This window comes from Dunckerocampus dactyliophorus, chromosome 15 (genome assembly GCF_027744805.1).
Source record: "Dunckerocampus dactyliophorus isolate RoL2022-P2 chromosome 15, RoL_Ddac_1.1, whole genome shotgun sequence".
NCBI lineage: Eukaryota > Metazoa > Chordata > Actinopteri > Syngnathiformes > Syngnathidae > Dunckerocampus > Dunckerocampus dactyliophorus.
In genome coordinates, this window is record NC_072833.1 from 12921490 (window position 1) to 12992099 (window position 70610).

At 44.6% G+C, this 70610-nt stretch overlaps 5 protein-coding genes and 1 pseudogene across 10 annotated transcripts in view; 3 read left to right on the forward strand and 3 right to left on the reverse strand.

Annotated features, from left to right (window-relative positions):
• The window catches only part of LOC129194864 (FHF complex subunit HOOK interacting protein 1A-like), an 11894-nt gene extending 7168 nt beyond the window's left edge, over positions 1 to 4726 (forward strand). For 2 of the 5 annotated variants that reach the window (XR_008573819.1, XR_008573820.1), the window contains exons 14-19: positions 1 to 242; positions 319 to 497; positions 996 to 1116; positions 1180 to 2379; positions 4416 to 4481; positions 4564 to 4725. The exon at positions 1 to 242 is cut by the window's left edge and continues 894 nt beyond it. Coding sequence is in view for 2 of the 5 variants with exons in the window: in XM_054800354.1 (XP_054656329.1) it covers positions 1 to 242; positions 319 to 497; positions 996 to 1116; positions 1180 to 1409 (772 nt within the window). In the remaining 3 variants the exon portion in view is untranslated. Of the gene's footprint in view, positions 243 to 318; positions 498 to 995; positions 1117 to 1179; positions 4387 to 4415; positions 4482 to 4563 lie in introns of those variants that run through there. The other 3 variants (XR_008573821.1, XM_054800354.1, XM_054800355.1) reach the window with 3 other exon arrangements.
• Positions 4727 to 8372: 3646 nt separating this feature from the next.
• LOC129194987 (coronin-2A-like) lies at positions 8373 to 13423 on the forward strand (annotated as a pseudogene).
• An 82-nt stretch (positions 13424 to 13505) lies between these two features.
• LOC129194866 (acidic leucine-rich nuclear phosphoprotein 32 family member B-like) lies at positions 13506 to 18602 on the reverse strand. The gene is made up of 7 exons (XM_054800358.1): positions 18438 to 18602; positions 15070 to 15219; positions 14856 to 14978; positions 14550 to 14733; positions 14384 to 14493; positions 14232 to 14307; positions 13506 to 14163 (listed from the first exon to the last, which is right to left on the reverse strand). The coding sequence occupies exons 1-7, from the start codon at positions 18489 to 18491 to the stop codon at positions 14090 to 14092; spliced, it is 771 nt and encodes a 256-aa protein (XP_054656333.1). The 5' UTR covers positions 18492 to 18602; the 3' UTR covers positions 13506 to 14089.
• A 3340-nt stretch (positions 18603 to 21942) lies between these two features.
• Positions 21943 to 36960, reverse strand: LOC129168295 (endophilin-A1-like). The gene is made up of 8 exons (XM_054753392.1): positions 36765 to 36960; positions 26739 to 26807; positions 26454 to 26670; positions 26232 to 26365; positions 25995 to 26153; positions 25823 to 25926; positions 25625 to 25755; positions 21943 to 25545 (listed from the first exon to the last, which is right to left on the reverse strand). The coding sequence occupies exons 1-8, from the start codon at positions 36807 to 36809 to the stop codon at positions 25349 to 25351; spliced, it is 1056 nt and encodes a 351-aa protein (XP_054609367.1). The 5' UTR covers positions 36810 to 36960; the 3' UTR covers positions 21943 to 25348.
• Positions 36961 to 37394: 434 nt separating this feature from the next.
• Positions 37395 to 46063, reverse strand: LOC129168498 (GRB2-associated-binding protein 1-like). 2 transcript variants are annotated; one of them, XM_054753847.1, is made up of 12 exons: positions 45666 to 46063; positions 44400 to 44528; positions 44166 to 44331; positions 43925 to 44090; positions 43230 to 43810; positions 41290 to 41372; positions 40919 to 41028; positions 40588 to 40835; positions 40379 to 40475; positions 39913 to 40042; positions 39696 to 39830; positions 37395 to 39558 (listed from the first exon to the last, which is right to left on the reverse strand). In XM_054753847.1, the coding sequence occupies exons 1-12, from the start codon at positions 45738 to 45740 to the stop codon at positions 39484 to 39486; spliced, it is 1995 nt and encodes a 664-aa protein (XP_054609822.1). In that variant the 5' UTR covers positions 45741 to 46063; the 3' UTR covers positions 37395 to 39483. The 2 variants fall into 2 exon arrangements, with proteins under 2 accessions (XP_054609822.1, XP_054609821.1); XM_054753846.1 differs by having other exon boundaries at positions 37400 to 39571; positions 45666 to 46055.
• Positions 46064 to 61064: 15001 nt separating this feature from the next.
• The window catches only part of trpc5a (transient receptor potential cation channel, subfamily C, member 5a), a 61276-nt gene continuing 51730 nt past the window's right edge, over positions 61065 to 70610 (forward strand). The window contains exon 1 of the mRNA XM_054800745.1: positions 61065 to 61467. The gene's annotated coding sequence lies outside the window, so the exon portion shown is untranslated. The remainder of the gene's footprint in view (positions 61468 to 70610) is intronic.

Below are 70610 nucleotides of genomic sequence, written 5' to 3' on the forward strand. Positions count from 1 at the left end.
CCAGTACCAGGAGCTAATGCGCTCTTTAGAGGTGGAGCCAGAGTGTGTAAACAACCTGGACGACATAACTGCCTTCAGGAGGCGTGTCCACGAATTGAGGCAAAGACTGGAAGAGGAGGAAGAGGACCTGAGTCAGGACTTTGGTGTGAGGTGCCAAGAGGAAAGAGAGGAGACGGCGATGGAGGACGACGACGACGAGGAGTGGGGGAGAGACAGTGGGAAGCATGATGTTCCATTTACAGGTGAGTAAAAGTACTTACAAAACATACAATCAAAAAACATACTCTGCTAACCTTTGAGAGAATCATTATGGTTCAGGTCCCTTCATCAGTGTCTTGCTGTCCCGCTTGGAGAACCTCCTGGAGAACTCCATCGCGGTTAACTTGCTGGTGACGGGCATCCTGGCTCAACTGGCGTCGTACCCACAGCCACTGCTGAGAACTTTTCTGCTTGCCACACAAGCACACCAGCAGGCCGGTGTGCGCACACTGCACCAGGTAACACACACACACACACACACACACACACAAACTTACCAATGATTGTGCAGTGAAACCTGCATAAGCCGGTCCTGCTTAGGTCGAAACCCATCTATGCTGACCAACTGATCAAGTCCAGGCCCGTGTTCTGCTGACTAAAAAGTGTCTGCCTAAGTCGCCATCGACATACATGGTTGACTGCTTTTGTCAACATAAAATTTGAGACCCAAAAGGCTCATTTCTAAAACTTATCAGTCTGATTATGTCGACGTGATGTAGTATTGTCAACTTCATCATAAAAGGTAACTATTGTCCAGTTACACAACACTTGAAACGTGCACACAGCGACTTCCTCTTCAGTGCAAAGTAAGCTTCAAAATAGAAGTATTAACCTCACAGCAACTAACATCCGGCCAAAGTCACAAGTAACTGTGCAAGCCATGCCTTGTTTAGGCTTTGATTTTGGTTATGGTGACAACGGCATCTGCATAAACGTGTTCCACTGTACGAGTGTAGGTGCTGGTGTCGCTTCAAGGACAAATCGAGCGCTACATCCAAGGGCGACCAGAGTACCCAGCTTTGGTGACACAGGCATGGAGGTTCTTATTGGCTAAAGACCAAGACAGCAAGATCCGAGGTGAGCGTTTTTCAGCCTGCACTTCCTCCTGTGCCCACAAAATGACATGTTCGTGTGTTCCAGACAGCCTCCAGGTTGAGGGAGACCATATTCTGGAGCGCCCTCTTCCCAACGGCTCCGTGAGAACCTCTCTTGCAGTGCCCCCCCTTGCCGTCCTGCCACCCTGTCCCACCATCCCGCCTCAAGACAAGAGCCGAGTGTTTGCCATTGTCCTGTATGCAGAATTTCTCAAGGAGTTGGCCGCCATCGCCCTGGAGCACAGCATTGCACCCGACTGGACTGACGAGGAATAGGCAGGCTTCATCTGAAAAGACAAAATCATTCATTTGACCTTTATTTATTTAAACATCCTGAAGCACTTGAATTGCTTTATGCCCAATTCTTAAGGAAGTACATTTTTCATTTTTTCTACTGTAGTAGAATGCTAAAACTTCTTCCTGAAACTTATGTAATTCGGGGCACGCACACACACTTCACATGTCCATCTATGTTCTACTTCGACGGGATGTTGCGTTGCCATGGTGACAAGACTGACTGGCCAACTGAGTGCTGCCACCTGCTGGTGACACTCTTTATGGATAAAATGATTGCAAAGATAATATTTAAATTATTAGACACAACAATACAATTTGTGTGTGTGTGTTTTTTTTTTTTTTTAGTCTGATGATTACAGTTCCTGTTAGTTGTGTTGCTTAATCCACCAACACACTAAGAATTGTGTGCTTCCAATTTAGTGGGAACACTTTAGGGAAGGCCTTTTTCTGCTCCTTATACACAAAGTAACGTCCATACAGGCACGCTTTGAATTTGGTGAGGAAGAACTAGAATGGTGAGCAACATCAAAGAGAGCGACTGCCGACCTCACAAACGCGCCTAAATATTGCCGAAAATTGTCTCAGAAGAGTTGAGGCTGCAAACAACGTCCTGTGCCGGTGTTTTTAGGTGAGCTGAGATGTACAGTAAATCTTAAATTAGACTAAGTGAAGTGTGCTTCTAAGCGATGACATCCTGTGTGGTGTGGTGTTGGCTCCGTGGTCGCTGACTCACTTCCTGAGTACATACAGAGACAAAGTTTTCATGCTTGCGACTGACTGAGGGGTGAGGCCAGCAAGGACAAAGAGTGCTAGCTAGCAGCAGGTGGACAGCCTGACAGAGGAAGACATACTGTAAGGGGTGGGAAGCAGCAGATGAGGACCACTTCAGGGACATCTTTGATCAACTTGTTGCAGTCACAAAAGATGAACCGTCAACTCTTCTTGCTGCGTGAGTTCAGTCGCAATGCTTACATTTTGTAACATGGCCTCCACTCAGCATGCGCTTTGGTGTTCATCCTGCGTGTGGGGGCCATCACATCATTGCCCAGGGTGTACCTTATGTCTGGACACACAGGCAAAAATGCAGCATTTATACAATTATACAAAAATATGTACAGGCGCATTTCAAAATATCTGAATATCTTGGTACAGTATATGATAAAGTTTAAGTCAAGAACATTACATTTTATATTCTATTTTATTTTAGGTAAAATGGGAAAATGCATATTCATTGGCATGAGCACATGCAAGTTCAACATGTAAATATGCCAGAAAGGCTCGTTGTCGTCTTTCAAAAGTTAATTTCAGTAGTGCAATTCAAAAAGTGAAACTCTTATTTTCTAAACTACTGGTTCATGCTCTAATCATAATGAACTGCAAAAACTTCCTGAGCCTTTAATCGGTCTCTTGGTCTGAAGTGAACTCCTGAAATGAAAGATTTTTTTTAACTATTATAAAAATTGTACTATTATACAGTTGTGTGAAAACTGATTTATTTTTTTGCATGTTTTTGCGTGTTTGCCACACTTAAATGTTTGAGATCGTCAAACTTTAAAAATGTAAATATTAGTCAATGACAACACAACTGAACACAAAATGCAGTTTTTAAATGAAACTTTTTATTATTAAGGGAGACAAAAATCCAAACCTACATGGCCCTGTGTGAAAAAATGATTGCTCCCTAAACCTAATAACTGGTTGGGCCACCCTTAGCAGCAAAAACTGCAATCAAGCGTTTGAGATAACCTGCAATGAGTCTCTTACAGGGCTGTAGAGGAATTTGGCCCACTCATCTTTGCAGAATTGTTGTAATTCAGCCACATTGGAGGGTTTTCAAACATGAACCGCATTTTTAATGTCATGCCACATCAGCTCAATAGAAGTCAGGTCAGGACTTTGACTAGGCCACTCCAAAGTCTTCATTTTGTTTTTCTTCAGCCATTCAGAGGTGGACTTGCTGGTGTGTTTTGGATCATTGTTCTGCTGCGGAACCCAAGTTGGTTTCAGTTTGAGGTCACTAACAGATGGCCAGACATTCTCCTTCAGGATTTTTTGGTAGAAAGCAGAATTCATGGTTCCATTGATCACAGCAAGTCTTCCGGGTCCTGGAGCAGCAAAACGGCCCCAGACCATCACACGACCACCACCATATTTTACTGTTGGTAGGATGTTCTTTTTCTGAAATGCGGCCTTACCAGATGTAACGGGACACACACTTTCCAAAAAGTTAAACTTTTGTCTCGTCAGACCACAGAGTATTTTCCCAAAGGTCTTGGGGATCATCAAGATGTTTTCTGGAAAAATTGAGACAAGCCTTAATTTTTTTTTTTTGGCAGTGGTTTTCGCCTTGGAACTCTGCCATGCAGGCCGTTTTTGCCCAGTGTCTTTTTTATGGTGGAGTCATGAACACTGACCTTAACTGAGGCAAGTGAGGCCTGCAGTTCTTTGGATGTTGTTGTGGGGTCTTTTGTGACCTCTTGGATGGGTCGTCGCTGTGCTCTTGGGGTAATTTTGTTTGGCTGGCCTATCCTGGCAAGGTTCCCCACTTTTCCATGTTTTCGCCATTTGTGGATAATGGCTCTCACTGTGGTTCACTGTCGTCCCAAAGCTTTAGAAATGGCTTTATAACCTTTTCCAGACTGATAGATCTCAATTAATCTCAGTTATGTTTTAACGGGGGGCGATCACTTTTTCACCCAGTGCCATGGAGGTTTGGATATTTTTCTCCTGTGATAATAATAAAGTTTCATTTAAAAACTGCATTTTGTGTTCGGTTGTGTTGTCATTGACTAATATTTAAATTTGTTTGATGATCTGAAACATTTACGTTTGACAAACCTGAGGTAGAAAAATAAATAAATAAATGAGAAAGGGGGCAAAAACTTTTTCACACCACTGCATGTCCAGACTTTTAGGGACACTCTGTAGCTGTGAGAAAGTAATATCACTTCACATGGACGCGACGGACTTATTTCTGTCTTTCAGCTCTAGTGGTGGTGTGTGGTTGCCAAGCACTGAACATAACAGACGTACAGAACAACATGACCTCAGGTACCGTACAGTCTAAAGTGACTTCGGAGAAACGTTAGCCTTCCTGGTTGTCCACATATCTCCTCTATGTTTGCTGCATAAGCTTCCACCACATTGGTGCCTACCGTCACGAACACGTCAACACTGCTGACGCCGTCCCCTCAGAACAACACATCAAACCAAACTGTGACGGTACCTTCTTTTCAGTATCTCACCACATTATTCACTCAAATGTAAAAATAGTTCAAAAAAAGAAAAAAGAAAAGAGCAAACACATGTTTAAACCACATGTAACAGGCCCAAATGCTGACATCTGCGACCTGGGGAGGAAACGTAACGACGAGCAGTTCTAATGACGACAATGACCAGAAGACCACAACACATGCGGAGGACATTCCAAAGGTTTCTGCGATGGCGCCAAGTGGCTCAACAGAGGCAGGTAAAGGCACGGTGGCGTTCACCAGCAGAAAAATACTTTAAACATTTTAAAGCCGCCAGGCCCCAACACAGGGGGCAGCTGGGTTGCGTCTGTGTTTCTATGTTAATTGCTACACGAAGCTTGTATGAGTATACACAGGGGCGCTGTTTGCCATCAGGCAAAGTAGGCAACTGCTGTCCCAGCCCAGTTGAGGGCTATGCAAAGGGGCCCCTTTGAATTTTTGCCTAGGGCCCCAACAAACTCTAGAATCGCCTCAGAATATACTAATGCGACATACATCTATGTACCAGGAGAACATCTGTTTGTGTGGCCACCATGCTAACCACTAGTCCACCGTGTGGCCCTTCAAGTATTGAATTAGTAATGGAATTACACCTTCAACAATGGAATTAGTTGCCTGGGAAAATATTTATTTTACGTTTTTGAAAACTCTTCAAAAATGTCAAGGGTTTGACATTTGGGTTAACCTCGTGACTTGCAATTCTATACCAAACGATAGGGGGCAGTGTTCTCCCGAGTGTAAAAAAAACAAAAACAAGACGGTACTCTAAGTGACAAACTTAACGCGTTTGATACTAGAAATAAATAAGGCTGTCAACTCGGCATCCACTTCCGTAGTAAGCCCTGCGCGGGTTTGGCAGCTATGATGCTGAGCAGAATACAGGAAACATTGCATTGTAAAAGTGTCCTCCGCACGCTGCTCAGCCATTAATTGTCTAATTGACCATCCAAAAGTCCAGATTTGTCATTTTTCAAGACAAATGACAGGTATGTGTCGTAAAAATGTTGTATTATAACACTGGTTGTTGTAAATAAACAGGACAGTGGACAAGACTCAAAGTGTAGGCTATATTGTGTGGGACTCCCCAATAAATGTTGCATTGTGTAAATACTTCCGGTTAATTGTCCATATGATATAAGTATTAATTTGTGTGTTTATTGTTATGCGTTGGTAACACTGTAAAAAAGGAAAAAAAGTCAAATGAAGAAAAAACTTTTTCATGCTGCTGCTGCTCAGGTTTTTTTACATCTACATGTAGGTCATATTTCTACAGTATAATGGATTTTTACACATTTATATGAATATAGACAAACATATTCATTCTGTTTAGTAAATAACATTCATTTCAAAGTGTACGTACAGCGCATAACTTTATTTTACACTCAGCTCAGTTAGTGAATACGATTGTACACGTGCGCCTAGCCCCGCCTACCTCTCGCTTACTATCATGGCGGACTTTCTGTTCCATGGCGTACTACACTCATTTCCATTAGTTTGCAGTTAATCGACAGTCATTCATTTTGCGTACCTGCTTAGCACCATTTCAAAGTTAACACTTAGCCTCCCCAAAGGGTACAAGTATCATTCGTCTACCATTAAAACTCACTGAACAATCAGCATATTTTCACATCTAAAGTAACCATTAAAGGCTCCCCTTTACTTTGATACCAAGATCATCCATATTGATCTTGTTGATGCACACACACACAAAAAAAATGTGGATGTCTTTTTTTCCAGCAAAATGGCCCAGTGTTTAGCAGATGCAGTGGAACCTGCTTAAATCGGTCCCCTTTGTCGACAAAATTTTAGACTTTTGTTATTATTTCTTGATTATTGATTTTCTCTTCCAGCATCAGATGAGGGCTCGCACACTTCGTGGGGTAAGAATGTAGTGAAGTTGAACATGTTATGTTTGGCCCATGGACGAAATATCCTCCTGGCTCTTTAGGTTACGTCCTGCTGGTGCTGCTCGTACTGGTCATCCTTACCCTGCTGGTCATCCTCTACCTGCTGAGGAGAGCGTCCCGGGTAAGAGCCAGCCACACCTGGAAGGCCGGCCGGCCGTCTCCCCGCTTGTCTAACTGAAGCTTCTTGCAGACGTACTCGTTTGACCTTCATCGTGCGGCTCCTGTCAATCACGCAGATGCGCCCTCCGGCACCTTTGAGGTCGTCTTCCTGGACAAGCAAGGTTTGCTTGTTGAGTGTGCAGACACACGAGTAAACGCATGCGCACGCAATGACACGTTCTCATTCTAGACCAACTGACCCCAAAAGACAGAGAGACCGCCACTGACATTTCCGTGTCTCCGGCAGCCAATGGCTCGGTGCCACAGGCACAAGAGAAAGGTACCATCTTTTCTTTTGGTGTGTGACTCACTTCTGATGTGCTGATGGCCTGACCGTACCTCGTCTTTGTAGCTCCAGAGCCCAACGAAAACGACTTCAAGGCTTTGGACATCAGAGACTCAAATTTGATGATCCCTGATGATCCGCTTGAGATGACAGCGAGCTATGGGCTGCTGCTGGACACCTCTGAAAAAAACATGAATCCATGTGAGGACACGCAATACTTGAGTCGTCCATGTGCTAGTTACATCTTATAGCTGTGCTATGCTCGCTGTCTTCTAGTTGCTTCCACTGACTCGTTAGCTGGAATGGAACTAACAGAGTAATTGCCGATCAAGCAGATCATCACTCCTCCAGGATCTTCTTCCTCCTCCTGCTGACAAGAGTGACATGCAGGCTTTCATGTCCTGTTTTTACGCACAAGAACAATAATTGTTTACTGAAATGTTTACTTAAAAGTAGTGGTGTAACAACGGTACATGTATTCTTAATCAAATTTTTCAGTACTCTATAGAAGCGTACAAATTTCCCCCCACGATACACATTGAGGGGCAGGAACTGTGCTTGGCATTAGCCGTCTTACTCAGTAAACAAATACAGTGCAGTCCAGCCTTTGGCGCGCGATAGTGCCTTGAAAACATTATCCTGCTTTGTCTTTCCCAGTGAAGTAAGTAAACAGACAAAGACAAGTAAATAAGACAAGAGCAGCGTGCCAGTATTCTTCAGTAGAAATGGGGAACGGGGCTACAAGCTGGAACTATTAATGCTGCATGTCAATAACAATGAACTGAACAGTCACCTTGAAATATACACACAAAACAGTGACTATGCCGTACTGTTACACCCTTACTTGACAGTATTCTTACTAATTCATGTCCAAAATTTGTATTTCCTCTTTTTCCAACACTGACATTTGTTTGGTTACCAGCTAACATTCAAACAAAGATTTGAAAGCATACTTTTTGGTATTACAACTGAATGTTGTGTAATTAAAAGGTGTTTTCATGTAATAATTTGAGTCCTTTGATTCAGTTCAATACAAAATCTTTCCACCAAAACCAAAATGTGCAAGGACATCCTTGAAGAATTAGTCACCTTCTGGCAATGATGGACTTTAATGCATTCGTCTCAGCTGGTCGGCGTGTCTGGAGTCGGTGTCAGATGTAGCAGCGTGTTTGTGTGTGGGCAGCCGTGCATAAACACCTCAGCTAATGTGGACAAAAAGCAGGACGTCACAGACCAGGAGGAAACACTCTACAGGGACGAGGAGGTAACCCTTCTTGTTGAGGTTTGGTGTGCTTGCAGAGAAGTCCAGGCATCACCCATCTATTTGTGACATTCCTACATGACCGTGTCAGAGGTAAGAAAGACCACAACTGCTTTAGTTCCTCCCCCCCCCTTTTTTTGCCTGCCCTGTTCAGGTTTAGTCATGCAGTATAGGTGGACAGTGTGTTCATTTTATCAGAACAGATGTGACCTTCAACAGGTGAGTCTGGTCTACAGTACTACTCTTGTTCAAGTTGCATTGCAGTTTTATTTTGAAAGCCACTAAACAGTACACGGCTTAAAAATGGGACCGACAAAGAAGATAGAGAAAACAGTCACTGGGATTGGGTCTACATGGGGGAATCAGGGATGGGTATGGAGAGAGAGAGAGAAGGGAGCAAAATGCAGTAAGAGATGGTGAGAACGTCCACTTCATCACCTGTTTGTGTGCTGGAAGATAACCATCGGATACAGAAATAGCAGGGATCTAGTTGTGGAACCTGACTTGGATAAAATGGAGATGAACAGGGATAGAAAGATCGAGATGCAGCAACAAGCAGTGCTGGGTTCGCCTTCGTCGCTGTGTGTTGACATCAAGTGCAGCAATAGCTGGTATCTGGTTGTAGAACCTCGTTAAAGAACATGGGGATGGTCCAGGAGAGGGCAAAACATACAGACAGACATAGCAACAACTATAGCAATAGCATCGTCACCTACTAACGCTCAGAAACAAGCAACTACAACAGTAATAAGAATAATAAGTATTAAGGTAAAGCTGCAGAAGGAATGAAGATGCAGAAAACAGGGTATGCATTCTAGTGTTTGTGTTAGATTGTGGTAGTTTCAGTTGTTTTTTCACTAACCCTGAGGGTGCAACATCGACCCCCACGGCCCAGAGGGCAATGAAGGCCCAGCCTGGATATCCTAGGCACAAGAGCGCAGGGGACTCGGGGGACACCAGGAAAGGCAGCCCTGAAGAAAAGGGGGAGCGAGGGTGGAGGATGTGATTCCTCAGAAGCAATGGGAAGCAAAGTCTTGAGGAAAAGTGATCTTTCCAAAGGTTCAGGAGCAATTTGTAGTAGGAAGTTAGAATGACAATTCATGAATATTTCATCAGACAAGCTAGCTGTCTCACATGATCAGTTTGTCACTTTGCGTATGATTTATTATTGATAAGAACATTAAAAGACAACTGGAGGAGGCAATTTTTGTGGGAAGTGTGTGAATGGTGAAGATGAACTTAAATGAACGGAAAATATTGAATTACTGGAGAAGTCAGAATTTTTGGAATGTGGCATTGTTAACCTGAATGTTTTGATGGGGGGGATGGTTAAAAATAGTTTGAGAAATGTCACGAGAATTGTCAAATTGAAAAGGGAAATTCCCTGTGTTGGGTTGAAACGTGTGGAAAATGCCATTCGTTTCAAGAAGAACTTTTGGCCCGAGTGTGTGGAATTTCAAGAAAAACAGGAATTTTCCCCCATGTCGAAATCAAGATAGCCTAAATCAGGGGTCACCAACGTGGTGCCCGCGGGCACCAGGTAGCCCCCACGACCACATGAGGTGCCCGCAAGCCTGCTTTTCATTCAGGTTTTCAGTTAATAATGAAAGAACAGTAGAAAGAAATGCATTCTGAAATACAAAATGTGAGTTGTGGACACCAGCATTTTGTTAATGTTCTGGTAAAACAAGCATATTTGGTTTGTTTGGGTTTAAAATAAGTTCTGAAAATAAATGTTACAAAAATGAGTAGCTCTTGGCCATTTTCATTTTGTAAAAGTAGCTCTCATGAGGAAAAACATTGGTGACCCCTGGCCTAAATGTTTTTGATGTCAGAATGGTTTTACAAATGTGGAAGTAGTAACGATTGTCAAATTTAAAGAGAATTTGTAGTTTGAAAAATGTGGAATTTCGGGAAGAGTGGGAATTTTTCACGTGGAAACTTGTCATTCTAAAAAGTCCTGAATGAGCTGAATGTTTTGGTGTTGGAATTGTCTCAATCGGTTGGGAAATGTGGAAGTATTCAAGCATCAAAAAATGGTGCTGAATAACGACATTGGATTGCGTTATTGATAAGACGTTATCAAGCAGCGCACACACACACACATCTGCCTTCTTGTTTTCCAGATGTCATGGCGCTCGTCCTTCCATTACTCCAAGTTCCGTCACGTCTTTGGTAAGGCGTCCAGCAGAGAGCGTGGCTACGACGGCGTTCCCATCACACGCAGCGTTCATGACAACCACTACTGTTCAGTCAACCCGTGCTTCATCGCCATGGTGACAGAGTGCGCCGGGGGCGGGTCATTCCTGGTGCTGCCCATCCAACACGTAGGCTCATCTTCGTTATCAGGAGCCAGTTGGGTGAAAGATCATTATTCCTTCTCCCTTCCAGACAGGCAGAGTGGACCCTCAGCACCCAAGGGTGTGCGGTCACAGGGCCCGGGTTCTGGACGTCAAGTGGAACCCATTCGACGACCGCTGCATTGCATCATGTTCCGAGGACTGCACAGTTCGTAATGACCAATTCCTGGTTTCCTCTGTGGTGCCGAGTGTGCTCATGGCTGAATGTTTGATTGCACAGGTGAAGATCTGGGAGATTCCACCCTGCGGCATCCAACGGAATCTTACCCAGGCTAAGAAGACACTGATTGGTCACTCCAGGAGGGTAGGGCTTATCGAATGGCATCCGACCGCTGAGAACCTTCTGCTTAGCTCTTCCTACGACTTCAAGGTCAGGCGGCGGCCTACACAATTATTTAACCTTTGTATTATTTTATTTGTCAGGGGATCTTCTGTCTCGGCAGGTCCTCCTGTGGGACGTGTCCCAGGACGGGGCAATGCTCAGGCTCCCGCTGCGCGTGGTCTTGGCGCCAGTCCACACAACATCATCACATCTCCCCTCAGAAATGTTGCTGCTGTCCGCCAGCTTCAACCAGGATGGAAACCGGCTGGCAGTGGCGTCCAAAGACAGACGCGTGCGAGTGCTGGACCCTCGGACAGGACGGGTTCTCCAGGTGTGTGTTCTTCAGGGAGGAAGCCTCGTAAAAGACGACAATGTGTTTTTGTGCACTGGCGCTGCAGGTGTCCTGCAACAAGTCTCACAGGGCCAACAAGGTCATCTACATGGCAGGCCTGAATATGCTGCTGAGCACCGGCTGCTCACCCTGGAACCATAGACAGATAATACTGTGGGACCCGGTAAGGGCGTCTGCAGAACTTACTGTAAAAGGAAGACCAAGATGTGAGGATGAGACCTATCACAAGCAGGAAGAATGTAGCAACATGTTTTGTTCACAGGATGACCTGTCTGAGCCTTTGTATGAAGAAGATCTGGATGGCTCTGCAGGAGTTCTCTTCCCGTTCTTTGATCCTGACACCAACATGCTCTACCTGGCTGGGAAGGTCAGTCAAAACCACACCAAGTGATGTAAGCACACGTCTTACAAAGCTGCCAACTCAGTGTTATGGCACATGAAAACAGGCTAAAGGGCAGCTAAAGCGTGTGTCGCAGGGTGATGGGAACATCAGGTACTACGAGCTGAGTTCTGAGAAACCTTACATCAACTTCTTGACAGAGTTTAGGTCGCCGCTGCCCCACAAAGGACTTGGTGAGACAACACTAAAAACACACCTTCACATCTTAGCATGCTCGACAACATACTAGACAGACAGGAAATACTACTTAAAATACCAAACTTTAGAAACATGTTAATATAGTAACTGGAAAAAGGCCAAAAGGAACTTACACAAGAACCTTAGCTGTAGCTGCCAGGAGACAAAAACAAAAGGTAGTTGTAACATAATGAGCAGTGAAAAAAGCCATTCATTTGTGCTACATGCTACACTAACATGTAAAACACCTAATCTTGGATACATGCAAAAATAGACTGAAAAGGACAAAAAGAATTTCTATCAAAAACTTCAGCTAGTTAGAGCTGCCGAGTGACACAAAGTCAGTAACATAACGAGCAGTGAAAACCCAGTCAAGAGCCTGTTGTGCTACATGCTACGCTAACATGTGACCTCCATTGTACTTCAGCAGTGATGCCAAAGCGCGGCCTCAACGTGAACATTTGCGAGATTTTTAGGTTCTATCGTCTGATTGCCATCAAAGACCTGGTGGAGCCACTGTCCATGATCGTACCTCGCAAAAAGGTGAGTTCCTCTTCTGGACATCTGGCAAAAGTAGTCCCAAAATTAACTCTTTGTCCATCCTGTCAGTCAGGAACCTTTCATGAGGACCTGTACCCCATGACAGCAGGAAACCGGGCCGCCATGACGGCTCAGGAGTGGCTGGCTGGTTTCAACAGAAGTCAGTCAGCCACTTGAACCAAGATTGCCGACATTGGTCTTCTGCACAATGACTCAGCAGAAATTCTTCCTCTGGCTCCAGCAGGCCCGGTTCTGATGTGTTTACGTCCTGGCGCTCCAGTGGTCAACCCTTACCCAGAAAACCTTGCTACCAAAAGATGGTACCAGCAGGGGCCAGAGGTAAAACTAGTACCAGTATAAGTCAGCTCCATCAAACAACACAACCAAGTTTAGACATTTGTTGATGGGTTCTCTATAGAACTTTCTGGAGGAACAGCTGGCCTACCAGGACGCTAAATACTGCAGAGATGTCAACGAGCTTTCAGGGTGGCAGCCGGACGAGACCCAGGCACCACTTTGGACATACGACATTACGCCGCACTGCTGCGAGCCTGCAGAGAGGCCGCCGCCCCCCACTGAGGATGAGGTGAACAAAGCTGCCCTCAAGTGGCCGTCGACAGTTTATCCCCTAAACTAAACTTGGGGGGTGATATCAGTGTAATCTGACTGGATGTTAGTGATGTCACCATGTAGTTATATGCAGAAAGTGTGTTTGTGCTACTTTCCAGCTCCTAGAGGCGTTCTACAAACAACAAGAGGAGATCCGAGGTCTGCGGGAAGAACTGGACCAAAAAGATGTCAGTATGTGCGCGTGGCCTTTTTAGGACATCGTAACCACCACTCCTGCTAATGTGTCCACTTGTTATTGACAGGTGAGGATCGCTCACCTGGAACAGGAAGTCCAAAAGAGAAAAAAACTGCAGACCGCCACCAGCTGACAGTTCTTGCTCCTTCACAGTACCAGAACAATAAAATGACCAACAACTGACTTTGTCAAATCTTTGGACTTTAGGACCACCAGAGCCCGATCAAGGTCCAGGAAATGAATCCAGATTAGCAGACGAGAACAAAATGTTAAGATTTTATTTACAAAGTCCTTTTTGTATTTTTTTGGTAGTTTTTTCTTTAACTTACAGAAAGTAAAAAAAACAAACAAAAAAAAAACAACGAACAAGTAAGTGTAAACGGCAAAGAGGGCGGGGAGGTGAAGAGTCCCCAAACAACACAATTTAACCACTCTCAGAAAACAAAAAGATCCTTTTAAAAGCTGTGTTGGCAAGAAAAAAAAAACCCAAAACAAAAATTTTTGCCCTGAGCACTCGGCCTGCTGGGGGGAGGGGGCACAGTTGATGACATAACTGCAGAAGGAGGGGGTGGGGGTCACGGTGCGTTGACCTCCTCTGACATTGCATAATTCATTTGTCTTGGCAAAATCTAAAAAGTGACATTTCTAATATTTCATGATTGATGAACTTCAAGTCCTGAGAAACTTTGTGATGATGTCATCACAAACACTTGGTCATGTGACCATGGGCAGGCATCAACTAAAGTTTGGTGTTTAAAAAGTGGGGTACCAGTTAGAAAATGGAATGCAGCCCAGAAGTTGGCCGAGAGGGAGGTGAAGACAGGATAGACAGATAGGAATTAATCTTCTTCATCGCCCTCGTCTTCAGGGTCCCTCTTTCTCTTGTCTCCCTTGGCCGGAGACAAATCCTCGTCTACGCAAATGACAAAATGGATGTCAATATTCATATAGAATGTGCTTGTGGGTAGCAAGCATACTGACCGTCATCCTCCTCCTCCTCATCCTCTTCATCATCCACATCTTCCTCGCTGTCAACATCTCCGTTTACGTGTCCGTCCTACCAGGGAATGTCAAGATTTCACACGGCTGTCTCCTAACGGACGTAACCATGGCAGTAAGTGCGGCGTGTTCACCTCGTCATCGCCGCTATCGTCGTCTTCTTCGTCATCCTCATCGTCCTCTTCAGCCACCACGTCCTCATCGTCGTCCTCCTCCTCTTCCTCGAAGTCTTCTGAGTCGCCATCTGCAATAGAGAGATGGGCCAAATCGTTGAAGACAACCAGAGGGGAGGAGCCTCACCTTCGTCGTCGTCCTCTGCCCCGTCCACTTCGCCCTCTGAATCGGACGCCTCGCCGTTGTCAATGTCGAAGCCATCCAGGTAGGTGAGGTTGGGGAGGAGCTTGAAGATGGACTCCCTGTAGTCGGCCAGGTTGGTCACCTCGCAGTTGAAAAGGTCCAAACTCTTCAGCTGAGGCAGATTTTTCTGGTGGGGAGGAAAAAAGATGAGCACTCACTCCTGTTCTCAATTTATTCTCCAAGCAGTTTGACTTTAAAACAATAATAATAATTAAAAATAATAATAATAAAAAAAGATGATGCACACACGAGCGGCTCTAGCGTGCTAATGTCCTTAAACTTGTTGCCGCTAAGGTGAAGATGCGTCAAATTTTTCAGACGCTCTGCCAGAACCTCCAGACCGCCCGATATGCTGTTGTCACTCAGCTCCAACTGCAACAAACCACAGGCAGGAAAGATGAAATAACAATTACTGGGGGGGGGGAAAAAAAGAAAAGAAAACAACAATCAGGACATTTGTCACCTTTTTGAGTTTGACCAGTTTGGGAATATCTGCGACGCTGGTCAGGCCCACGTTGATGAGGCTCAGCGTCTCTAGATTGCAGAACTCTTCTGTGATGCCTTCAAACTTTCCGTTACTGGCACGACAATTATCCAGAACCAGCTCCTGGACCTGAGTGCAGACCGTTTGAGGTCAACTTCATGTTCAAAACATTTTTTTTTCGAAAAGATCTTTACTCCGATAACTGCACGTTGAAGATGTGTTCACACTTGTGGTCCGGTGCTCTGGCCCGTACCAAAAAATGAAAAAACATACATGGTGATCACTTTAGGTTTGCATTCACACATTTTGTCAGCAGATGAGATACTGCCCTCATTAAGCATACCTCACGCACCCAACACAACAGGATGTCACATACATTCATATGTAGGCCTGTCACAATAACAAATTTTGCTGTTTGATAATTGTGCTACAAATTATCGTCGATATTCAATATCATCGCAACATTTTTTGACTATTTTTTCCATTTCATAGTAGTCATGAGGTGTCATTCACATTTGAACCACTAGATGGTACTGAAGTATAGTGTACGACGGTGTACCTGTGTGAGCCACATTAGCTTGACACAGAAGTTACCTGTATGTATGTTTTTGCAATGTAGCCAGCGACAACTGTCTACTCTGTGGGCGCACACCATTTTGAATTGTTTTGTTTATATTTGCCGACCCAGCATTGACTGTCGGGACGAAGGCTCCGCTGCCTGAGCACCTCCATCAGTGGGGGTTTTTTTGCAGTTGAGAAAACTGTGTCGGTCGTTGGTGTTCATGCGCTCACCGTGTTCATTCTGTTTAAAACCGAAATATTCCCACACTGTGGCATTTCCTTTTGTGCTGTCATTCATGTTAGCATATGGTGGCTCACGGAGCTAACTGCCATAGCCATAGGCATATGCCATACGTAGTAGCGAGCATAGAGTAACAAAGTAACGAAGTAAGAGTAACAAAGAGGCTGAATGAGATGAGAGAAACTCTCTCCGTTCATAACACTATAAAACCAATGCGCACATACAGATGCAGAGTGAACCCTCTTGTCATCCAGCCTGTTTGTCACAGACAGACAAGCAGACACGCATACATGCACTTGTCAATTTATCGAGGGTGTCATAATTGTCTACCTGTTTTGTTTTTTTTAATCGTTCAATTAATCGATTTATCAATTATCGTGACAGGCCTATTTGTATGACTTTCCTTTCTATGGCAGATACAGGTGTCCTGACCCGATACTGATATGGGGCCGACATCAGCAAAAATCTAGTATCAAATTAAATCGGCCTGCCTCTAAAAAGCATCAATATTGGCACTACGATACAAGCATTCGTTTACTGACTCTATCCAGCAGCAGCCAGATAGAACCCACGTGATCACAACAACATTGTGTGTTCATGTGTTAAAAGAGTAGAAATGAATAGGAGTGATGTCCGCCATGTGTATTTTTAGTTAAAATCTGAAAAGACATTGCAGCCGGGTGCAAAACTTGTTATGCACAAGTTTCCCGTGGCGGCAGAGAACCGGATAATTTTAATACGACTAAACTCATCGTGCATTTGGAGCAGCATCACACGGGATGACGATAAGTCATTAGCTATAGCAGAAAAGACGACCAGCCCCTGTCGGTGGCGAGTAAAGTTGAGTTTAAACGCTCAAATCAGCACCTGAAACCTTGCTAAATTCCCAGGCCGCCACTAAGGGCATGAAGAAGTAAATTTGTCAGTTTTTCCTCATAACGTTTCAGAAATATCACTTGATTATGCCTTTTCTAAACAATCCACACTACAAAATAAGTAATAAAAGTATGAATGATTTGTACTGATTTTGGATTCATATCAGTATCAGACGATATTCGAGGCTGCGATATCGGTATCGAATCAGAAGTAAAAAAGTTGCATCTAGACACCCGTAATGGCAGATGATTTACAGAACCAGCTGAGTGTAACAAAGGGGATATAAATTCTAGAAAGACGTCAAAAAGGTTATAGCGATCTGTAATAAGCAACACAACCCCTTTGGTGAAAAGATCCAGGTATGATTAACTATTGTATTTATACTTCTGTTGGGTGTTGGTATGCATCACCCGGTTATGCTAGCATTTGGTGACATCCAGTGTTTTGGTGCGTCAGTGCGGTCGGCGTTCGTACTTTCCTCCCTCAAGATTCAAGTCTGCTGAAAGGCAAACCGAGACCACCTGAGAGATGGGGCTCGGACCGCCCGTCAGCCTATTCGTAATAAAAATATTCTCTTCAATTACATACAATTATTTTAACAATATAAAGTCAACAGTGCAAAATAACTCAACAAAAGCACTATTTGCTCTCATTCAAATCCTTTGGCTTTCCGTCATCAAAATCCTTCTTGTGTACAAGGACCTATTCCCTGACCTTGTAACCAATATAATAACATATAAACATAAAACAAACAACAAAAACAGATATTCATGAAAACAAAACAAACAATGGTATATTATCCTAGTGTCGATTCGATACTAACGTTATCGATACTGTCGGTATTTGGATCGACCCCGTGTGCACTCCCTAACCTCGAGTCACTTCATATTGGGACGTATCCCGGGCCGAGACTGTAAACTCCCAACACAGAGATAGCTAGCAGATTGCGATAAACGTAGAAGTGTGGGTGCACAACCATCGGTGGGAGAGAAATACAAGTTAAAGGAGTATTTACTACTAGCAATGTTAACAAAGTGCGTTGAGTGGCGTAATAAATGTCGATGCTAAAGAACATTCGGCTACCTAGCTTTAGCGCGCCGCTAACTACGCGCCCTTATACGCAACATGGACGCTGGCTCCGACTAATTCCTGGAACACAGTACGTAACTTGTGTACAGCGGTAACCCAAATAATGACGTTGAAAGAAACAATGAACAGTTTTTCACACCTTAATATTAAACAGGCCGCGCTACAGTAACACTTGTGTTATTGTTGGTTGGTTGGTTGTCTTAGAAGCACATTGCAGCGAGCAACATTAAGAGTGAAGGGTCAGTCTACTACTCTTATTAAACCAGACATCAGCCGGGCTCAGATGACAAGTAGTAGTAGACACAAGTTAACGTTGAGACAAACGCACAATAAAGAACATGGCGCCATGTGTTTGTGCAGCCGGGCCACGCTTAAAAGACGTCAGTGACAAAGTGAAGCCTTTTTATTCTACTTATTCTCTTTAGCCTTCCTGCATGCTTAACTTCCCAGTTAGTCTGGATCGCCTCGGAACCCCCCGCCAAGAAGTGCGCCATGTGCTCAGCCAACCTGCCTCCTCCGGCCGGTCAAGTTTACATGACAACATGCGGAGACTAACTAGCTTAAAAGCGCTTGAACTCACGTCTTTCGGCGACCGCTGGCCCAGCTCCGACGAGAGCATTTTCTTCAGGTCCATGTCCTCTGGTTTGGCTTCAGTTCTTGTCTATATCTGGAAGAACTTGTTTGTCCTTTTTGTCTTCTTGTGCGCCAACACGCTGCAGCACCCACAAGTCTTTTTGTTAGAAACACACACAACTTCCGGTGAACGCTTTCAAAATATGACGACGCCGGAGCGAAGAGCGCGATTGCAGTCGAAATTACACAAATACTTTCACTTCAGTGGATTTATAGATTTGTAGTATAACAAAAGTAAAAAATACATTTTAATGATGACATATAATGTGTGATTTATTTGATTGTAGGTGTGCTTTACTTGTAGTTTTGGCCTGTAATCGTCCTAATGCTGTCTAACTTGATCTTGATGAGATCCTTTTGATGAGACAGGAAAAGTGGGTCAGCCGTTTGTTGCGTTCAAGACTATCCAAATTTCCAAACATCATTTCATACTCAATCTTGCGTACATTGTTTGAACGCATTTCAATGCCAAAAGACTATGTGTGTTTTATTTTAAACTCAGTAAAGAAAAAACCCTGTGTGTTCTTAACCCATAAATGAATTTAAACAAAATATTTAGCCTCTCTAAAGGGAGCTTGTCGGTGTTGTTAATGTTTACTTATTATTTCAGTTCTTAAACATTTCCATTTCGCACAGTTATGCACACGCGTCTCCTCTATTAAAAGTATTTTCGTCGACAAATATTTAAGCGTTACTTCACTGTACTTGCAGAGGAATGCAAAAATGCCCGACTTTTTGAATGCGTCAGAAGAAAGGAGGGAAACTGCATTGGGAACTAAACACGGCTCCTAGGCGCACCTAAAGGACACATGTGTAATTACACCACAATGTCAAGCACTGTCAATCCCCACATTCCCGATTTTTGGGGAAAAAATAAATTAATAAATTATATTTTTGTTCTCTGAAAATAGGCCATTTTTCCTCAGAAACACATCTCATTCACCCCAAGTGGGTGAAAATGTATAAATACGTGACAGACAATCATAAAATGCACAGCAAACATATACGGCTTGACGTCACTGCAAGTTGGTGGCGCCCTATGTGGCTCTGGGAGTAGGAGCTTCTACAGGCAACTTTCTTGGAATCCAGCCTCAGCCTTGCAGCGAGGTGAACACAAGTTATTATATGTTCCTAAGTCGTTACCGGAATTAATTACTTTTATTGCAAATGTTGATCAGAGGAGAACGTCAACGTCAAGCTAGTAGGGGGAATTGCAGGGGGAGGACCGAGCGGGTGGAGCATACCGTGATGCCTTGATTTAGCAGCATAATCAAGGTTTTATTAGTGACAAAAATATACATATTTGTTTATTTGCTGTTCACGGGTGATCTCGGACGGTACCCCCGCAAATACAAAGATCTACTGTAATAGGCTACCTACAGTTTGTATCCTATTATTAAATGCAGGTTTTAAAAGTGCTCATGACACAAAAACATGTTTGAAAAATAAATGAAAAAAAAGTATTCACTTAATAAAATGTCATACTGCTGTCATCCACCAGTAAACAACTACAAAATACAAGTGAGATGATGTGATTATCAAATCTAGCTTGGCTGTGACGGCATGCAGAGGATGCTTTCTGCCAACCATGGACGCCATATCCGAGGAAAGAAAGTCGGGACAGCTGATCGTAGAAGCATCCTCTGGTAATACACATTCTGTCCCAAACTTTTCTTTATCTGAGGCACATTATCAAAACAACCTTCCTCGAAATGCGCTGAACATACCACTAAAGAATTTAATGCTGCAAATGCCGTCTTTTGTAAATGTGAACAGGCTTACTCTAAAGGCTGTCGCACGAGTGGGCATAATATCAAAAAAATATATACAGTAGTCGCACTCCACATCATGGTTTGAATTTCGTGGCTGTCTGTAATGTTACTGTAATGTTCGGAGACTTGATGGCCAGATCAAAAGGCTTTTATTGCAGGTTTGAATTATCTCACAACAGGCACAATACCTTAATAACAACACGGGCTACTGTTGCGGCCGTATCCCACAGCACACTGAAATTTAACTCTGAACCCCGATGTCACTTCCTGTCTGCCACTCACTCTTCTCCTCTAGGGAACACATTTATAGCAACGCACATGAGATCTTGTGACAGTGACATTAAAACTTGACATGGAGAAAAGCTGTCTCATGAGAACAGGGCAGCCAGAAGCCAGCCATATGGCATCCCTAGTATGAATGATAATACACATAATAAGCGGCAGTGTGCAAGGCATTATTGGAACCACACACTATAGACCTTGCAATCCAACCCAGTGTCAGAGAGTGACGTGTGGCTGGTTTTTCCATTGTAGTTGAACAGCTGCTGCCACCTTAATGTCCAAGCAGAAGCTGTAATAATCTAAATTCGATCAAAGTTACTTAAGATTTGTCAGATCAAAACACGTAGATGTTAGGACAGTGATTAAGGTCTGCACCCTTAATCACTGAGTGGTTCTATTTACGATGATCAGATTTGCCTGAGCGCCAACTTTACAAGCACCAGCAATCACCGCATCCGCTTCATAACACACATCATAAGTAAAAGAGATCCATGTTGACAATTAAGTTAAATGTTCATGATATTTAGCGAGAAGGGGTGCACATTAAAAGTGAGAGTCAGGGAGTGTTTCTTGTGTCATGCATTTATTCAGCAATGAAATACAAATCGCTCAAGAAAGGTGAAGTATCCACCGTGCAGGGGAGTGGGTATGGATGTTCACCTCCGATCGTACTTAAGTATTGCTGTGCAATGCGGGTCTGAAAGCTGCATAAACGCCTCCACAATGGAACTCAACCCCTGACCAGCGACAGAGTCAAGAAGGCAGAGCTTGGACACACTCCTTTGTCGCCGCCTGGCAACACTTCGCCTTCCTGGCTAAACATGTATGGGTGTCCAAAATATGCTGCAGGTGCCATTGCAGAAACACATTGTAGGAATAAAACAAACACCCAGCAAAAGCGGAAAAATACAGCAAAAAGGCATAATGTAACTAGAAAAAGCCCAAACGTAACTAATAACATATTATAATTTATAAATCTCAAAAGACAGCTGCACAGCTCTGACATCAATAGACAAAGACAAGTGAACAAAAACAGTGAGCTGGCATTGTTTAACTACAAGCTGGAACTATTAATGCTTACATCCCCATTGAAAGGCCAGCATTTGACAGACATTATGAATTGCCTATGACAAACGTCACGTCACAAACACCAATTCACAATTCGTCTCGTGAACCCAAATAAATAATAAATATGTCAGCATACAGCACACATCTAGCACAGGAAATAGCCTTTCAACGTTATTTTGCAAAAATCCTAAAAAAATAACAAGATTAACGTGTTTTGGTGTCATGAGCCCTTTAAATGTGAGGCAAAAATAAATATGCATATCATTTAAAAAATGGAATTTCAAAACATTTAATCTGATCGAGTTTTTGTTAAACACAGGGATCAAAGTGTCGTGTTAATCCTTTATTGTCAGTACATTGCAGGTCATCTTCACAACAAGCAGATACATACACATCATCATCATCATCATCCAATAGGAGGAGAGCAACAGCTATCTTGGACCACGCCCCCCTCCACCACAGCTCATAAATAAATAAGACACAGGAATAAATCTGTGATAAATACAATTATAAATAACAAAGTAGCTCAGCAGAAGACAGCAGGCAGACTGATGAGGCCATTTTATACAAGGCAAACTGTATCATGGAGCAGCCAGAGGTCAAAGCAAGGTCCTGTTACTGACTGGCGTGCGTCTTCAAGTAGGCTATTATTCTTACAAGGGTCTGAACAAGGCTGCAAGGGTCCCTCATGGAGGCCAGAAAACACGCCGCCATCCGATTAAAAGAATGAGGAAATGCACTTTGACATAAAAGTGCTAACGGGAAAGACATCAGGTGGGGCAAACAAACATGGCGGCGACCGCTGAACACCACAACGTAAACCCGCTCAACACAACGAACTGTTGAAGGAAAGATAATGTCTCACAGTCCGGAAGAGCTAAGTTTCTCTTTTATTGCCTTTGTGATCAATACTTATTGATATCCATAGCTAGCAGCTGTGTGTTATTCAGGCTCGTTAGACTGTTAGCTTACTATCTGTGTTAACTTAAAGATTCATACACTTCATGATGTTGACTCGGAGGAGGAAAGGAGTGGTGGAAACAAGCGTTTGACTGGTAATCCATTTAGTGTTGGTTTGAACAGCGAGGCTGGGTGGCTGGCTGTTAGCCCCAAGTATTAGCCTTTAGCTTTAGCCATGCTAACTCACATGTAACACAGACTATTTGAGTGGATACATGCTGTCGGTTTGTGTGGACTGTGAACAATTTACACACTTTGAATGCTTTTCATCTTAAGGACGCTAGCATGGTATAGACAACAAACCTTTTCCACTGAAGGCAAACTGAATAATCAAAGAGTGCAGGGGGGCCACTTTGATATTTTTTTTTAGTTAAAAAAAAAAGGCTAATACCGATTCTATATGCTAATAAGTTATGTATATTTAACGACAAAAACAGCCTGCATATCAGCTTTGTGTTGTGACAAGGGTGTCCAAACTTTGTCCACCGAGGACCGCATACTGAAAAATTAAATGATTCGGGGGTGTGGCCATTTGGATATTTAACATTTCTTAAGCATGCTAAAAGAAACCCGTGTGGACATGCTAAGATAAAAGATTAATATGCCTGCATGTCAGCTTTGCGTTATGTGTGACAAATCGTATTATCTTTAGTGTAATCAGTACAGTGCAACATTGTTCTAGCAATGTTACAAAATTTTGAAATTTGTAAAATCAAGCCAGTGATTAATTCTACCTGATATAGCATGACTTGAACTTCAGTTTGAAATCTCACTTCTCTAGCCCAAATATTAAAGAAGTTAGAGCAGATTTTACACAGGGAAATGGTGCCTTTGGTCCCCATTGCTTAACTTTGAGTCAAGACAAAAGCTGTGATGGACACACAGACAACCGTACTACAAAATATATAATAACGAGTATCCATTTACATGTTTTTGGTCATCAAAAAGTCCAGCGAAGAAAGTCAAGTGTCATATTTTCCATGTATATGCCTCACACCGCAGTGCAGCAGCATGCTTTGTATTCGTTTTCACCCCACAATGCAAATGCAACGTGTACTGTTTCCGGGCAAAAAAACCCCAAAACAGACCATTACATTTTAATGAAATTTCGTCTGCAGATAGTTATGAAAGTAAATTAATCTTCCATATACCTTTTACCTTCTTCCATAGCTCCGTCCATGAATTTTAAAGGCCTTAAATTGTACTTCAATTTTCCACGCACGAATTGACTTGATGTAGTCCAACACTCAATATAAATCATATGAAAAAAATGCATTTTTAAGGACGTCTGCATGGACTCTCCTTCAGAGTGCGCATGCTCACCGTCAGATTTTTTCATTGCTAAAATATGGGTTTTGTAACATTGCTACTTGTTTAGCGTCATCAATTCGTGCCAGAAAGTCAGACTCTAACTGAAACCAACGTTAACCGACTCAAATATTCCCCTAAGAAATAATGTATATCCAATTAATCAGTTCCAGAAAGCCAAAAATGTTAACACGAAACACATTTTTATTGTTTTACAATTATAGGTTTAGATGCAGAAAACAATTTGAAATGCATATCAATGATGAATGAAGGGGACAAATACTGTAATCATGTTACCTTCACTGCAAACAATTCTTGGCGGTACTTTGAACAGTCACGTCTTCGATGAAGGTTAAAGTAACCTTAAAAGTTCATTTACCGCTTTCATTCATCATGTATATATATTAGGAAGTGTTTTATGCATGTAAAACTAAAATTGCAAAACCATACAAACGTGTTTTGTGTTTACATTTTTGAGAGTCAACCGCTGATGACGTCATAGACGGGCAATGTAACTTCTGGTTCCGTTTGCCATTTTGTTTAGCTAGCTAATATGCTAACAAAGAAGGATGTTTTGTGATAAAAAAAATACATTAAGAACACAGTTGGACTCAACATGAATTAACAACAGGACATGACGCTAACCAGCGAATGCACGCAAACCGAGGCAAAGTTTTGGCGTAAATTTTCGACATGAACCGAAAAGCATGCTAACTGGGGTGGACGCAAACCGAGGTTCCACTGTATTAACATTTCAACTTTTTCTTGTTACATTACGCCATTGTGCTCTTTTTTTCCACTTTTGCTGTTGTTTTCTTGTTTAATTGTATATTCACAATATGCTGCGGGCCGCAAATGGCCCTCGGTCTCTAGTTTGGACACCGCAGGTCGAGAAACACATTCGGATACACACGACTGACTGACAACGTTGAATACTTTTGCGTCTACTAATTCACCAGTCACCTCACGGACAGCTGACCTTTTGGCAGCCTGCTGACGCAGTGACCTTGTGATGCAGGGAGTAACATCCATGTTGTTCGAACAGACTCGCATGCAAAAGCCACAAGAAAGATGCGCCAACAAGCAGCCACTTGACAAAAAACACTGACTTCAGCGTTGTCATGAGAAGACCCCGCCCCTCTATGATGCAAGACGGCTGCCTCATGCAAACGTAGCGTGGTAGAAGAAGAGAAGGAGAGAGCCATGCTGAAAGACGCGAAGACGACGACGCGCACATTTATGCCACAGCGCCTCAATGTGGCGGCGTGGAGCTCTGAGCCGGCAAAGAGCCTCATGTGGTTCTCATGCGGACACGCTCACCTCTCTTCTTCCCACTTGAGTCCCGCAGCCAGGCGGCTGTCAATCATGACGTCACGCAGTCGCACAAAGCACAGAAGGAGGAGAAGGAGGAGGCGGCGATTCGTGGACTGCGGCGATGGTTGTGCGGGGCGGCGGCAGCTGGTGGGCCTTAATGTGGGAGTGGCACCAGGATGTCGACATAGTTGATGGGGAAGAAGCCTGAGTGGCCGTGGATCATTCCCTCGTACCAGTTGTCATCGATCTGATTGGTCAGCGTGATGACGTCGCCCTCCTTAAAGCCCAGCTCGCCCTCGTTCTCAGGCTCAAAGTCGTAGAGCGCCCGGCAGCACGGCTGGTCCAGGGGGGCTAACACACACACACAAGCACACAGAAAGTTTAGGCTATGTGTGGGCGGGGTCAAGAGTGAGCTCCTCCCTCCTCCTACCTGGCGATCTTCCAGGGGATTTAGCAGAGTGGAGACTGCCGTTGTGGCTCTCGCTGGGAGGCAGCAGCTCCAAGGTCATGCGAGGTTTTGGAACAAACTCCTTCCTGGGTTTGCTGGACACTTCCTTTATCCTGAAGATGGTACTTTGAAAGCTTTGAATGCTGATGACATCATGTCAACGTTGTTGTACAAGCATACCTGTCCTCCATCTTGCTGGAGAGCTGCTGGAGGATCTGAGCTGTGCGGCTGTGATACTCCAGTTGGGCCTGGACCAGCGCTGCCAGCTGGCTCACTTGCTCAATCTAAAACGGGGGACGTTACCATAGCAAACCAACAAAGACAGCGCCCCCAAGTGGCTTTGAGGTCTTACGTCGCTTTCCAGAAGGTTGAACATGCTCTGCTCGGCAATCTCTTTGCTCTCGTCAAACTTCTCCAGTGCTTGTTTGATCTCGTCGTCCTGTACCTTGCCCTGACGCTTCTTTTTGTAGTCAAAGTCCAGGCGGCGGCCTTCCATCTTCTTCAGGTGGTGCTGAGGACGAAGTGTATGCGGACATCAGGACGTGTATTCTCGTCTTCACCTTGAAGCCCATAGGGCCACGCCACTCACCTGTATCTCCTTCAGGTCTTTGTCATGGAGGTTCTGCAGTGGGTCAATAAAGTTCTGTTTGACCTCCATGTCCAGAGCATCTTTTACCTCACCCAGCTCCTTCATGGCCTCGCCGGCATCCATGAGCGCCAGGCCTGTGAGGTGGACGACGAGAAAGAGTAGGTGGTGAGATGTTTCCTCAGTTAAGCAAAAAAAAAAAGACATTACTTTGACCCGTCCTACCAAAACTGGACTCCTCCCCCAGTTCCCGTCCAAACTTGAACATGGCGTCTCCCAGGACGGACTCGGCTTGAGGGTATCCTGGTCCCTTCTCTTGTCCGCGAATTTTGGACATGGTGTTGATCATGCTGAGCTTGGCTCTGGACGCCGGGTTGGGCTGCAGGTACTCTGTGGTCCTGGTCATGATGTCCAGAACTGCTCGGCTGGTGATGTCCACCTTCTGCAGGGACAGACGAAAAACGCATGAGGCTCCCTTCCTGCCAACACATGTCACATGAGAACGCTCACCTTCTCCATTTCCTTGAAGTCATCGTCCAGCTTGGTTCCTTCGGCGCCACCCACCTTCTCGCTGACTTTCTGCAGAGGAGGAAGCAGAAGAGGCATGGGCCACGAAGGTCGAGGAAAGTGGGACACACCTTCCACACTTGAGGGGAAAAATGACAAATGAGAATTCGGTTGCCATGGAGACAGCGCCCTCAGGCCCTCCTCTCATCTGGCGTAGACGTTACATAACAAGGTCTCTTTGTTAGAGGTTATTAGCGACGATGTCGCTTCTCATCCGAAACTTGGATGTCAAAGATGGCTCCATGATGACAATCCTTGTCCTCCCTCAAGGCCTCATGTCCACTCTGGAAGCTTCTATGCACTGGCTGTTTCAATTTGTGCACTTCCGTCAGTACACTTCTATATATGTCTTTTATATTTTATATCTGTATACGATGTACACTGTGTCCTGAGTGCACAAGTTTTCACAGCGTAGTGCTGTACCCAATCCATTACTGTTGTTGCGTTCTCACCGGAAATGACAATTGCAATATTTCTTACATAATTCTTCCTCTTCTTTTTAATGGTGAGTTGCAACCATTGAGTTAGTCTTAAGTACAACATCCAGGTACATACTGACAGTGCACTGCATTTTGCCGTACTTCTCAGCAAAGGCGTCATTAGGTTTTAAGGAGAAGTGAGGCGTAGCACGGAAGCAAATGTAGTGCCCGAGCACAAAATTTTACAGCACACAAATACAGATAATTGGTTGCCATGGTAATGGACAGAAACTGCCACCAATGGTGATTTTTAAGAGGAAGACACTGCCTCAAGAAAAGTTTCCAGCTGGAGTCATCGTTAAGGCCAATCAAAAGGGCTGGATGGACGAGGAGAAAATGAGAGCGTGGATGAGTGAGGTGTACAGACCGGATGTTTTTTTTCCACGTGTCACCGTCCCTGTTGATCTGTGACTCCTTGCGACTATCTCACAGCTGCTGTGAAAAACCAAGTGCAGCAAATGAACTCGGAGCTTGCCATCATTCCGGGAGGCTTGACGAAGAAACACCAACCGCTGGACAATGGTGTAAACAGGGCATTCACTTTGAAGTTGCAAGTGGAGTGGGAGCGATGGATGACAGATGGCGAACACAGCTTTACTCAGACTGGGAGGCAGCGCCGGTCAAGGTACACCACAATTTGTGAATGGATTGTGGATGCTTGCGCTGTTGTTCGAGCTTTCGCAAAAGTCACCATTTTTTCTGCCGCACGGCAACGAGGCTGACTCTGACAATGATGAGAGGGAACCTGGCATGCTTGATGGAGAACTTGCCCAGCTGTTCATTTCGCATACAGAAAATAAGGACTTTGATGCATTTGTGGATGAGGATTGATAAAAAAAAAAAAATAACGTGAGTACATCGTTAAATACTTCAATAAAGTACAACCAAACTCAGTTTTGCCTCCCGCATGTATTTGTATGTTTTAGCGTGCATGCATGCTACCGTATGTTTTAAGCTAGCATATGTTTTACCATGCCTGCGCCCACTAATACGGAGCGCAATATGTATATGTTAAATACAGAAATAGCACCCGTAACTGAGACTGCGCCATTTAATGCGGTGCGCCTTGTGGTCGTGAAAATACGGTACATGAATTATTTACTCAGAGATGGGTGGAGTAGCCAACAAAACAACTGTACACATTTAAGAATATTTTTCTTTACAACAATTTTACTCAAGAAAAGGGTATGTGCTGTTCCACATATTGGTATCGGTATATATCGGGATTGGAAATTGATAGTTGGACAATATCAGTTATCGGCAAAAAAGCCAATGTCGGACATCCCTAATATCCGTATATATGGATATTATGTATATATATATATATATATATATATATATATATATATATATATATATATATATATATAGTGTATACTCCGTCGATTACTCAAACCTCATCCACACTGGCTTCAATAATCATAAGATGCTGTCTTTCACCACTGAAAAACTCCTCCACTGCAGCAATCACACCTCAACCTCATTCACTGTTGACAAATGTAACTCAAACCAAAGTAAAATTTACTCATTTACAACCCCCTATCCACACTTCCTTCTTCCTTACCTCCTCCCACTCGATCAGACTATCCATCACCACGGTCTCCGTGTCCACGGTTACGCAGATGACATCCAATTTTACATATCCATTAACCCTCAGACCTGCTCTAACCTCTCAAACTGTCTTTCTGATATTAGCTTCTGGATGCAAACAAGTTTCCTTAAACTAAACTGTAGAAAATCTGACATCCTCATAATAGGCCCCAACTCCTTTACCTCAACACTTTGGACTATACTATGATAACGCCACTTTCTCAATCTCACCCCTTTGCCAGAACCTTGGAGTCTTTAACTCATTATGTTTTTATAAACCCAAACGCCCTATACCTACAACATATTTATACGTCTTTTACGTTGTTTTTGCGAAAGAGGCTAAAGGAGGTGTTGATTCAACTCCTCACCAATGGATCAGGGATGAGGTTTAAAAGCAATTTTAATGCTATAAAAACGGCCACTAGGTGGCAGACATTTGTCATGACATCCTCCTTCAATAGCTCACCCAACTCACTGTGTCCCCCTCCACCTGCCAGTGGATCAACAGCTTCCTGACTGACAAGAGGCAGCAAGTGAGGTTAGGGAGCAACATAACCATAACCATAACCATCAGCATTTGCGCCTCCCAGGGGTGTGTCCTCTCCCCTCTGCTTTTTTCCTTACATACGAATGACTGCGACAAAGCTAAGAAACTGCTGACATTTGCAGTTACAGTAACGAATCTGCTTAGAGAAGTGAGGTAGATTTCCTGGTGTGGTCTGAACAACCTGGAACTGAATCCGCTTGAGACTGTGGAGGTGACAGTGGATTTCTGACACCCTGGACCGTTCAGCCAGCCAATCGCAGGGCACATCTAGATCACATCTAGATATCTGTGTCAAAGTGAAAGTTCTGCTTGAAATGTATCTTTTTAAAAAAAAAGCTGTTTTTCTCCCTTTTCTTCCTTTTCTGATATTACCTATGTTCTACTGCTGATCACTATAGAACGTAAAAAGGTACAAACAAACTTCTCTTTCTGATGAAAGACGGTAGTCGAATCTTTCTTTTGGTAGGCTTGATGTTTATGTAGCCATAGAACACAATATTCTGTGTGCCTTCAAAGATCAGTCAAAATCGTTTAAAATGGCTGGTACTGAAGGAGTTGTCTTTTGAAAAATGACTGGGATTGAATGAGTTAATATTAAATTCACATTCTCCCAACACATTAAGGCAGTCGCTAAAACAACTTTTCACCACTTCAAGAACATCCCCTGCCTTCGTCCCTCTGTCTTTCTTTGCAGCTGAAACCCTAATTCATGCCTTCATCACATCACACATACTGTAGATGACTGTCACAGCATTCTCTATGGCATCCACCAATCTCCTTAACAAATTCCAATACATTCAAAACTCTGCCGCCGACCTTCTCACCCATACCTGTTCCCAAGACCACATCACCCCTGTCCTTCAGAACCTCCACTGGCTCCCTGTCCCTTTCAGCATCCAATTCAAAATCCTCTTACTCACCCATAAAGCACTCCATAACCAGACCCCCTCTTACCTTAAAGAGTTGCTCCAGTCTGACCTTCCTATACACTCCGCTCCTCAGATGCAAACCTCCTGACCGTCTAGGACCAAGCACCGAACCTGGGGGGAGAGAGCCTTCTCTGTTGCCGCCCCCTCCCTTTGGGACTCACTTCCACCACACATCCATGAGACTGCTGACCTTACTAGCAAACATTTCTCTAGTCCGTTCTTCCTCGGAACGATGCTTCGATGCGATCAGTTTCATTACAAGAACACGAGATGGCATTCAGGGCCACATCGAATATCACAAAAACGGCCTTATTATGCATGTATGTGTGGTCTAAATAAACAGAAAGACAAAGAAAAAATGAAGTGGATATTGTTAGCACTCACCTCGTAACATTTGCAGCATTTAATTATGCTGGAAAATCCCAGAAATTCACTGAAAACACCCCTCATTACTCATTAAAACGCGGATAGAGTGTGATTCAAATGTTCTGCTAGTATTAAAGAGACTAGGGTTAGGTAAATAGATTTTCAGATGTGTGGTATCTTTTAGCTTGATTTAAATGTTCAGTTAATTCGAAGCTGTTAATACATACAAATATGTAACAAAACATGTACAAATATGAAACCAAGCAGCCACTGAGCAGGCGCACGGCACAATACAGACGAGCTACCTGCACCTCAAAGATAAAGAGCAGTCTTTCGAGGACAAAATTGTACATATTTTGGACAGAGAGGGATGGCTTGAAAGAGATGTGAGGGAAGCGTAAGGTAGAAAGACCATCTCTGAACGGGGGGGTCTACGACACCACCTTTCTCCCACATACAGTACAATGCTGTCCTTTCATCCCCTCCTAAAAGACTACTAATTTAGCCTCTGAGAAATAAACAAGGCATAGCCACCTTGTTTGCAGATGGATGCATGACCCTCATTACATCTGAATAAGATGCTAATGAAGGTGAAACCACCCAAACAACCATCGTTGGCGGGCAGAGGCCCCTCTCCATTGTATCCTAACGATCATCATTTCACACCACTAAAGAGCCAACCATCCCTGTCTGGACCTGCCTCCTCCCATTGAGAGGATAAATACTGTAGATTGGATCTTGCACCAGGCTCTCAGACTAGAGCTGGCCTATCTAGTCTTTACTGTGTGTCCCACCTAGTCTTTGAGCATGAACTAGACTAGACTGTCCTATCTAGTCTGACTGGTGTGTGTCCCACCCACTGATCTGTATTATATTTCTGGATAGCTCGTACCTTGCACGCCGGAGTGCAAGCCGCTGAAGCCAAAGACACGCCATCTTACCACTCACATCGCGACTACATTGGCACAGTGTACATAGTGTACAAAGCAGATGAAGAGGCTCGCAGAACTTCTATATTTTAAATTAAAAAGCGGGGAGATTCTCCCATTCCTTCAAGTAACGCAACCTTCGTCCCTTAAAAAAATACATATATCATGATATAACAAAAAAGTACGTAAATTTCCTCTTAGCTATTATAGAGCTATATAAACGTATCAATTCTGGACATACATTTAATCAGAGGAATTTTACACGATCGAAAATATCTGAGAGATCGACAGTGCAAAACCCTTAAATTATCAATCATAAATCTACATTTCAATCATACTTACACGTGAAATGTTCGTCCACAGCCTTTGAACTGGCGATTTGTGCAGTTAATAGCTGCACATGCAGGCATCTTAAGTCAAAATTTGTGTCCAATTCGAATTAATAAAAGAAGTTCACCACGAATGCAAAAGCTTGCCCGAGAAGTGTTTCTTGCGAGTAGCAATATGGCGGCCGTGTGGCTTCACAAGTCATCGCCAATGAGCTATCCAGATATATTATACAGATCAGTGGTCCAACCTAGCTTGTGAGCATGAATTGAGGAAGCCTGCTCGGATGAGAGGCGAAACGTCTTCTAAGACAACCTGAACAGTCCAGTTGCGATCCATAGAATGCCCGGAGAATATAATGACCTGGAAGAATGACAATACTCACAGGAATACATACAAATGTGTGTGTGTGTGCATAAATATAAATATATATAAATATATATATATATTTATATATACACACACACACACATATATAATGTACATACATACACTCCTGGTGAAAATTTTAAGACCAGTTGAAAATGAGAATGTATATTTTGTTTTAAATAGAGCTTTGAAATGCAAAAAGAAGAAATGGGAGTGAGACAAAATCTTTTTTGTGCAAAGAATTTTTTGCAATCAACCATTAATAGTCCAAAAGAGGAATGTTATTCCTCTGGAAAAAATCCTTTGTCAGGCGAACATTGTGAACTGCAGCGTTGAAAAAGCCAGTATTTACCACACAGACGAGGGCCTTCAGTCATGAGGGATGCCTCCTACAATCTCCACATAGCCAGCTGCCATTTGACACCCCTGCTTAACCTGAAGCTCCATTGTTCCATTGAAGGAAAAAGCACCCCAGATCAGGATGGGGCCCGTCCCACTGTGCTGTGTGGAAAACATCTCAGGTGGGATCTCCTTGTCATGCTAGTAACGTTGGAAGCCATCAGGACCGACAAGGTACATTTTTTTCTCATCAGAATAAATCCGATGTCCCATGTTTGGTGCTCTCATGCAAATTCCAAACGAGCAATTTTGTGGCATTGAAGGAGACAGAGCCTTTAAATACGATTTTTGTTTTTAAAATCCTTTTCTTCCAGATGCCGTCTGATGGTCATTGGACTGCACTCGGCACCAGTAACAATCTTCATTTGGGCCGAGGAACCTCCCGTGTCTTGTCGGATCCTCCGGCTTGGGGCTGTTGACATGTTTTTTGGGTCTGCCACTTGACTTTTTTTCCCCATAACCCTCAGGATCTTTTAAGAAGTTTCAAATGCGTCCAACCTCAGCAGCAATGGCACGCTGCAAGACCATCGTATCGTACTCCCATTTCTTGTTGCATTTAGAAACTCCTTAAGATCCAACAGTGCAAAATGTAAGTTGCAATTTTTCAACTGATCTTAAAATGTTGATCAGGTCTAAATTTTATATTTTTTTAAATACACCAAGGTTAATACTCCTATGTTGGGACACTAGCCTAGGCTACACCGGCTCACTCCTCCCTGCAAACCCTCTTGCGTAGTGTGACGTGCACCTCTGAAAAAAATTAACATTGCAAACCATAAAGGCTGTGATTGGTCAGGGTGTAGAACAGTATTTCCTGTGTGTATACACCTTGTGGGCGTATATCCCACCTTCTCGATTTCAGATCAGCATTTGCAATACAAATTAACTGCAGTCATACTCCCCTTCTCTCTTTAATTACCATCGTTCGCTGGCGACAGAGTAAGGTGACAAGCTAAACGGTCAAAGAGAGTTGCAGTTGCTCACAGAGTTGACATCATGTCACACATTCAAACCTGACAAAAGAGCTATAAAAGCAGCGGTGTCCTAAGGGACCATTTGCGGCCCGTGGTTCATTTATTATTGGCCCACAGGCATGTTCTCCCCGTGCATCCGTGGGTTTTCTCCGGGTACTCCGGTTTCCTCCCACATTCCAAAAACATATCAACGTAGGTGAATGTGAGTGTGAATGCTTGTTTGTCTATATGTGCCCTGCGATTGGCTGGAGACCAGTCCGCGGGGGTACCCCGCTTCTCGCCCAAAGTCAGCTGGGATAGGCTCCAGCATACCTGCGACCCAAGTGAGGATAAGTGGCATAGAAGATGGATGGATGGATGCTCTAAGGTGAGAGATGATCACGTAACAACATGAAGTCAAGTAGGACACGTTGACCTTTTTCGCGCCAGACTGCAGCGGCCTCAATAATCACTCACTGCACGTCAATCGCTGACTAATGACTGATCAATAGACGATCACTAGAGACAATAGAAAACATGGAGGATGTTCTCCTGCAGCGTCCTGCACAGCATGATGGATGGAAGTAATAAAACACCGCGTGTGCATGTGTGTGTTTATGTGGAACAATTCCATCATAAAGTGAAATACAAACCAGAGGTCAAAGGTAAACTCTTAATTTCTGATTTTCTCATTGAGGCTTGGCGCCACACACACACACACACACATGCGCGTGCACACACACAGATGCCCTCCAGGATGATCAATTATTGAGCGAGGCAAACACAGCACGTGTATGTATATGTGTGTGTTACGCTTGCGCTCCCCTCACACGTGTGAGCGGTTGCCATGACGACAACATTCTGTCACCAGATGGGGGAGGCAGCATTGAAGACGTTTCTTCCCACAAAAACAAGAGTATCGGCTGGCTGTTATTGTGAAAGGAAACTCGTGATGATGGTAACCACAGCAACCAAGACACAAACATCAATATGGTAATACGGACAAGAAATAAAGTCCTTCTCGCGCTTGCGGCTCATGCTTTATTCAGTCGGGTGACCGAGGTGTCTCATTTCCTGTTGGATGGCGGCCATGCCGGACAGCCTTGCCGCTCGCCTGTTTGAACACGAGCACAGGCACGAGCGCATACACGCAGAGATTTGTCCCACTTTCAAGTCTTCTATCAACTGTAATGCTCTGACTGGTCTCGCATCTTGATTGGAAGACAAGACAAGACACTTGGGTGTCTCAATTCGTGTACTTCCATACTTAAAGGATCACTGACATGATTTATCAACTGAAGACGACCATTAAGGAACACCTTTGCAAGAAGCATTTGGCTTGAAAGTACGGTATAAACACATTTGGATGCTAGGATGCTATTCCTCATGCTATGCTACACAGGAAGGGACAAGACGAACCACGTCAAAGTTGCCACAGAACAGTAAATCCTATTTACATTTGTAAACAATAGTGAGGACAAGCCGCACAGAAAATTGTCAGCAAAATAGATACTAAAAAAGGCTATAAAGACCCGTTTACGCTCATTAAGAAGCCGATTTAAAACAATAATTGAAGGATGAGCAGCTCCTTACTATTCTCTTCATGTCAATGTCGCGCCCTCATCAGACAAGCTAGTTTCCTGTGGTTCGAATAAATACGGTTGATTTCCAAGTTCTGCAAGTTCCTCATCTCCAGTTCTTTGTTCCTCCTCAAAAACTATTGACACCTCGCTCAAATCTTTGCTAAAATCACTGTAAAGATCCTCTGTCTGGTACGCCGCCATGTCTGTTTACGTGTGAATATGCCTTCACCGACGTCACTTCCGGAAACGTCCCTTTTCAGGGATGAGAACGAGTCCTTGCTCCCGCCACATACTAAAAATGCTATTGGTACGAATTTAAGAATTTTCAAGAAACGAACAACGTGGAACATAATTACAAACAATATAGAACATTTTTAAGCAAAATTGATAAATCATGTCAGTGACCCTTTAAACCAGGGGTCTCAAACTCAATTTCACTGGGGGCCAGTGGAGGTCGAGTCTGGGTGAGGCTGGGCCGCATCCAGTCTTGGGAGTAGGGCTGGGAATCTCAGGGTACACAATACGATACAATTCACAATACATCCATGTGATAACACCACTGTTAGTTCAGTGTTGGTGTTTACTTGCCCCTGGAAGTATGGAAGTAACACTGAGCTTGCCCGGATGTTGCGTGCTGCAGTTACACTACTCTTTGATGCCCAGTCGCGGGCCACAAGATACGATTTGGTGGGCCGCAAATGGCCCTCGGGCCGCAAATTTGAGACCCTTGCTTTAAACATAGCATTTTGAATATACAAGTGCGTTCACACTGAGAAGTGCGGTAAATTGCAGGGACTAATTTGAGTGGTTGAAACTCATAATTAAAAAGGAGACAAAAAGATGGAAGTAAATGTTGTGATCATTTCTGGTCAGTGCGCACTGACAGTAATGGATTTGGGACAACACTACGCTGTCAAAATTCGCGTGCGCAGGAACTAAGTACACAGTGTACATAATATACCCATTGAAGATTACTGACGAAGGTATTCCATTTGAGACACAGCCTTGGACGTCCTGTTCTGTGTGGCGCTCTCATGTTCGTGAAATGTTCAAGGACATTGCCAAAGGTGCACTCAAGTTTGGAATGGAAGAAAGCTCAGAGAAGTCCATCGAGGACAGGAAGAGACAATGAGGATCTGAGAGGAAATGAGAAGATGAGGATGGAGGGATGAGAATGGATCAGTATGGGGACAGGGAATGATGGAGGGAATTCCCTCTTGTGTGCGTCACCAGCCAATCAGAGGCTGCTTCTCAAAGGCCTATCTGTTACGTAATATTACATCCCAGCGTGCGCGTGCCATCCACCCAGAAGGCAGCATCCTCTTCCTCATCGTCAAAGCACATTTTTGGAGTCGTGCACCTCCCCGTCGTGCAGGAGTGCGACGTGCGTGGTGTCTTTTTTTCTTATAGACATGTGCACGACGTCCAAGCAGCTTCACTTGCCATGTTTACGTCTCGCTGTTGCCGAGGATGCGTTTGATGCGCGTGCACGTCTTACCTGCGTGGCCTTGTGGAACTGCTTCTTCAACCCTGCGACGGACATCCCCTCGGCTCCTCAGTGGACTTTAATGTCAAAAGGATGCTCCAAAGACCGTCAATATTGTCCACTTGGCGGCAGCCGATGATTGCAGGAAGCGAAGCTGGCTGCTTGTTTCCTGTCGACAGAGAAGACGGGGAGGGAGGGGGAGGAGAGCAGTCAAAGCTTGTCTATTAGAAAGATTAGCCACCTGCTAACCACACTGGGTACACTATCTAGAAACGTCCGCACTGTCACGTGACGACAACACGCGCTTGTGACTCAGCGGAGCAGCCATCTTTACAATATAAACGATCTTCGCAGCGTTTTTTTTTTTTTAAGTGTGACGTTGCGGTGCCGACTGACGCCCACGCGAGCCTCCCCGCGAAAAAAACCCTCCTGCGAACAGTGTTAATTCTACATATAGACAATAGTAGTTGACTAAAAGGTCACGTGATGAGACAGGAAGTGTTTTCAGCACCACAGACAGCTCATCAGTGAGCAGCAACAACTGTGTACAAAAAGATGTTAGTAGTGGGCTATACCACACATAATAACCGGGGGGAGGGTGTTACGAGACCCTCCAGTGTCTTCACCCCCAGGTTGTTTTTTTGAGAGGCTATATGTCCGTCATTGTGCGGTGAGGTTCATGGCTGGTGAGGCACTGACTCAATTCGGTTAAAAAAAACGTTTTAATACAGGATGCTCATGAAGATGATAACAAGGAAAAGAGCATTCACTTTTGTTTAAAAAAATATTTTAAATATTTTTAGTTTTATTTACAGTATATCTTATATTTATTAACTGAAAAACATTTGTGGTCTTACCTTTTGTATATGAAGTACATGCACCCAATCCTTCTCCAGGAACATTCCTGATACTTTCTGATAAAAGGATGTTGTAAATGGAAGAACTGCAGTGACAGGCACCTTGGTAAATGGTCTGTCACTTGTGTAGCGCTTTTCCACCTCCAAGGCACTCAAAGCGCTTTGACACAGCTAGGACATTTACCTACTGATGACGCAGCATCAGGAGTAACTGCGGGTTCGGTATCTTGCCCAAAGACACTTCGATACGATCACGGAGGACCTTCAGGTTGGGAGACAACTGCTCTACCATCTGAGCCATTCCGCCACCTTCCAGCCCACTCTTCCAGGGTGGAATACTGCAAGCACCTCCCGTATGACATTTTTGTGTATTTCTGCGCCATGATCCAACTCCAAGTGTATTCAATGAGTACACTCAGATGGTAGGCAGGGCCAAGAGGGGATGCTTGCAGCGGTTTCTGCCCTGTACTTGAACAGGAAAATGTGCAAACAGCATTTCTTTTAAGGGAATGTTTAAAACGATGGGAGTCATACAGAAAATACATTCATAATACAGTTCAATGGCTGCGATTGGCTGGTGACAGTCCATGTGTAATCAATCAGACCGCATGCACAATGATCGGAGCATCCCGTAATTGAGACATTGCATTACATTACAATAACACTGCATGAAGTCAGCCATGGCATGTCCGACATGATAGAGTGAAAGAAAGTTCTCCTCCCATTCCATATGGAAGTGGTACATTTTTGGCTTCTTAAGTTTCAAAGAAATAAATTTGAGGTTGAATGGTTAGCTTGCGGTGGTCTAGTGGTTAGCATGTTGGCCAACACAGTAACAGAATGGAGATCGGGAAGACCTGGGTTTGCATTCCTATGTGGAGTTTGCATGTTCTCCCCGTGCGTGCGTCGGTTTTCTCCGGGTACTCCGGTTTCCTCCCACATTCCAAATAGGTTAATTGGCGACTCTAAATCATAGGTATGAATGTGAGTGTGAATGCTTGTTTGTCTATATGTGCCCTGCGATTGGCTGGCGACCAGTCCAGGGTGTACCCCACCTGTCGCCCGAAGTCAGCTGAGATAGGCTCCAGCATACCCACGACCGCCGCGAAAGAGAAGCGGCATAGAAAATGGATGGATGGTTAGCTTGTTAGCTAGTGTTCGTCTTGAGGGCCTGCAGTATAAGAGTCGTGCAATGTGTTATAAACAATAACAGGAGTGAAATGGTGACTATAGCGGTGTATTTAATGTCTACAGGGCTCTAATAATGTTAAACCACCATATTTACAAAGTCAAACGTTTTCTATGCTCTAACTACAAAAAGAATCCATTTATTAACGTTGAATCCTACATCACAGAAATGTATTTATCGTGGTCTGAAACAATTAATCGCTATCAACGGGGGACGACTGTATTTACCCGCTTCTCCTTCTTTTCAATTGTGAATTGCAACCACTTGAGTTGGTCCCTCGCCTTGACTGAGGGTGGTGAGGCTCCATCGCAGCAGTCTATTAGTCTTGTGAGCGTATAAGTGCGTTCACACCGAGAAGTACGTCAAAATGCAGTGCACTGTCAGTACCTGAATGTTGCACTTAACGAGGCCTAATGTCCCTGTTGGACCCTAACAAACCTTTAACAGTAACAAAGTTAAGTTTTAGTCTTCAGTGTCGTTTATTCACAGGAAGAAAAGCTGTGGATGTGTTCAAATTTGTGCTCCTTAACCAAAAGATGATTTGAACAATTAGTGTGTAAACTGGTCCAGGAACAACCATGTTTGGCTTCTCAGCTGTGCTCTTTGCACTTTTCCGTGGACATTCTCCCGTCATGCCACGCCTCCCGGGTATTCCTCAGTGCCTTGGTCCTCTTGGGGTCCACCACTACGTAGTCCACACGTGTGCGCTCACCACGGGCGCACTCTTGACCTCTTCCAGCCAGCTTGTCACCACCGTCGTCTGTGAAGCGTTTCTGAGAGTTTAGAGTGACACAGGTTTGTGTTGTGTCCTTTGTGTTGTAAGTTTGTGTCCCAATCAGGAATCAAGTCGATAAAGAAGCAGAATGTGTTCTTTTAGCGCTCTCCAGTGGCAGTTACCTGTCTTGTTGGTGTCACTTGTCCCACATGGAGGTCCAGGTCCAGGTACTCCACCTGTTTGGTGCCTCCAGCTCTCCTAATGATTGGGCTGCTGACTCCGCCCTCTGAAGCACGATGCAGCATGAGCCTCAGAGACTATAAGAACGCACACAGGAAGGAAAGAAGAGTGAAGCGTGAGAAAACCCAAACAAACGGGATGAGGAGGAGGTTTATTTACAGGCTCTCCTGCACTGAAGCTGAGACTGCTGGTCGTCATGGCAATGTAGCTGTCGTCAGGGTCATCAGAGTCGGATGAGGGGGACGAACTGTGGGCGGAGGTGGGCCTCACTGAATGACAGCTAGACGGGCTGACACACGCACACATGCAGAGAGTTAGAAACGAGCTACCTGTTTGTAGTACCTGTTTGCACCACACGGGGCAGCACCGCTAAAAATGAAACTGTACCTGCCATTTCCACTGAAAACATTTTGTGTCATTGCTGCACATTTTATACCCACACACATGCACGCACACTCACGCACGCCCACACAAAAACACTGACAAGAACTTACACTCACACACATTCAAACAAACACAATTCCAGTTAGCATCACAAGGAGCACTGTAAACATGTTGCTGCTTAACATTAAAAACATTTTATGTGTGCTGCATATCTTACATATACAGAAATACACACACATACTGTCGTGTGAAGGTCCGAGTGACGGGTGAGCGCACAGGGGGCGCGACTTCCTGCCATTCCTGCTGCACTGGAGGAATGTTGAGGGGCGCTGGTCTGACTACGACACATACAGAGGAGACAATTAGCGTAGCACTGTGCTAGGCTAGCCAACACAGTCTAATGACCGACTAGTCTGCAAGTCTGCAGTGAATACAGGAGCAATAATATACCCCTGCGCTGTGGCTTCAGGTCACGATGAACGGGTGGCGGCACACCCTCCAGATCCCCCTCCGCTGTGCGGAGGTGAGGGGCGGGGTGAGCAAGGGGTCTCAGGGGGGAGTTACGGAAGCCCGTGTGAGCAGGCGGGGGAACCTGCCTCCCCAAAGATGCCAGGTCAGCTGCAGCAGGGAGGTGAGGGGCGAGGGGGGTCATGGGGACATAGCTGGCTTCCTGGTGATGGTGGGACACCTCCGAGGGCCTGAAAGTATGACAAGACAAGTATGTGACCTTTTCGATTCCGGCCTTGATATTCAACCATTGAGACAGTGGCTCGTTACTGACTTCGCTGCATGAGGCGGCTCGGTAGTAGCGGCGTTCATGGGAACGTAGTTTTCATCCACGTCATCGTCTTCAGAACAAACGCTGCCCAGCGGCATCATGCCTTTATTCAACTGACAGCACACACGCCAACATCAGTGACACAAACACGTACGTTGAACAAATTACAATATGCTTCATGTTAGCAGAAATTCAACTGTCATTCATGCCAGTTTCCCCCCCAACCATCATATTCAGGCAGTGGAGCCCGACCCCAACATCACCCTTCCGCCCCCAACTTTACCTAACATCAAGTTAATTGTATTTTCCATATAGCACCAGATCACAACAGAAGTAATTTCAGGATATTTGCGATAGAGATGTGTGAAACTCACAAAGTAGCTGTTGAAGCGGTCGCTGAATTCAAACATGCTTGCTCTGTCCGACAGAGAGCTAGCCAGCGACAGAGACTTCCAGCCTGAAAAAACAAGAATATAAAGTCAACAAGGTCCTCCAGCAGCTCACTGGATGATCTTGACGATGATGTTTTTTGTTTTTGTTTTAACATTCTTCAGGCTTGGAAAGGCTGACAGCGTGCAAGCACAGCAAACCTCTATTTCAGAAGCAAACACATCACAGAAACTGTGATGTGTTGCATCACAGGAAGCTGAGAGGCTTTAAGCAGGACAAAGTTCTTGCTCTGTTCATGTAACAAATCCACGTGGCAAGGAATTAATCCATCATGCACTTTCTAAAGCCTGAGTCGATGGTGAAAAACAAGGAAGAAAATCAATAGAGTAGATCCCCGCTATTTGTGTGGGACAACCACAGCCCGTGGGCCACATTTGTCCCATCAAGCATTTGAATCTGTCTCCCTTACATGACTTGCAATGTTACTGTAATGAGCTTGAATCACACAGGAAATAGTCCTGAGAGGACTTTAAGGACAACCACCTGGCTGCCAAACAAAAACAAACACAAGTCAACACCTGTGATTTACACACTGCACCACGTGGGTATAAAAAATAAACAACACACATGCTAAAATTAAACCCATATATTCCCACCGCCAAGCATGTTGGGTTATTATGGTTATAATAGGGACTACGCAACAGCCGTCCAGGAAGTCTTTGATTTGAGGTAGAATGGGTGGCACTGTTGTCAAAACCTCAGTAAGAAAAGTAGCTATTGGCTGTCGTCAAACTCGCTAGATGATGTCATTTGATAATTTGCATATTATTTGCATATGACGTAACAGTTGCTGTAGGAAAAAAGCATAACCTCGTAGGCGAGACAAAGACCTACAAAAAAACTTGAGTCTTGGTTTGTTAATTTAAAATTGGCCATCACTTCATCAAAATAAAATAATTTTAATATTTTATCACGGCCAGCGCCTCTCAAAGTCTACACAAAGTAATAATTACATTCAGCCTCCACCCTATCTTGCAGTTAGAACTACTTGTTTCATTTATCACACAATGTTTTTCCATCACGTAGGCAGTGGAGGTGTTCGGGGCATGTCCGACAGGTAGGAGGCCTCGGGGAAGACCTAGAACACGTTGGAGGGACTATGTCTCTCAACTGGCCTGAGAACACCTTGGGATCCTCCAGGAGGAGCTGGACGAAGTGGCCGGGGAGAGGGAGGCTGGGCTTCCCTGCTTAGGCTGCTGCCCCTGCAACCTGACCTTGGATAAGCGGTAGAAGATGAATGGATGGCCGGATGGATGAATGGTTTTTCCATCATACGACACACTGACAGGTAAGTGACCGAGTCCAAATGAGGCTTGAGTGTAATGAGTTGTAATTTAACAAAGATTAAGAAACATTTAAGTTAAAACAGGGGGAGATCCACCTCGCGCATGCGTGATTCATGGATGGTTAGAGCTCCACTATGCTCTCAGCGTGCCACGAGGGCTGACTGTACACTGATGGCTTGTGACTGCTTTGGGGCTGGGCGGACCCCTCAGCAGCACCTGCTGCCGCTCAACACAAACCTGCAGAACAATACGTGCTTTCACTTTTCAGTCCCCAAATACGAGAAAACTCTCAAGACGCCAGAAAAAGTCGCCAGATTTGTCGCTAGTCAGAGACTTTCTATGGCATAGTATTGCCTAAAAATGATATTTCCTTTCATGGTTTCCCCGTGTTTCCCCACTTTTTATTTAAGTGACTATAAAAAAAAAGATTTACAGTTTAAAGCACAGAAAAGATATCCACGAATATGTGGGGGAGCAAATGCCAAACCCAAATAGGTGAAAAGGGATTTACTCACTTCAGGGTCTTCTGCACTCTAGTGGTTAGTAACGGTAAAGTAAAAGTTGTTGGACAAACTCACTTCCAGGTGTGGTGGCAGAGTTATTCCTAGCCATGCCCCAGCCTACTTCCGCACTTCCAGACCTCGGTCCTGACTCAGAGGCTGGCCCATTTGTCGAACTCTCACCTTGGGCTGCCATGGCAATTGGCTTGGGCGGGCGTGGTGGTGGAGTCGGAGTGGAGGTGCGAAGCTCTGCCTGAGTTAGGGAGTCCACACTAGGGGTTGAAGAGGGGCGCAGTGGCGGCACTGGCTGAGGTGCGGATGCCGGGCGAGGGATCTGGTAGCCACTGGAGTGGGGGATGGCCACGGGGCGCAGGTGGATATCCAGTGAATGCTTTCTTGGATGTGGGGAGGGGTGACATCGAGGCTTCCCGCCTCCTCTCTGGAGGTACGGAGCCATGCTGGAGTCCAGAGACTGGCTCAGGGTGTCCGTCATGGCAGCAACAACCCATGGCGCCGTCTGAGAGCTGGAGGAAAAAGTAGAGAGGCTGGTGGGAAGTCGGGAGGGCGTGGGCGAAGAAGAGGAAGAGGTGGCAGAGGGAGGAGGGAAGAGCTGGTCACCACTGTCGCTTTCGAGCGAGGTGGAGGAACCATCCGGAGGCCTGCAGGGCAAAAGCAAATGCGTTTGAAGACCACCAACAGGGGGCAGCAACATGACTGTGAGGCAATTACATGACTATCGCCATGGCAACTTAGCGAGCTGAGGAAGACCTCACCTGAAGTGAGTCTGACACTGCACTAGCCACAGGTAGTCCTCCTCCATGCTGCCACCATCAGCCTCCAGGGGACGCAGTCTCACAGGCTCATAGGGGGCATCCGAGACTGTTACCGTGGCAATGGTACCGCTGGGGGATGTACTGGAGACGGGAGGGCTGTCAGGCACTGGAAGTGCAAAATGTCCTGTTTGACATCAACCTGAAATCTACGTCAATAAAATCTTCCGTCCCTCTGTCCTACCCTCGTCTGTTGGGTTGAAGCCACACAGCAGGCAAATGGATGCCACCCAGCGGTTCATGTCCTCCTCAGACTCAGCGACCAGGTACCATGTTCTCTCCTCCGTCCTCACATCAAAAACAAAGCTCTTCTCCAGTTCTTTCTTTGTGAATGACAGGCCCGCGTCCACCTGCAGGAGGACAGGAAGACCTGAAACACCTCCTGGCAGGAGAATGAGATGTGTATGTGTGTGTGTACCTGCTCACACAGGTTCAGGTTGATGGTTCTGATGGGCCGGCGGGAATGCGGGTTCTTGTAGTACTGCAAAACGTCGGGCTCGCCGCTCAGCCGGCCGCTACGCAGCATGAACCAACGCCTCTTCCACGCCTGCAGGGGGACACCGTCATGAATCACTAACTCCTGTGTGTGTGTGTGTGTGTGTGTGTGCAGTCAATGTGCACAACAACTAAAGCAAATGTTGCTAAGCACGCTTCCTCTCCTCTTTCTCATCAAACACACACAGGAAGAGGAAGTGAGCTTGGCTTGCTGGTCTCCAAGCAGCATGTTGGTGCCATGAGAGAACCAATGACAATCAATGACTATGCACATGACAATAAAACTCTCTTGAATCTTGAATCTTGAATCTTGAATGATATTGTTCATCCAAGTGATTGAACACTTTCTCTCATCCTCCTTCCTCTTCTTTTTGTTTTCTCTTTTGACCCCTGACCCTGACAGGAAGTGGACACAATGGCTCCAAAAAAGAACACTTCCTCCATCCGCTCTCCAAACCAAAATTAACGGCAAACCTTCCACTTGCTTATTTAGACTTGTGTTCCAACACTTCCTGTCACATTTCACGGCTGCAGTCATGTGACATCACAGCATTTCCTGTCCCATCCATGGAGGATATCTAAAATCTAAACCTTGGTGTGTGTTCTTTTCCAGCCATTTTGGAAGCAAGTTTTCCAAGAGGGCCCAGCTGAGAGCGATTACAATGCATTACGTAACATACACACACACACACACACACACACACACACACACAGGGTGTGTGTACGCCGCTTGAACTTTGGCCCAAATCTTAACATGAACATGCACTTCTGCTGCAGCCATTACAAGGTGGTTTTTGTGTTGACTGCGGACACAGCTGGCCATACTGTGTGACGGTACGTTAGCCCTCATGAAGATGAAAACACTCACGTGAAAAACAACAAAGCTGCTTCTTCTTTAAAGTGTCACCACTGCTGAACAGAAACCGTTATTTCTGGACGCACCAATGATGGAGACTAACGCGACTCATTAGCCAGGCATGCCAGTTATGCTCTCTCTGTGTGTGTGTGTGTGTCTGTGTGTGTGTAAAGTATTTACTGGAATGTGAAACCAGTTAGCATTAGTCCTCTTGTTAGCACAGAAGTATGTGTTTATTTTCCTGCTGGTGGTTGGGGACATTTGCCGACTTACTATGACTACATAGAGAAGTATGCTGAGACATTCCAAAATACTTTTTCGGCTTGTACTCACATAACGGCGTAGCTTTTTCTCTGGTGGAGATTTCCTGAGCCATCCTGCGCACACAACCTCGCCAGCGCCGCTCATCCTGGCGCCAACAGCCTCATCCAATCAGCAGCCTCCACTTCAATCAGGTGTCACCGATTAATCTGCTCTTGCTCAAACTAGATTGTCAGCACAGTCACATTATGATTGATCCAGAATCAGATTCTTGAGCCTGTTTGATGTGTGTGGTCAGCAAAGCCTCCTCCAGGTATTGAGGGTCCTCAGTTCTTTGGAGTGGTCCGGATACAAGGGAGCTTTCCTTGAGCCCATCGCTCAGTGAGTGCGAGTCACACCTCCTTCGAGGAGAACTTCCTCTTCCCAGCACTGGCTCCTCCTGAGTTCCAACAACTTGGGACATTCCTTCCTAGTGCTCCTCCCACTTTCCCCACTTGTCTTCTTGCCTGTTTCCACTCTAACATCATGTGGTAATTTTTTTCGTACTTAAAGAGACATTAATTTTTTTTATTTAATGCAAACAAAACACATGAAAAAAGTGAACGTAAAAAATGCTTTCGACAGGCCTTAATAAATGCTGACCTCCAGTGGTACTATGTGGTACTACATCTTTGAAAACAAAACCACTGGCTCACTTGAAGACATACTGTAGTTTCATTCATTTCATTCAGTTCATTTGCATAAATACCCTTTCAAATTTGGGCTCCTTTCACACAAGAAGATGGATTGTGGAAAAGTTCTGCCTTCATGTTTGGGATGGATACAAGGCGTCATCCGCCAGGCACAGTGAAGACACAGCTACATGTGTCTATGTTTGTGTAAGCAGGTTAAATGTTCATGCCATTTTGAACAGCATGAGGATGTGTGGTTGTTTTTCTGGCGGTTACAAACTGATGCATTGGTTGGGCATGCCCAAAACAATCCAAAAGGGGGATGCCCGGGAGGCTACTTAACTAGATTCTCCACCCACCTCAACTGACTCCTCTGGAGGTGAACGAACAGCAGCTCCACTCTGAGCTGCTCCCGGACGATGCTCCTCAACCTATCTCTACGGATGAATCTCGCCACCCCGCAGAGGAAATTCATTTATGCCGCTTGTTTCTGCAATCTTGCTCTTTCGGTCACTACCCAAAGCTTGTTGGGGGAGCATGACATTTTAGTTTGACAAAAACAAACGTTGCAGACGAAAGGAGGGACTTTAATCCACATTTACAGTAGATATACACAAGCAGTTAAACCAAGCAATCTTGTCTGCTAGTGGTTAGTGAGGGCCTGGAGGCATGTTACAAAAAATTGCAGTTTGATTACATGTTGATGCACTTCAAATGAGTTCAAAAGAAGAATTAGAGGTCAATTAGAAGTAGACGTTAGATTACATGTGCAAGCTGAGGCTCACTGACAGCACGTCAGCGGCCATGTCTTGTGTAGGAAGAGGAGGGGCAACACCAAAGAGCTGGGAAGGGCCATGATGGCTTCCATCACTAGTAGCCAACAGTAATGGATGGTGAAGCGCTCAAAAACAAGCAACGACACAGTCGCCATGAGACCCATTATGAACTTCAGGAACAACGTCGTCAGGATAACCAGGATGATGTGGAAGGCCCTTCGCTTGCTCTTGTTGACCCTATTTCTGCACTTTGACCCTGGCCTTGGGCCAATCAAAGTGCAGAAAACTAAAAGGCTGCAGAAGGTCACAACAATTACGGCTAGACACAAGATGCTGATGTCCACGAAGTACGAGTACAAATTGTACATTGCTAAAATGGTTTGAAGGATGCAAAGCAGCCAAACACCCGCTACGGTGATATTTCGGAGTCCCTGCTTCTGCTTCAGCCACATGTAAGTGACGGGATGGACCACTGCCAAGTAGCGATCCATGCAGGTCAGCATGTGAAGGAGCACCTGAACGTACCACACAAACAAAAATAAACAATCACCCATTTTGGTGACGAGCACAAGCTCAGTCAAGACGCCATAAAATCGCAAGGAGCTGGACACCACACCGATCAGCTCGACGGCGACCATGTGTAAAGTGAACACGTCAGAGTGAGTGAACGAAGAGGTCTGACGGCAAGCTGTGTACAGGATGAAGATGAAGAGGGTGAACAATAACATGTTGGTGATGTTATACAGCATGAATGGGATGCGCATGGATGTAGAGATGAAGCAGGCAATGCTGTCCAGCTGAGATGATGAGTTCATCTGAAAGAGGACACTCCTGTCAAACTTATGAATGACAAAGGAAGACAGGAAGGCTGTCCTCTTGAATGACGCTGTTTTCAGAAATAAGCAAACTTGTTCATGTTGTGTAATGTTAGCTAGCGCGATGCCTCAACGTGAACGTAATGATGAAAGAATAAAAGCAGATGATTTCTGAACCCACCTTGTCAGAAGCTCTTTGAGTCCAAATGCTTTGGATGCCAGTGTGATCAGAAAGCAAATGAGAGGCTGCTTTGCATGTTGGAAAGCATCATGTTTTTACTCTACAAATTGTAACTTGACCCAAGCTCATGTATTTTCCATCCCTGCATGCTTCAGGAAGCACGACACGCTGGAGTAGAAGCATATTCTAATCATTTTGCATGCTTTATTTGGCTATGAAAAGGTCAAAATATTAGAAACAGTTGTCAGTATGGTAGGGTGTGGCTCAAACACCACATGAAGGCACAACTCAGCTCTCATTAGATTGTGCATGTGTCCTTAATGAAGTGGCTGCTGAGTGTGCATTCAGGTGAAGGAGCCTTGTGGCCTCCAAGCCAACTCGTCATCTTCCGAGGTGAGGTTGCAAGGTGGATGCTTGGTGCTGAGGTAACCAGATAGCATCCAGTGTTACCCTTTGTTTTGCAGCTTTGGTGTGTGTGTGTTCATTAAGTCTTTACTGGAATGTGAAGCCTGTTACCATTAGGTTTGTTAGCACAGCATTGTGTGTTTGTTTTCCTCGTGATGGGTGAAGGAAGACAATGAACACATAGAGAAGTACTTTCAGAGTTTTCTCTGGTGGCAATTTTCCGAGCCGACCTGCACAAAAAACCTCGCCAGCTCCGCTCATCCTTGCACAGACAGCCTCATCCAATCATCACCCACCGCTTTAATCTTGTGTCACTGATTAATCTGTATGTAGCGACTGTCAAGTCTCATTTCTAGTCGCTTCTGGGTACAGGGAATGCAGGTAATACAGTAATGCACTCCCATAATGCAATGTCCAGACAGATGATCACGTTGGAGTTAAGTTGAGATTTATTGTATAAGGATAAAAAAAAATCTATTCTACTGTATGTGCAGAACGGCAAAATGTTGTGGTAGGTTGGATAAATGGAGGGTGCGAAAGTGGTGCAATGGTGTGCATGATTGTGAGTGTTAGCGGTAAAAAACGCCGCCCAACCCAAGCCCTGTCACTTCCACAACAACATACAATACCTTTGCATCACCACCAGTGGTCAACAAAATATAGCACGCCACAATAAACCCCAAAACAAACCAGATAAACTAAACCCAAACTAAGCATAAGTAGCTCAGACACTGTACTTACTCAAACTAGATTGTGAGCAGTGGCCAGAATCATATTTGATCTACTCAGTAAGTGTCCACAAAAGGCCTACTTTTGTCAAGTATCGTATCGGTCAAGAGACTGTATTAACTTTTTTGAAACCAAAAACTATAAGAACACCACTACCAGCTAGTTGGTGGGGCCACGTAAGTAAAGAGTTTAGCTTCTCAAAACAATATGCGTTCAATACAGTAATATATATTTGCATCACAAAATCATTGCCCAAAACAAAGTCAGTGTCATGTTCAGCATTCAATACGCCCCTGGGGCACTTTGAATACCTTGTTATGCCCTTCGGATTAACCAACGCTCCAGCTGTCTTTCAAAACCTCATTAATGATGTTCTTAGCGACCTTATCAATAAGAATTGCTTTGTGTACCTTGATGATATTTTGATTTTCTCTCATGATTTGCAGGAACACATACGACAAGTCCGTCAAGTCCTACTTCGATTATTGGAAAATAGACTTTACGTCCAAGTTGAGAAATGTGAATTCCACGCAGAGTCTGTGTCTTTTTTGGGTTACATTGTGGAGAGCGGCAAGCTTCGAGCCGATCCCGCCAAGATTCAGGCGGTGGTCGATTGGCCATCTCCGACAGCAAGGAAGCCTTTACAGAGGTTCTTGGGGTTCGCCAACTTCTATAGGAGGTTTATCCGGAATTTCAGTGCTATTGCCGAACCTCTGACAAGGCTAACATCTGTTAACAAACCATTTGTATGGTCCACTGAGGCCGAAAGAGCGTTTTGCAGACTTAAGCAGCTATTTACTGCCCCTATACTGTCTCACCCTGACCCCTCTGCTCAATTTTTCGTTGAGGTTGACGCCTCGGATACAGGAGTGGGAGCGGTCCTGTCCCAGAGATCCCCGGCCGACCAGAGGCTCCACCCGTGTGCATTCTTCTCGCGTCGCCTTACCAAAGCAGAGGGAAACTACGACGTGGGGAATAGAGAGCTGCTGGCCATTGTTCTTGCGCTGAGGGAATGGAGGCATTGGCTGGAGGGCGCAGCCAAACCATTCACCGTTTTCACTGACCACAAGAATCTAGCTTACATCAGATCAGCACACAGACTGAATTCACGCCAAGCACGCTGGTCGCTCTTCCTAACCAGATTTGACTTCACTATCACCTACAGGCCGGGGTCCCGCAACGTCAAACCTGATGCGCTCTCCAGGATCTACGGCCCGGCGGAGGCAGACAAGACTCCGGACACCATCGTGCCTGTGGCTCGGGTGTTCGGGGCTCTCCAGTGGGAGGTGGAGAGAAAGGTTTCGGAGGCCAACTCCGGGACTACCATTCCTGACGTTTGCCTGGAGGATAAGTTGTTCGTGCCCGACAGTCTCAGGTCAGAGGTGTTACAATGGGGACATAATTCTAAGTTGGCTTGCCATCCAGGAGTTGGACGCACCAGATTTATCCTGGCACAAAGATTTTGGTGGCCCTCCATGTTTTCAGACGTCAAAGCCTTCGTCGCCGCCTGCTCAGTCTGCGCCAGAAGCAAGTCTTCCCACCAGTCGCCGGCAGGACTGCTCCAACCTCTCCCAGTCCCGTCCCGCCCTTGGTCCCACATTGCACTGGACTTCATCACAGGCCTGCCGGCATCCCGAGGACACACGGTCATATTGAATATTGTCGACAGATTCTCGAAAATGGCACACTTTATTGCACTTTCCAGGTTGCCGTCCTCTATGGAAACAGCCCGCCTGCTGGTCAAACATCTATTTCGTCTACACGGCATCCCTATGGACCTTGTGTCGGACCGTGGCCCTCAATTTGCATCTAAAGCATGGAAGGCTTTCTGCAAGACATTGGGAGCTTCGGTGAGCTTATCCTCAGGATACCATCCCCAGACCAACGGCCAGACTGAGCGGGCCAACCAGGACTTGGAGGCCGCTCTCAGGTGCGTCTGCCATCGTAACCCATCTTCGTGGTCCACCCACCTTCCCTGGGTCGAGTACGCCCACAATTCACTCGTCTGCACAGCCACAGGCATGTCACCTTTTAAAGCTGCCCTTGGATACAAACCACCGTTGTTTCCAGTTCAAGAAAGAGAAGTAGCTGTTCCCTCTGTCCATCAGTACATCTGCCGGGCCCGCCGGACTTGGCGTGAGACCAGAGCAGCCCTATCCCGCACTACTACTCGCAACCGCAGGTTGGCTGATCGTCACAGGATCCCGGCCCCGAACTATCAACCCGGCCAAGAAGTATGGCTATCTTCCAAGGATTTACTCTTAGCCAACACCAATAGGAAACTGGCACCCAGATTCGTGGGACCATACACTATTGAATCCATCATCAGCCCAGCTACCATCAGACTCAAGTTACCTGCGTCACTCAAGATGCATCCCGTCTTCCATGTGTCCCGTCTTAAACCTGTATCCTCCAGTCCACTGTGTCCTCCTGCTGAGCCTCCGCCTCCTCCGCGGATGATCGATGGCCTGCCAGCGTATACGCTAAGGGCCATTTTAGACTCGAGGAAGAGGGGTAGGGGGGTGCAGTACCTGGTCGACTGGGAGGGGTACGGACCGGAGGAGCGCTCATGGGTCTCCCGCTCCTGTATCCTGGACCCAACACTCATCAGCGACTTCCACTCTCTCCATCCCGACAAACCAGGTATGCCGCCAAGGGGCGACTTGTGAGGGGGGGGGGTACTGTCATGTTCTGTGTTGATTTTGCACTCTACTGCCGCCTCTGTTTTGTCCTTGCAGTGTCATGGCTGCTCTGATGAGTAATTAGGAACACCTGCGATCAATCTGCTGCTCCCCATATATACCTCTGCTCAGCCACTACCCAGTTGCCAGTTATTCCCTTGCCAACCCTGCTTCCTGTTCCTCATTCCTTGGCTCCCAACTGGTGTCCTTTACCCGTGTTTCTACTGCCATTGTGTATTGTTACTGCCTCTACATGTTCTGCACTTTTTTCCCTGCAGCTCCTTTTGTTTCAGTGAGTACCCTTTTTCCTGCCTTGCAGTGTTTTTCGTTTCCTGTAGTTTTTTGGCTTATGCCCTGTGTTCTTTAGTTATCTTTTTGTCGTTGCCCTTTTTCCTGCCTAGCAGTGTTTTTTGTTCCTTGTAGTTTTTGGCTCTAGCCCTGTGTTCCTTAGTTGTTCTTTCTTGTAGTTATTTTTGTTTTGTTGTATTTTTACCTTGTATAATAAATAGATTTCTTACTAGCGCTGTGTCATTCTGCATCACGAGTTCCAATCTTTTTAGTTGGCGTAAGCCACATCGTGACAGTCAGACCTCTCAATCGCTCGGCGTGACTTTTACTCTTCCATCGTGTCACTGCGTGCGATCGACTGTCCAATGTTATGTTTGGGGCAACGGTTTTGTGATGCAAATATATTACTCTTTTGAACGCATGTCGTTTTCAGAAGCCAAACTCTTTGCTTAAGTGGCCCCAGCAACTAACTGGAATTACGTTCCTCTGGGCTCATGGGACCAAGTGGGGGGTAAGTCACCGTTGATGCACTACACTGCTGATGAGGATGTCATACACCTTCATGTCCAAAAATCCTAAGTATCCCTTTAATAATAGTGGTTAAAAAGAACAGATGGTACAAAAAAATGTCACAATTACAAATTATTGCTGCATAAAAATTGCCGTGAATGTTCATTCAGCATGAATAAAATATCTGACATTCATAAAAGGTTGAAATCCCAGTCATTACCACACAGACGAGGGCCTTCAATCATGAGGGATGCCCCTGCAACATCTCCACATAGCCAGCTGCCGTTTGATGCCCCTGCACAACCCGAAGCGCCATTGAAGGAAAAAGCACCCCGGGTCATGATGGCGCCCCCTCCACAGTGGCGTGTGGAAAACATCTCAAGTGGGATCTCGTTCGATGGAGAAGGGGACGACTGTACATCCAAGCGGCCTAACAACTGCACACAGATGTGTAACGACATCAGCCCTGGACTTCCACATCCAGCATGTTCACCTGCAAGATTGTGTGAAACCAGCCATCTGTACAGCTGCTGCAACAATCGGTTGACATAACCAAAGAATTTCAAAAAGCTCATCTGCATGCTTGTGGTCCTCATCAGGGTCCTGACTTGACTGCAGTTTGCCGTTGTAACCAACTGTTTTTACTCAGACACTGGTGCATTTTGATTGATGGCATTATGAATGCACAGAGATACCGTGGCAAGATCCCGAAGCCCATTGTAGTGCCATTCATCCACAGCCATTACCTCATGTTGCAGCATGATAATGCACAGCCCTATGTTGCCCGATATCATTTGTCGATGTCCATCCATCCATCCATCTTCTTTTTCTTACCTGCCATCGGGTTGTGGGGGCAGCACCCTAAGCAAAATCCAGACTTCCCTCTCTCCAGCTACTTTGCCCAGCTCCTCCCAGCAGATGACGAGGTGTTCCAAGGCCAGTTTAGAGACATAGTATCGGCAACGTGTTCTGGGTCTTCCCCGAGGCCTCTTAACGGTCCGACATGCCCTGAACACCTCCCCAGGGACGCGTCCGGGAGGCATCCTGACCAGATGCCTGAGCCGAGCAGCTGTTCTACTCAGAGTGTTACAGTGCCTCACGCCCTATCTTGAAAGGGACAGCCCATCCACTGTGTGGAGGAAATTCATTTTGGCCACTTGTACCTGCGATCTTGTCCTTTCGGTCATTATTCAAAGCTCATGACCATAGAGAGAGGTGGGGGTAGGAATGTAGATTGACCAAAGGAGGGGCCAAAGGAGTCGGATGCAGAGTGAGTCGGGTGGCAGCCAAAAGCGGGGACCTTGGTGGCCCGATCCTCAGCTGGCTGCAGAAGCGAGCTCTTGGATTATCGATGTCAACAAATTTTTTTTTTAACATTCAGTGGGTCATACTTGTATATGGCCCACAGACCCCACAATCCCTCCAGCGTGTCTTGCATCTTCTTCGGTCCTCCTCCCGGTTGGGTGTGCCCCTGATTACTCCTCCAGGGAGGCACCCGGGAGGTATCCAAAGTCGACCTCCCAAAGTAGATGTCCGAGCCACCTCAACTGGCTCCTGTCGACATGACCAGGTTGCCCAGTCGCCCACCCTTGACTGCCACCCAACTCACATTGCACTGGACCCTTATCTTTACTCGCGCATGTGGTGATTCTATGGGGGGTTAATGGCATTTCAGTTTGACAAAAACACACTTTGCAGACAAAAGGAGGGGTTATAATTCACATTTTGATACACACAAGCACCTAAGCAAAGCAAATATGCCCCCTAGGGGTTAGTGATTGCAGTTTGATTACACGTCAATGCACATAAAATAAGTACAGAAAAATAATTTACCGTCAATGATGTCACATTACGTTTGCATTATGTGTGACAGCACGTGAGCGGCCATGTCTTGTGTAGGAAGAGGAGGGGCAACACCAAAGAGCTGGGGAGGCCCACAATGGCTTCCATCAGTATAAGCAAACAGTAATGGGTGGTGAAGTCGTTAACAAAAAACAACAACACAGTCCCCGTCAGACTCCAGATGAACCGCAGGAACAGCACTGTCAGGATGGCCACGATGGTGTGGAAGGTCCTTCGTTTACTTTGGCTGACCCTTTTTCTGCATTTTGAACCCGGCTGTGGACTAATCAGAACGCAGAGAACTGAAACGCTGCAGAAGGTTACGACAATTAAGGCTAGGAACATGATGCTGATGTTTGCGCTGATCGTATACATGTTGTTCCCTCCAAAATTAATGTGAACGATGCAAATCAGCCAAATGCCTGCTATGGTGATGTTTCGGAGTCGCACACCCTGCTTCTGCTTCAGTTTCATGTAGGTGATGGGATGGACCACAGCCAAATAGCGATCCACGCAGGTCAGCGTGTGAAGGAGCACCTGACCATACCACACAAAGAGAAAGAGAACAAGGCTCACAACGATGCTGATTACATGCTCTGTTAAGGTGCCGTAAACTCGCATGACGCTGGACACCACACTGATCATCTCCATGGCGGCCATGTGGAAAGTGAACATGTCGGAGTGAGTGAACGAAGAGGTCTGACGACAGGCGGCGTACAGGATGGAGATGAAGAGGGTGAACAATAACATGTTGGTGATGTTATACAGCATGAATGGGATGCGCATGGATGTAGAGATGAAGCAGGCCACGGCGTCCAGCTGAGATGATGAGTTCATCTGCAAGAGGACACTCCTGTCAAACTTAACTTGTGAATGTCGATGCAAGACAAGAAGGCTGTCTTCTTGAATTAAGAAATAAAAAATAAGGAGACTTTTTGATTACAATATCTAATGTTAGCTAGTCTGATGCCTCCACTTGAATGTGATGTTGGAAGAATGAAAGCAGATGATTTCTGAACCCACCTTGTCAGAAGCTCTTTCAGTTCAAATGTTTTGGATGCCGGTGTGATCAGGAAACAAGTGAGAGGCTGCTTTGCATGTTGGAGAGGATCATGTTTTTACTGTACAAACTGTAACTTGACCCGAGGTCATGGATTTTCCACCCCTGCATGCTACAGGAAGCACGACGCGCTCAAGTGTCAATCATTTCGGATGCGTTATTTAGCTATGAAAGTGTCAAAATGTTCAAAACAGTTCACAGTATGACGGGGTGCGGTTTAACACCTCATTATTGTCTTTGATTACGTGTCTCCGTCTTTCTTTGCATGACGAAAGTTTGTGAAATGTAACTGTGGCGGAGCGATTGCAATACGGTCTACTATACTGCGCGTGTGCATGTGTGCGTATTTGTCCCCTTCCACCCCAAAGCTGTAAACCTAGGGGAAACACTGTATTCTCTCATTAGATTGTGGAGGTGTGCCTAATGAAGTGGCTGAGTGTACATTCAAGTGAAGGAGCCTCAGATAGCATCCAATTAGAAGTGTTCACAAAAGGCTGTCGCAGCCATGATGGAACCCTGCCAAGGTCCCAGCAGACTTCCTCTTGGTCACGTTGATTCAACAAGCTCTAAATGGAGAATGTGAAGAGAGAAACACACTTAAGACTTTTAATTCCTCTTTCCTCCAACGGGGTCACGCTGAACCCCTGCCTCACGCTGCACTCTCAATTGTGTGTGTGTGTGTGTGTGTGTGTGTGTGTGTGTGTGTGTGTGTGTGCGTGTGTGTGTGTGTGTGTGTGAGTATGAGGGCAAGGTGACTTTGGTGTAATCCAGCAGCAATTTTGGTTTGAGTACACATGGACCCAGAAAAGGAGGCAAGCACAGAGCGAAGAGTGACAACTGAGAAGGCAAGGCTAACAATGGCAGGTCTGATCCTCAAAGTTTTGTGTTCTCACAAGAACAGGCCTCATGGTTTCACAGAATTAAAAGCATTCGACCTTTGACCTGCCCTGAAGATTTCCAGCTTGTGGCCACGAGGGGCCACTCTCTTTAAGGCGATTGTGTGCGGTCATACACACTGAACATAAACATGAATGTGCTACTTAGTCCCTCATGAAATACACACAATAAGCAGTTCACTGCAGAGGAAATCTGTAAGAAGGATTTCATTTGGATCAGTACCTTCTAGGGTTGTTAACGATAAACCGATTCGACCGGATATCCGGTTTGACAAGCGAGAGATACGGTTATCGGGAGCAGCTTCCTGAATCGATAAGAATCAGCCATAAATCCTTTGATTAATCACTTGTACAGACATGCACAGGGTATCGCAAAACTAGCAAAAGGTTTACAGTCTCTTAAACAACGCGAGAGCCTGGCTTGCCGGCAAAAGGATTGTCACGCATGATCTGTACATTACCATGACTGAAGATGAGAATGGACGCAAATAGTAGCAGTGCTTCCGTTATAGTGATCTAATTTATCTTACTAATTATGCATTGTGTAAAACTAAGACAGGAACAACATCAAATTAAAAGCACAAAATGAATACAGACCCACCATCCACCAGCACAGCCTGGAATTTGTCTTTCAGAGAGAAGATTATATGTCGCTGTTTGATGTGTGGGCTAGCATGAATTAACTTGAAAAAAAACTTCCACCGAACAAATGTGCACATTAGCACTCAATAACGTCATCAAATCCTATCTTTATGCATTCCCACATAGTATCAGCATTTGGGACCAAATGTGAGGTGAAAGAAAAACAGGAAAAATACAGTATAGTAGTCTGCCTGCAGTGTGGGAGAAAGTTACATGGTGTGTTCAAAAACTGTCTAACAAAGTGGGACAGGAAGCCGGTCGCAACAAACAACATAAACATGCTAAACTGGGAGATTTCTGACTGTATATTATTTTATAAATAAAATAATGGCCCGTATTTCCACAATTGATAGCCATTTACATCAAATTCGACTTAGTTATTTACAAATTATTGTTATTTTTTTCTTTCTTGGACCATGCCACACCCCTCCTCAAAGTGTGGTTGAAATTGGTCCATTAGTTTTAGCATAATCCTGATAACAACCACATGTTGATCTCCTTGGTGAAGGTAGCAAGCAAACTAAGGATGTACTCACACTAGCCAGGGGTAGGCAACCCAGGGCTCTTCAGCCTCCTTTGTTGTGTCTCCCTTCGCAGTGCTCAAATATTTTTTTAACACCCGAGTGGGGAAAATGGGCATTTTTGAAAAGAGTTAAAAATATCCAATTTGCAATATCCAAGCTCTGACTGGATGAGTGTGAGCAAGGATTGGGAAGGGGGAGCCGGTGTTTGCCTGCCTGCGTCTGTTGAGACATGACAGAGACATCTTTCCCCCTGCGGTAGGCTTACCACGAATACTTTAATTGTTGTTTTAAAATTAAGAACGATTAAAACTTTCATGGTTTATAAGATGTTGTGTTTTGTGACTCCAGACTATTTTTGTTTCGTGGATGAAGAGGCAAAACGGCCTTTTGAGAGTAAAGGTTGACGACTTTTGCACCAGGCCAATCGCACACTGGCACGGCATGATTCCATGCATACGCACAAGCACACGCTCAATTTAGGACCACATCATCTGCAAAAAGCAGAGAATCAATCCTGCAGCCACCAAACCGGAACCCCTCAACTCCCTGGCTGCGCCTACAAATTCTATCCAGAAAAAAAAATGGAAACGGGTCCGACTTATTGCCGGCAATGCGAACCAAACTCTGACACCGGTCATACAGGGAACGAACAGCCTGAATTAGCTGGTCCGTTACCCCATACTCCCGGAGTACTTCCCACAGAATTCATCGAGGAACACGGTCGAATGCCTTCTCTAAGTCCACAAAACACATGTAGGCTGGTTGGGCAAACTCCTATGCACCCTCGAGGACCCTACTGAGAGTGTAGAGCTGGTCCACAGTTCCACGACCAGGACCAAAACCATACTGCTCCTCCTGAATCCGAGATTCAACTATCCAGCGGAAACTCCTCTCCAGAACCCCTGAATAGACCTTACCAGGGAGGCTGAGGAGCGTGTGTTCCAACTATCCATGATAGTTGGAACACACCCTCCGGTCCCCGTTCTTAAAAAGGGGGACCACCACCCCGTTCTGCCAATCCAATGGTACTGCCCCGATGTCCACGATTGCTTCTTTTGCAAGTAATTAGTGACAACTGGCATCTTGCACAAAATAAATACAGAACAACTCCAAATAATTCACAAAGTCTGGGAAATTGCAGTAATAAAGCAATAAAGAAGTGATGGTACAAACAAACGGGCCGTATCACGAATGCTTAGTGTGAGTGCAGGTCAGCATGTCCAGCATGGTATGAAAGGCGTGAAAAGATGTCAGTTTTGGGTCATACTGTGGTACACACACCAGCCAACAGAGGGAGACAAAAGATTTTATTTGATTAGGGAACTGACTCACAGAGGTTTGTTCCAAAAGCCAAACAATACAGTATTGTCGGTCATGCGGTGTAATAAAAAAGTCAATTCTGCAATACTTTGTTTGCATTATTTTTAATGCTTTGAAGAGCTATTTTCATAACCATATTCAATTCTACAAATTCATGTTTGTAACATGTTTATTATCATTGAAAAAAAACAAACAAAAAAACGATCGGTACCGGATTGGATCGGCAAGACTATAAAAAAAATCAGATGGGAAGCCAAAAACTGTGGATCGGGACATCCCTAGTAAAAATGTGTCTCCATTCCAAGTATTCAACTAATGTGAACATCATTTCCAGCAAGAGAACAAACTTCCCCACAGAATCAGGTCTAAGAACAGGCAAGGTTGTGGCTTGTATTTCTCCAGACTGCTGGAGAGTGGTAGGAAGTTATTCACATGCACATGCACGCGCACTCACACAAACAGTTAATTTGGTAAAATTAATTTATGTCTTTACGTCTTCATTTTGTATTGTACTGGTTTGCACTGACTAAATCCTGAATGCAGTCTTCTTCTGTGACTTTTAGTCATGTAAAAAAAATAAACATTCAAAATGCATTGATTGTATTTGTCGAATTTAATAGATTGTCATACGGCATTGTTAAACTGGTATTTGATTTGGTGAACCCTAAACAGTGCTTGTGACTTGTAAGGATTCAAATATTTCAAGCTTATGACTTGGGATTCGACCTGTATTGTCTTGATTTGAGATTGGGATTGAAGACTTGAGACTTGGAACACACTGACTTTCTCCCAGCTCTGCCATGAACGCACCTTGAGAATGAGTAAGTGTTGTTCCCCCGAGGACCGGACCAACGTGTTTGCGAGATACTTATATGGTGATGGAATTACGCTGCTGTTGATGTGTTCATCAAGGACAGCACACATCCACAACACTCATTATTCACACTCCTACCGTCAGGCAGACGCTACAGGAGTTTGAAGTCCAGGACCACAAGGCTGGCAAACAGCTTTTACCCACAGGCCATCAGGCTCCTCAACGAAGCACTCGCACACGCCGCACGCAACACACGCACACACTCATAGCACTTTATTTATTTATTTATTTGTATTATTTACTTGTATTAATGTCTCGTCTGTTGTTGTTGCTTAATTTATTGGTATATATGTTTATGTGTTTATGTTTCTTATGTTCTGATTCTTTCATTTGTTTTCTTTCTTTTCTTGGGAGAATGAACAGAATAAGATTTTCATTGCATGGTATAACTGCTGTTGTACTATGCACATGACAATAAAACTCTTGAATCTTGAATCTTGAATGTGTTCAGGTCTAGTTTATTGTATCATAAAGCGACAGAATGTAAAAAGTCATCATGCTTGCTGAATCAAATATTAATATACAAATGAATCTAACCTTCTAACCTTTATTTAATGTCATCTTTTATTACATTCAGTCTCTCTCGGTTACAATAAACCGACCATAAAAATCGGTTTATGTCCTCATAAGGGGTAAAACTTATAACATCAGCAAGGGATCAAATACTTATTTTCCCCAAATGATGTTCCTCGCAATAGCTAAAATAATCACGTTTCCATAGCAACGCCCGTTAGTCAGTGCCAAGAGAATCTTGAGTTCTATGACAAATGATTGTAGAATATAAGAATACGATTGTTGCCCTGCGATTGACTGGCGACCAGTACAGGGTGTACCCCGCCTCTCGCCTGAAATCAGCTGGGATAGGCTCCAGCATACCCGCGACCCTAGGATAAGGAGGATAAGCCGCATAGAAGACGGATGGATGGAAGAATACGATAGTTGTGCAGCTCTAAATTCGATCCAGCATGAAGAACGTTGCCAATTTTGAAGTAATGGTGACAAGCTACAATCTGTCACTCAAAAATGTTGATTTTTTTTTAATGCTTTATCATTTATCTCTGCAACGTGGGGCCACGATTGACTGGAAGAAATGACATCTTGAAATTTCAATGCTTGAACTTAAATCCAGAAAACACAATCAGTTGAGAAAGGAATAGCAGCGGAACAACTCTGTGATGCAAGTTTTAAGCCAGAGCAGAAAGATGTGTGTTTGCATGTGTGTGTGGGAGTGAGAGTGGGAGGGGGTGATATGCAGCACCCTTCTGCTTGGCGCAAAATCACCAACAGCAGCACCAACGCTCTCTTTGGAATACTGGGAATGTGGTGGCATCACCTGTAGCTCGCAGACGGCGCTTCCCAACGCTTCTCCTGCTGCTTTCCACAGGAAGGATGGCGCGTGCAGAGCGGCAGCCGCGGCCGAGTCATCAGCATCGCACACCATTCCATCCTCGTCCAGGTGGCGCGGCCAGGACGAGCTGATCCCACGGAGAACAAGAGGAAGAGGGAGGCGGCAAGGCAGGAGACGTGAGGGGGAGGAGGAGGAAGGAGAGACAGACAGACGCAAGTGGAAGGAAGCAAAGTGCTGCATGTGAGGCACCAGGGGGATATTTTGGAGGATATTTTCCCGCGCACACGGAGAGACGTTCTCTCCTGGAAACAGGTAAGACCCCTCTCCTTCTCATCTGGTTCGGTAGGCGCATGCAAACACCTGTCAGCATCCATAATTGATTCATTAACGTGCAATCAATCATGTCAACACTGCCTGAGGACAAGGATTTTCGGGGTTCAGCGCATGTTCAGCTGTAGAGGGGGGTGGTTCACGTACCCCTACTCTATTGAGTAATACTGAAGGGGGGTGGGGGAACTGCAGAGTTTGTGTGGGTCTCCGTGGGCTTTGCGCGCGAGATGGAGGCTGAGCGGCTTGGTGCGCGTGACACATGCAGTGTGTGTGTTTGTGTGTGTGAATGTGTGTATGCGCGCAAAGATGATGGATGGAGCTGCAGAAAGCATCCAAAGGGTCTTGAAACCCTGAGTCAGTCCTCATGGAGCCCCCCCACCCCCCAAAAAACATTCATCTCCACCTGCTGCAACACACTCACGTGCACATCTGAACACGCATGTGCAGAGCTTGAACACGTGGCCCAGCAATAAATGCGTTGATATTGCACATTTTGTCAAAGTGCAAACATGTCTTGTCAGCAGTTGTCATGATTACTACTATTATCTGCTAATTAGCAGCACACCAATAAAGGTGGGAAGGTCGTTACTTAACTGCTGTTCAGCAGAAAACAAGACTGCGGCACATCTCAAATAAAGACAGGCATCATAATCAATTATCTGATCGTTATTAAGTCAAAGTAAATGTTATTAGATCAGATATCAAGTGTCTTGATTGCATTACGAGCACCTTTAGAACAAAAGCAACTTAATTCAGAAAATGCTGCACATACGGAATTCAGCAGTGATCCAGAGTCAGAAATGGAATTAAAGTCAAGCCAACAAAGAGCTGCAAGCATACAAGACACTCACTGCTCCTTTTGCTCACCTTGCTGCCTTTTATTTCTAAAACACAAAAAGGGAAACATTCTTGGTGCGCACGAAAACTGTGGTTTGTTTCAGTTATAATTCAGGATGCACTGATCAGCCACATTTTTTCCACGTCCGACCTGACTCTGATATCTGGATAATTATGGATATCTGCCGATTCCGATGCCATTCCGATACCAGAGCTGTGTTTGCTTTATTATTATTATCAGCATTATTGTTGATGTTATATGAGGCTGGAATGAACACCTCCCTGTAGGCAAGTATGATATGTACGAATATACGCATGTATGTCTCAAAAGGCAAAGCATAAGGTCAGAAAAGGAAGTCAGGGAATCCTGTTAACAGGAATATGTACAATATTTCCACACAGCGGACATGTTGTAATTAGAGCTGGGCAATATAGCCTATACCATATACACCGCAGTATATTCTTTGGCATATAAATGATAATAGAAGCATTTCAAAACAGGTCACAGGTTACAAAGGCTCCTCCTGTGGATGCTCACGTATGCGTTAACCTAATGCGCCATTTCTGGTTATCTCACAGTGTAGTTTGTTTGTGTCGTGCATTATTCTCTCTCTAGACTTATATTAATCCGCTTGCTAATTTCCTGTTCAGAGCAACTTACTGTCCAAGGTGACACGATTCTTGTTAGACTTCTGTTCAAGTGTACTAAGCACGTACTCTTGTTTTCGCTACTTTACATTCAAGCTAGCTTAGCGGTTAGTATGGTTTCTCTGTCTTAGCTTAGCGATCACTCTTCCTCTTTTAGTGATAATGACACTTGTAAGGAGGATATTTTTTGTCGCCATGGAGGCCAGAATTAGTAATTTAGAAGAGGGTCTTTGCACTCTGGAAGGACATACTCTGGCTCCACTAACTACAGCTCGTGCCATTACATTTTCCAACCAGCTAGCACAGGGGTGTCAAACTCGTGCCATGGAGGGCCGCACTGCAGGTTTTCTTTCCAGCCGGTCACTAAAGCAGGTGATTTTAATGATCAACACCTTCAGTTTCAGGGAAAGAGCTCATCAATTAAATCACCTGCTGAAGAAACTGGTTGGAGAGAAAACCTGCAGCGTCTCGGCCCTCCAGGGCACGAGTTTGACACTTGTGCGCTAGCAGATAGCCAGCAGAGATACCAACTGGATTGGATTTATCTGGCTCCCTCTGGTTGAGAGAGGCATCATTTGCAGCACCATCCATCCATTTTCTATGCTGCTTGTCCTCCAATGAAATGCTTTTCAGATGAAATGCATTATGGGAAAACTTAAAAATTTTGTTTTGTTACAAATCATATTGGTACATATTTGTATATTTATTAGGGATACCTTTTGAGTGTTAGGTTGCTGCGTGATGAGCTTACTGTTGTCTGTAAGATGACACCGTGAGTCAGAATGTCATATTGAGTGATGACCTCCTGCAATTTCCAATGGGTTGGCAATCTTGTCGTGAGTTTTTTCATAGCTCATGATGGGGTTTTGTGATTTCCGAATGTCTTTCATGTCATTAATGTAACCGGAACGCCGCTTGTAGTTCCAGCTTGTAACCCCGTTCCCCATCTCTACTCAACAATGGCGGCAACCTCTTTTGTCTTATCCAGTTGTCTTTGTCCCTTTAAGTATTTTATCGCCAAGCCCAAATGTTCCCAAGCAGAAGATTTTAACGATGGAAGGTTTTCACATTCTGGTTTCTCCTTGACACTATCACTAGTCATGACTCCCGCTAGCCAAAAGCTGGAAAGCACTGCATTTGTTCACAGAGGAGAGGCGAGATGTGAGGCAGTTACCGAACGGAATGTTCCGTAACGAAAAAACGAATTGCTAACACATGTACTGTTACACCCCTACTCAGGGCACATGCACACAGTGAGTGTGTAAGACATTAGTTCCTATTTCATATCGACTCTTTTCAAGGAGGAGTTATCATCTGGTTGGTTCAGAGCTTCTTGGCAGAAAGTTTGAAATCCACTTTGTTTTCTTTTTTCAGTTCATGCTCATCTCTGACCCCTGTGGGTGAGGACTTGTTTTGAAGGCTCTCTCCTCCTTTCTTTCCTCTCTTGCTTGCTTTCTTCCTCCTCCACTCGGTGTTTTGTTATTTTCCAGATAGATGGAGAGCAGAGAGGGAGACAGATAGAGTGGATTGTTTTGTGCAGCAGAGTGAGACACACGGCAGTGCCTCCCATCCAATGTCCACCTCTCATTGTCCATTTTTCGTGAAGCTCCCAGTCTCCTGTCTCACGTCTCCTGCTACTGATGCAACCTCCTTCATTTTCTATTTCGGCGTCACCTCTTTTGACGTCTGCTCCTCGCTTCCTTCTCTCCTTGAGTGTCAAAGATGGCTTCTCCCCCTTGTCTTCCTCTTCCAAGCCCACGTCACCCAGTATTGTCCCCTTGGCTGTTTCTCAAATGGAATACGTCCTCCAATAAGTAGACTATGTACACTGTGTACTTATTTACAGTGTGTGCACATTTTGACAGCGCAGTGCTGTCCCAAATCCATTTCTACCATTGAGCACTTACGACGATTCTAATATTTACTCACTTCCTCTTCTTTTTCTGCTCTCTTTTTTAATTGTCAATTGCAACCACTTCAGTTAGTCCTTCCACTTCCCTTCCGAAGGTCCATGGCTGTACACGCACCATTTTGATCGTTTTGAGTGCAACATCTAGGTAACGACAGCGCACTACGTTTTGCCATGCTTCTCAGTGTGAACGTACTTATGCACTCCAAATGCTAAGTTTCGATGTCAGCTAATTGAAACACTCTCTTTCTCAATTCATAGCCTCGCATTTGGCTAGTTTAATTAATTAGATTTCAACATTATCACCATGTTCTGTCCTGGTCAGCTTCCTCCATATTTTACTTCTCACCAGGAAATACGTAATTACAGACTGAAGAGGGACGCATGGTGGACGTCATATTGCAGAGCGCAGAGAAAAATCAGAAGAGTCACGTTCTTCAACGCTGCCGTGCTTTCATCACACTGCTGTAGCCATCATTCTAACACGAGCTGCGATCTGGACAGACCTGAAGGTTCTGGCTCTGCCTCTGATGGCAATTAATGAGCTGTCACTTTCCCCGACTCAAAAATATGACTTTTGGCCAATATTGACGGCAACAATTAGGTTTTTCATGGGGAGCTTTATGGAGGATTTTATGGCTTTTTGGCTTCCGCTGCGGCTCCCAGTCCTGCAGCTAATGGACTTCTGTAATCAAGCGGTGCCGTTCCATCAGTGATGTCACGCTCGCAGTGCAGCAGTGCCATGAGGACGATCAAAGTCAAGTTTCACAGCAAGAAGACAAAGACGTAGCAAAGACGCGGAAGAGGTTTTGAGAGGTTCTGCTGTTGGTACTGAGATGCACCAATGAACAAGCGATGTCGAATGTCACAACTGTCGCACACACATCTCTGCAATCACATCATGGATTAGTGGTCTGGAGAATCTTGTCTCAACATGTGATAAGCAGCCTTTCACCGCCACGGCAAATCTGTGTGTGTGTGTGTGTGTGTGTGTGTGTGTGCACGCACAGCATGACTCATGGTCAGAAGAATTGTGTCATGTCTCATAAGAGAGATGAGCAAGAACCTTATATCATTATATCAGGAGATGATAAAAAAAAAAGTAATTTGGATTTCCGGTAGCAATGGCGTCACATTAAGCTGCTTCCTGCCACAAGATAGTCAATATAGTGAAAATGTTTGAGAGGTGTAAACACCTTTTACAGATTGCCAGTTCCTGAATCAAAGTGATTTTCCAGTTATTAAAAACCCGATTTGGACCCCGAGCATATGTCTGTATCAACCACGGAAATGAGAAAATGCAGAAAATTAAGCTGTTAATGCTCAGATCACAAAGGACTGTGGGATTTGCTTGGGTCCAGCATGGCATGTAAGGGAGGCAGTAAATGTTTACATTTGTGGTGTGAGGAGGAAACAAATGTAATACTAAAAATCCTTTAGTAGCGTACAACATGGCGTGCATCTCGTGTTATTAATACACTGCAACTGTATTCTTAATGTGTTTTTATCACAAAATGTCTGTCAACAGCCTATTAGCTTGCTACTACACGGAAAGAGGAACTGGAAGACATCTCCATGTCTCCTGTCTATTATGTCATCTGCGGTTGACTATAGTTCTTTGCTAACTAACACAGTTACGCCCCAAGTCTCAAAAATGTTAACACAAAACACATTTTTATAGTTGTACAATTATAGTTTTACATGCATAAAACAATCATAAATGCATATAAATGAGGAATAAAAGGGATAAATTACTTTAACTTTCACCTTCATTAAAGACGTGATTGCTGACAAAGACACGATGTGGCAGCGAGATCAACATGGACACCACCTTCGTGTCGTACCATGAGTGATTTCTTGAATTCAACAGTGTTTCTCATCATCTTTATCAAATGCTGGACCTGGCAATGTTCTTTGGTTCCATTTTGCAGCCGTGATCAAAAGAAAAGTAGACACCCGAGATGTTAATTGATCCCTTTCATTCATCATTCATATTGATTTTGTATACATTTCAAATTGTTTTCCTCATATAAAACTATCATTGTAAAACTATAGAAATGTGTTTTGTGTTAACATTTTTGGCATTCTGGAAGGAATTAATTACATTTATATAATTTCTTATGAGAAAAATTGATTCAGTAAATTTTGGTTAGAGTTGGACCCTCCGGAATGAATTAGTGACGCTAACCAAGATTCCACTGTAATGGCAAAATGTAACATAAAGTTAAGCACTTTGTCTTCGGAGTCCAGCTTTTTGTTGGACTGCTGTTGATGTGTTCAGGTCAGAATGAAGTTAGAAAAGAGTTTCAGACTCTGTGTGACTGGGTGGCAACACTCCATTGTGCTTCATCGTGCTGTGTGTGCAACTGCGCTTATGATGACGGATCGCTCTGCCGTCACAACAGAGAGGCGTGCTTGGTCTGGTGAGCATGCGTTAATTACACTAAAACATTTAACGTAATTAATGAAATACCTGAGTTCCCGCCGTTAACGCGTAATTTTTGACAGCCCTAATAAAAACATCACGACGTTACTCAGTTAAAAACATTTGTGTAAAGTGTTATTTTACGTGACACTGATGGATATTTGTCATTTCTGAAATAGTTTTAGTCCACTTTTAGTCGATGAACTAAAATCGTTCTTGTCTAGTTTAAGTCGACAAAAGTTTAGTCAGTTCCATTTTAGTAAAAAAAATATATATATACACAGTGTTTGCCCATTCTTCATTTCTTTTTTTGTGTGCATGTTTATGCATCCTTCCATTTTCTCTGCCGCTTACCCTCATTAGGGTCGCGGGGGTATGCTGGAGCCTACTTCAGCTGACTTTGGGTGAGAGGCGGGGTACACCCTGGACTGGTCGCCAGCCAATAGCAATTTTTGCATGTTTATCACAATATCACAATGTTTCAGATCATCAAACAAACTTATATATTAGTCAATGTCAACACAACTGAACACAAAATTCAGTTTTTAAATGAAGGTTTTTATTATTAAGGGAGAAAAAAAATCAAAACGTACATGGCCCTGTGTGAAAAAGCCCCCTAAACCTAATTGATTAGGCCACCCTTAGCAGCAAAAACTGCAATCAAGCGTTTGAGATAACTTGCAATGAGTCTCTTACAGCGCTGTGGAGGAATTTTGGCCCACTCATCTTTGCAGAATTGTTGTAATTCAGCCACATTGGAGGGTTTTCCAACATGAACCACCTTTTTAAGGGAAAAGCCACAGCATCTCAATAGGATCCAGGTCAGGACTTTGACTAGGCCACTCCAAAGTCTTCATTTTGTTTTTCTTCAGCCATTCAGCCAGGTGGACTCGATGGTGTGTTGGATCATTGGATCATTGTCCTGCTGCAGAACCCAAGTTGGTTTCAGTTTGAGGTCACTAACAGATGGCCGGACATTCTCCTTCAGGATTTTTTGGTAGACAGCAAAATTCATGGTTCCATTTATCACAGCAAGTCTTCCATGTCCTGAAGCAGCAAAACAGCCTCAGACCATCACACTACCACCACCTTATTTTACTGTTGGTATGATTTTTCTGAAATACGGTGTTACTTTTACACCAGATATAATGGGACACACGCCTTCCAAAAAGTTAAACTTTTGTCTCGTCAGACCACAGAGTATTTTCCCAAAGGTCTTGGGGATCATCAAGATGTTTTTTGGCAAAATTGAGATGAGCCTTAATGTTCTTTTTGTTCAGCAGTGGTTTTCGTCTTGGAACTCTGCCTTGCAGGTCGTTTTTGTCCAGTGTCTTCCTTATGGTGGAGTCATGAACATTTACCTTAACTAAGGCAAGTGAGGCCTGGAGTTCTTTGGATGTTTTTGTGGGGCCTTTTGTGACCTCTTGAATGAGTCACTGCGCTTTTGGGGTAATTTTGGTTGGCTGGCCACTCTTGGGAAGGTTCACCACTGTTCCATGTTTTAGCTATTTGTGGATAATGGCTTGCACTGTGGTTCACTAGAGTCCCAAAGCTTTAGAAATGGCTTTATAACCTTTTCCAGACTGATAAATCTCAATTAATCTCAGTTAAGTTATGTTTTAACGGGGGCGCAATCCCTTTTTTGCACGGTCCCAACTTTATTGTAAGCGCACCATGGTAGGGGCTGCATGACGTCACTTTATGCTCACAGAACATAAACACACTGAATGTACGGCAAAAAATGATGCTAAATGATGTGTTCATTAAAACACACGATGAACAGCAACAGGTCTGAAACGCTACATTTCCTTCCATATCCATGTTTCAACATCACACTTGCTGTCCGGTCAAAAATCCCTGACTGTTCTCCAGTCAGGTAACATTAACACATACATAAACTAATGAATTGACGTTAGAGCAACAAAGCTAACTTTAGCCTGAAGTTAGCACTAAGTTTAGGGAGAGATTTATGTGGAAAGCTTACTATGAAATTGATCACAAGTCAATTGTTGAGTAACATTGGATGCATATGATCCAGTATGTTAACACAACCTTTGAAAGAATATCAGTGTGATGTGCCTTCAGCTCAGCTTCTTAAGATTGCTGCCACGTTTACCGCCACATTCAGTTTTTTCTTTCGGATGGATTATATTTAAAGTGTATTCACAAATCATTGCCCATTGCCCATGTCACTGGCCACCGGCGTGGAAAGCAGGAAGTCCGCTGCATGATAAGCCAGGATGCATTGCTACATTTTAGTTTTTGACTAACAGATTATATAAACAATAAGGAGAAATGTCATGCATTTTAAACGTCTGATAGACCACCCACTAACATTTTCGTCCAGCCTCGTCTCGTCAACAGAAACTCACTCATGACTCGTCACGTGTTAGTCATCAAAGAGCCATGTTTAGCTTGGCACCATTTCCTTTTCGTCATGAAAAAAAAGCTTTGCCAACAAAATAATTTCGGCATCGTCGTTGTTGACGAAAACAACACTGGTTGTGACGTTATGGCCAACAATATTGGGACTTGAGTGACTCCACCACAGACAGTAAAAGCAGGTACATTTGCTTGCTTCTGCAGAAATGAAAGTGGTGTTGTTTAAACGTTTTCAAACTACAAACGAGAAGGTCGTTCAACATTGAAATAATGTGCAACCCCCAGGGGGCGCATGCTGCATATCATGCTTTATGGTGTTGGCATACTGCCACATCCTCAAGGGGGAATCAATGAGTGTTTTGGGCTCAAGGACACCAGGGATGCAAAAACTCACAAACTAATTGAATCATCCAGTGGTGAGCTTCTCTCCCAAGCAGCCTCAGCACTGCTTTTTGCTTCACTGGCACAAAACTGACCCCACCGGGTTGTGACTTGTCAAAAAAGGCCCCAAGGCGGATGGCTGCGCTCTTCCTTCAAAGTTTCTCAAAATAAGACCAGTGTTTGTGTACTCCACTGAGAGCCAAAAGCAAGGCTTGTAAAGACATAATCTCTTTCAAGCAGATGAGTCACTACAGTAAATATAAACTGCATTTCAGCCCAGTCCATCATTTACTTGAGATTTCGTCAGCAAACAAGGCACTAACCCTCTCTGATCAGTTTCATTCAAGTCAAGATTCTTCATTGACATTATTGTATAAACATATTATTGTCTAAACATATTATTGTATAAGCATATGAGGAAATTAGGGCACACTCACAGACTTAATAAAGACCACCACATGCCACATCATACTCTACACACTCCCTACCACATGTCAACACTTAAATCAAAAGTGTTGTCGGGTTATTGACAACACACAAACC

What these genes read in the sequence shown, in the direction of transcription:
- LOC129168295 (XM_054753392.1), bottom strand. Translation starts at nt 36,809, where the DNA reads ATGTCCGTCGCAGGGTTGAAGAAGCAGTTCCACAAGGCCACGCAG. An exon ending in ACTTCAAGGAAATGGAGAAG is followed by an intron (nt 26,671 to 26,738) that starts GTGAGCGTTCTC and finishes CTGTCCCTGCAG; the next exon opens with AAGGTGGACATCACCAGCCG. An exon ending in AAGACCTGAAGGAGATACAG is followed by an intron (nt 26,154 to 26,231) that starts GTGAGTGGCGTG and finishes CTTCGTCCTCAG; the next exon opens with CACCACCTGAAGAAGATGGA.
- LOC129168498 (XM_054753846.1), bottom strand. Translation starts at nt 45,740, where the DNA reads ATGAGCGGCGCTGGCGAGGTTGTGTGCGCAGGATGGCTCAGGAAATCT. An exon ending in AGAAAAAGCTACGCCGTTAT is followed by an intron (nt 44,529 to 45,665) that starts GTGAGTACAAGC and finishes GTCCCCCTGCAG; the next exon opens with GCGTGGAAGAGGCGTTGGTT. An exon ending in GCTTCAGTGCAGGAGAGCCT is followed by an intron (nt 39,831 to 39,912) that starts GTAAATAAACCT and finishes GCGTTCTTATAG; the next exon opens with TCTCTGAGGCTCATGCTGCA.
- LOC129194866 (XM_054800358.1), bottom strand. Translation starts at nt 18,491, where the DNA reads ATGGACCTGAAGAAAATGCTCTCGTCGGAGCTGGGCCAGCGGTCGCCG. An exon ending in AACTGGTCAAACTCAAAAAG is followed by an intron (nt 14,979 to 15,069) that starts GTGACAAATGTC and finishes GGTTTGTTGCAG; the next exon opens with TTGGAGCTGAGTGACAACAG. An exon ending in GGCAGAGGACGACGACGAAG is followed by an intron (nt 14,494 to 14,549) that starts GTGAGGCTCCTC and finishes TCTCTATTGCAG; the next exon opens with ATGGCGACTCAGAAGACTTC.